The sequence below is a fragment of the Sarcophilus harrisii genome, chromosome 2 (assembly GCF_902635505.1).
Source record: "Sarcophilus harrisii chromosome 2, mSarHar1.11, whole genome shotgun sequence".
In the NCBI taxonomy this organism is placed as follows: Eukaryota; Metazoa; Chordata; class Mammalia; order Dasyuromorphia; family Dasyuridae; genus Sarcophilus; species Sarcophilus harrisii.
Genome location: NC_045427.1, coordinates 124,131,024 through 124,203,112, shown reverse-complemented (window position 1 = coordinate 124,203,112; position 72,089 = coordinate 124,131,024). Strand labels below are relative to the sequence as shown.

Below are 72,089 nucleotides of genomic sequence, written 5' to 3'. Positions count from 1 at the left end.
AGTGTCAAATGATTCAATACCAGAAACAGATATGATTTTGTTGGTGGAAGTGGCAATAAAGTTGAGATGTTGCCACCTGCTTTGCTATTGTATCCTAAGGACCTTTCCATTGAACTTCAGCTGATACCTCCCAGATGTATTGTCTCTCCATTAGAATATAAACTTTTTGTGAGCAGAGATTATTTTACTTTTTGATTTGTATGTACTTCATTTAGCATAGAGCTTTGTATAAAGTAAGAACATCATAAATTCATTCATTCATTTATTGTCATAAGACCCAAGTCCTTGGCTAGTTATTAATTAACTGTGATTTTGGGCAAATCATAGCCTTAAAATCTTTTATAGAATCATAGATCCAGAGCTGAAAATGATCTTAGAAGTCATTTAGTGGCAACAGTTAGGTGGTGCAATGGATAGAGCACAGATTCTGGAATTAGGAAGATCTAAATTCAAATCTGGTCTCACATATTTAGTAGCTATGTGACTGTGGGCAAGTCATTTAACCCTGATTGCTTCCTCCCAAAAGCCACTTAGTGAAACCTCTTGTTTCTTCAGATTTAAAATGAGAAGATTTAAGATATACCAAATCTTCTGAACTTAGAGAGTTAAATTCTTAAGTCTTCAACTGTCTTATTCTTCTCAGTTTTTTTTTTGCTAGCTTCCCTCTCCTAGCATTTGTGAGGGTGGGAAAATTTTTTAAATATTTAAAATCTAGGATTTGGAAGATGTGGAAGGTGTACAAGATTTGGAATTTGAATCTTGGCTTTGACCTTAATATCTGTGAGTATTTAGGATTCACTTATTCTCTTTGAGCCTCAATTTCTCATTTGTAAAACTGGGATAATAACATTTTGTTTACCCAGTTCACCCCCATAGTTCTTGGGAATATGCATTGGAAATCTTAAAATATTATATAAGCATAAGCTGCTAATAATTAAAAGTTCCTGGCTCTTTTCCCTCCAGTAGCTCATGGTATCAGTCTGACCACACCCTTGATACAAACAACCCTTCCTGTCCTTACCTTTTGAGAGATGTGTCCACATAGGTGAGGCACAATTGCTTATTTCTCCCAGCTTTGAAGGGAGCATAAATTCAGTTTTGCAATTACATGGTGCAAAATGTCATAAACACACATAACTCACTACTAGCTCTAGTTTATGAAAAATATGGAAGCACTGAGATTGAGAAGCTTTCTTCCCTGGAGTTCTGACTAAGCCTGAGGGTCAGGACACACTGGAAATGATAACAATAAAAAAGTACCTCTTGTTTAAATAGCAGCTGAGCACTTTCATATCTGTGTTCTCATTTTATCTAGTAATATACCTGTGAGAAAGTCAGGTGATAGGGAATGCTCTATGTGTTTTATAGATGGGGAAAATATAGGCTTTGGTTTGGAAGGATTAATGCCTTTTTGAAGGGAGTTCAGGCCTGGGTCAGGAATAGAATCCATATTTTGCATTTGAGGTCGGTCTTGAAGGAAAAAAGAGAAATATATAGAGCATCCTTAGCTTTCCAGAGAAGGCATTGGTTACTAGATCTATAGGGACCTCTCAGCAGTGGAGGGGGTCTCTATATGTGAGATTCTGTGGTATTCTGTGAAACAGAGAGATGACCATCACCACATATATTCTTTGGACTTTCTTAGCCCATAAAGAAGGTAGCCAGCTGCCAAATATCTAGGAAAAGTTAACCTGGATACAAGTTACAGGTTCTCAATAAATTGAGTCTATTATATTATAGACTCAATAGTCAGTTTGACCCCAATGAGGCAATTGTAGACCTAGGGATAAAGTGTATAAGGCCCTTTAAAACAAATGCACCTTTTGGAAAGTTATATGCAAAACTAATTACTTATCTCAGTACAGATGGATCTCTAGGGCTAAGTGAACACAGGTAGAAAAATCCAATTAACATTATTGCTTAAAAAACAGGAAACAAAAAGTCAAGATAAGTATCTAGAGTATCTAAGTCATCCCATATGAATAACTCCAAACAAAAAAAAAGTTTTTGTTTCCATCATTATTGTTATCTCTCTCTGGTTCTACATATTTTATGGATCAGAAATTTCCTTAAACTATAGCTCCACATGAGTCAATCATATGATATAGCAGCCTCCAAATTCAAGTACTCTTGGGTTTCATTGTATTAAGGTGGGATATCTAGTTTAGAGCTACTATAGCTTTTCATATTCAGTTCTGAGTGCCACCTTTTAGGAAGATTAGCAATACTTTGGAGATTGTGCAGAGGAAGGTGACTAGGACTATAAAGGGCCATGAGAGCAAACATATGAGGATGAATAGAAGGAACTGGGAATGTTTAACTAAGAAGATAAAAGACTTAAGGGGCACAGAAGGTCATTTTCAAGAATCTAAAGAGCCTCCAGGTGGGAGGAGGTCAAACTTGTTCTGCTTACCTCCAGAGTCCAGAGCTAGGTAGGAGTAGTGAAGGGATGACAGTTGCAGAGAGTTGATAAATAGGCTTGATGTGCATAAATCCATAAACGAAGTACTGTGGAATGTTCTGAGGAGCAGGAACTCTTTACTGATTTGCCAGTGGGATGTAAGGTGTTAGGGAATTCTTTCTGAATAAAGTAGCATTAGAATTAGGATATAAAGGATGTAAGTAGAGAGTTTACTGGTCTTCTTTGTACAGTTATCCCTTCCATATTGGAAGGGTTAGGGACCCAGCTTCCCCTGCAATCTAGAAAATTTGTGTAAAATTGTTTCTGCCCTCCCTTTACACCAGTGAAGAAGTCTGACTTTTTTTCTTTTTTTATATGAGGTATTCATAGTACTTAATTGTAAAATTCAGGTTGATATTATATGACACTCTATGTATATTTTGTGCATTTCTGAGTTTCTAAACTTTTCTGTATCATCTGATGGCCTTTCAGTGTTGTTTGAGCTTCAACAACACTTCCCCCAAATTCCTATTTAATTTTTTATGCTGACCTGTGATAGAGTAAAACTACAGTGGGGAAAGTTACAATGTGGAAGGAATAATTGTATGTTGAAATATTTGTGTGTAGGAATCCAGCCAATGTAGATGGGGGTGGGGGACCACATTCTGGTTTTAGAAAACAGCACAAGAAAAAAGCATAGTATGAAAAAGTGTAGTCTTTGTACCCTGAAGGAGGTACAGCAAACAGTCCTATTTGGTCAGTGTATAGAGGACGTGAGCATCACATCATGAAATAAAGCCAAAAAGCTAAGGGAGGGCCTTGAATGACAATCTCCAAAGTCTGAACTTTACTTGTTAAGCAATAGAAAATCCAGGGATTTTGTTGGTTTTCTTTTTTTTCACTAGGACAAATATCTCGAACATATTAGGCACCTAAAAATGTTGGTTTAAATGAATGAGTTTTGAACAAAAGAACCAGGTTTATACTCCAGGAAAATTTTGTCTGTCAGTGGGTGAAGGATGGATTGAAGGCAGAGGAGACACAATGAGGAAGCTCTGGCAATAGTCCAGGCAGGGTAGTAATGAGGACCTGCAGTAGGGTGGTGTCAAGAGGGAGATACTGTCACCCAGAGCTCCTTTTTGCTCATTACTCACTCACTCACTCACTCCCTAACCTACTCATAAGCCTGACACAGCACCTGAAACCTTTTGTACAAAGCAAAGTCTCTGGCTCTGGTTCATACACTGTTTTTTTTCCCCCACACACATGTGAAGACTTTTTAAGCTGGCCACTCTATTTTATAAGGTTGCTACTTCGTGCCCTTACTTTATTACATCTGCTCTTTGGGGCATGGTATTATAAATTGGGCATGTGATGATGTGTAATCACTAACTGAAAAGCCAATACTTTATTTATTTATTTATTTTTCTATACCAGCAGCAAAGCAAATAAAAGGCAAGAATGACAAGGCTTGAGCCATTTTTGACAGAGGGATTTATGGGCACATGTATATTTAAAATCTGATTTGAAACGGAAGAGGGAGAATGATATAGTGTAAAGAATGTTATATTGGAGTCAGAAGAATTGGGATGCTGGCTCTAGTAGACTTACCTGAAGTCAGGAAGGCCTGAATTTGGATTTTACCTCAACTATTTACTGGCTGTTTGACCCTTCATCTATGTCTGCCTCACTTTCCTCAAATATAAAATGAAGGTAATAATATCATTTACTTCCCAGGATTTTTGTAAGAGTTATATAAAATGAATTATAATTATTATCATTATTACTGTGAACATGGAAAATCATTTGACTTCTTTGGATCTCAACTTTCTCATCTATGAAAAATAAAACTGTTAAAGTAAGTTCTCTAAGTTGGACTAAATGTATCTCTGCCGCAATACAACGACGAGAGAGTTCTGGACCTTGATTCTGAAGACTTGAATTCAAATAAGACATTGAATATTTACTAGAAGTAAGAGAATAGGGAAGTCACAACTTTTGTCTGTCTCAGTTTCCTTAACTGTAAAATGAAGATAATAATAGCACCTGCCTCTCAGGATAGTATGAGGATTAACTTAGAAGATAAAAGACTTAAGGGGCACAGAAGGTCATTTTCAAGAATTTAAAGGGCCTCCAGGCGGGAGGGAATCAAACTTGTTCTGCTTACCTCCAGAGTCCAGAGCTAGGAGTAGTGAAAGGGGTGAGAGTTTCAGAGAGTTGATGAATAGGCTTGCTGTATATAAATCCATAAACAAAGGATTGTGGAATGTTCTGAGGAATAGGAACTCTTTACCAACTTTCCAATAGGATGGAAGGTGTAAGGATGTAAATCAGATAATATTTGTAAAGCATTTAGCCCAGTGCTTGCCACATAGTGGGTACTTAATGAATGCTTCTTTTTCTTTTCTTCCAAGTTTAAATGTAGGATCCTATGAAAATATTGCAATTCTAATGATATTGGCTCCCTTAGCAGTCCTTATTTCTGTTTACTTCTTGGGAGAGTTTTCCAAAAATCTGATAGCTTTGGACTGGGGGTAGGAAGAGGCTGGAGTGGAAGATAGTAAGATATTTGCCTATAGGCTCATTGCTTAATAAATATTTAACCAATGCCTCAGCCTCAGAGGTAGTGTTGTCGGCTGGAAAGAACACTTGATTTGGAGTCCTATATTTATCACTTATGAATCTTTGAGCAAGCGATTTGACCCTTATGTCAGTTTTCCACATCTATAAAATGGGAATAACATTTATTCCACTACTTCACAGAAATATTTTAAGTAAATCTTAACATTTTTTTTATTGAATTCACCTCTGGTACTTTATACGTATATATGTGTGTGTGTGTGTGTGTGTGTGTGTATATACACACACACACACACACACATATATATGTATATGTATACACACATATGTGTGTATAATCACAAGCATGTCATTTAATCTTCCTAGGTGTAAAGGATTGGTTTCCAATACTAATGAGGTCCTTTCTGGTTCTAACTCTGTAATCTTTTATGTGAATAGATATAGTACCATGCCAATGAATTAATCAGTTTTAATTAGGAGAGAGGTCTGTGGTGAATGGATTCTAGAATCTGTGCTGTTCAATTTTTTAAAACCAGGATGGTATGTTCATCACATTTCCAGATTTGATAATTCTTCTACAGGACAGTATTAAAATGCTCAAAAATAGCTCTCATGTCCCTCCTAAGATTTAAAGTATCCCAAATCATTCATCTGGTATTTATTTGATATGAACTTGAGGCTCATCACTATCCTATTTACTTTCTTCTGCATATTCTTTAGTTTATCGATCCTTCTTAATGCAGAGAGATCTGGGAAAAGGTCAAGCCAAGATGTATAGGAAAAATAGACTTTTCAGCCTTCTCTTCATAGCACAATGCTATTTGCATTGGAGAAGTAAAACAGAGAAAGCTAAAAGTAGTTTCCTCATCACGATATAACTCAGTTTCTCTCTGCTTTAGAAACTAGAGTCTTAGGGATATGTCTAGCTAATGGAATATATGACCTAAGAATTCAAATAGTTTTCTGATAATGTCAGTTGTCAGCAGAGCAGAGAGGAAGCAGATTAAAGTCAAACAAAATAGTTTAAAGAAGAATAAACAAAGGTATTCAGAGAAGTCTTTTGTAGAAGAGTTCTAATAAGAGTTCAGATAACAGATCTGATCTTAGCCTAGGCCTTCGATACCTTCTAATGGTATCTGGTTGAGGGGAAGAGCTTCTTATCCAGTGGATGAGGGGTCAAATGAGAATAAGAAATGGATAGTCATTGGCCAAGGAGAACCATAATACTTCTCTTTGGGGACTGAATTGTAGCATCTCCAGTAGATGATTGCTGTTTGTTCTTGTTCATTATTCATTCATGAAGAATTCCAAAGGATGATATCTTGACTTCAAGATAATTGGCGATGGTTCCCCATTTCTACCTTCTCTATAAGAAAATCCATGGCTGACAGATGTTAGGATCCCAAAGTACTGGTCCTACCATTGTTAGCAAAAACAGATTATGGGATTTTAAAAAGTAGTTTATAGCCCAGTTTTGTGTCACCTTTGGCGGCTAGGACTCTCCATTTGTCAAGAAGGATAGAGTTGCAAATGACTCTAGAGGTGTTATTTCAGCTGAGGATGATGACTGAAGTATAGCGGGAACCTGAAAGAGCTATAATTCCCGCTAAGGGGGATGGAGGGAAGACTTATTAACCAAAGTCCTACCTACTATAGAATGGTAGTACCTGAAAAATTGGTTAACTGTTCCTTAGCCCTCCCTTCAGGGGATAGGTACATGAATAACAATTTCTGTAGTGGCCCATGAAGATAATCAAATAGCCACTGAAGTAATGGACACAATGCCAACAAGTAAAGGTGAGGGTAGGGATTCGAAATACCTGAAAGGGATGACTTGAAATCAATATCTTGTTGGGAGCAGGTCCATAGAGAGAAACTCAATGATATCAATTAAAGACAATGGCATTTTTGTAATGTCAGAGGTATTGGTTATTCGTTTATTATTTATATTTTCAAATATTCAAAATTATTCATATTATTTATTCATAACGGGTGCCTTGGCCACAGGTATATCCATTTATATCTGTCCCACATGAGATTTCTATGCAGGACTACTCTTTTCTTTATGAGAATATGTGTATATGTGATGAAAGAGTAAGTTTAAAGTCTATGAAGGGAATGATCTATTATGACTTGCTATTTAATTAAAATATTTTGTTGTAAAGTGTGTCCTTTGATTGACTAGAAAAGCAAACCCGTCTATGAGTTCTTGGAGAATAGTTTGGAGAAATTTCTATAGTAGAATCTGGGTTGGAGAACTTGTTCTGATTGTTACTTCATGTCAGGGTTCATTGGAAAAAGATCTGCAGGGTCCATTGGAAAAAAAAAAATTGTTCATGTTGTAATTCTCTAGCCACAATCTGATGTACGTAAAATGAGATAACATCTGAAGTGCTTTGTAAACTTTGAATTGCTATATCAATAGTAGCTATTCTATGTAATAATTTCCATGTGCATACATATATACACACAGTGTCCCAAAAGTCATAGCAATATTTTAAGCTATTTACATGTACATTATATATTAGCTATTATCTATAATACATAGCTTTTATATACATACATATATATAAAGTAAGTTCTGCTATAATGTGACATATACATTTCTAAAAATTACTACTCTATGCAAAATCAGACAATAAAAATTATAAGGCTTATGGGGAAAACTGGTGTACAACACTCAAAAACATTGTCAGTAACACATAAAAAGATAGGGGCCTAATAAAAATGGTAGCACAGTCTTATACATGTTAAATGGTCAAGAAATACACAAATATTACAATAAATATTGGTAATGTTTAGTGCCTTAAGGCTGCTACTTGCTCTATACCCTCTGTACCCATGAGGCACAGGCAGACAAGATCTAGGGCTACTGGCAAGAGGGCAGCTTCAAGAGTACTTTGAGGAATGGGGATACCACTGAAAAAATGGGAATGATTGGGACTGGATGATGGAGCCCTCCTCTTCCCAGAGCTGCTATTCTAACATGCTAGAAATATAAAATAAAATAAAATATGCACTTTACCTTTAAAAAGATACATTTTGCTCATGGAAGTGGGCAAGAGAAGAGTTGCAGCTTATAAGTTATATTGAAGTAATGTGGCTTTTTGCATTCTTGTGAAAAAATTACACATAAGCAAACTCAAAATTCTAATTATGCTCAAAAAGGTTCCCTAATATCTGAATATCACTGGAGCATATTTGTGTCTTCAAAGCAAGCATTTTATTGGAACTGACTACATATGTATATGTGTATATACACAAACATATATGTATATATACATACATCACACTTACACAAGATTATCCCCAAAATCCTAATGCAATTTTAAATTATTAAAGTATATTGTAGGCCAGATCAGCTGCTTTATTTTTTGCATATTTATTACATTGTATATTATTATGGGTCAAAGTATATTACAGCTCTAGGGTATTAGTGTGTGGCAATGCAACCTAGGGCTACAGAAAGACTGCTAATTAAAGGAATGTCTCATGACCTGAGAAATAAGGACATTGAAAGTACCTTATATGCTCTAGATATCTGGGTGTTATATGTGAAATATTTAATTAATAACACAAGGAGGATTTAACTCCATTTTTCTGTAAATTATCTGAGAAATAGACTGTTACTGAGTAGGGGATTGATATGGTTAGATCTGTGCTTTAGAAATATCATTGCAATTGTGTAGACCCCAACTTCTTTTTTTTGTAAGTTTATTTATTTTTAGTACACATTGCTTTATGAATCATGTTGGGAGAGAAAAATCAGAGCAAAAGGGAAAAACTATGGCAGAGATTAAAAAACAGAAAAAAGAACTGAACATAGCATATTATATTGATAGACATTGAATCTCCATAGTTCTTTTTCTGGATTCAGATAGCATTTTCTGTCCAAAGTCTATTGGGATTGCTTTGGATCACTGAACCATTGAAAAGAACCAAGTCTTTCATAGTCAGTCATCATGCATTTTTGCTGTTATTGTGTACAATGATCTCCTGGTTCTGCTCTTTTCGCTCAGCGTCAGTTCATGTAAATCTTTCCAGGCCTCTCTGTAATCAACTTGTCATCATTTTTTATAGGACAATAATATTCCATTACCTTCATGTACAATAGCTTGTTTAACTGATGGGCATCCACTCATTTTTCAATTATTTATTACTACGAAAAGAGCTGCTACAAACATTTTTGCACATGTCCTGTAACTGAATTGCAGCTCATGAAATTATGATTTATTATCAGTAAATGTTTGATTTGTACATCTATTTTATATATTTATATATCTGGGGTAATGTAAAAATTTCTTAGGAAAAGGGGGCACAAGTAGAAAAAGTTTAAGAAGCCCTGGTATAAAGTATAGATTGAAGAGAGGGAGGAGGGACAATTTTGAGACTCTTCTAATAGTTCACTTTGGAGGAGGGGAGACCTTAACGAAGGTCATAACGGAGAAGGGAACAGATCTGAGAGATGCAGAAATAGAATTGACAAAATTTGGCAAGTCAAGGAATCAGCATTCAGTCTTGTATATAGTCTGGGTTCCAAAGTCAGAGTGTTGGAGTATTTGCAAAGGTTAGAGGAGCAATTTAACAAATCAAAAACTCCAGTGAGCCTATGCCCAGTTCCTTAATCTCTTTTAGCACAAGGGGAAGAAATCTTCCAAGTCATACTGTGGGTAGATAGAACTTAGTACTCCAAGGAGCAGTAAAACCAGAAGATGTAGGTGCTGTCATGCTGTCTCCAACAAGCTCGGGACTGTTAGATGATAGGCAGCTCTCAGTGGATTGACCTGAGATGTGAGAAACTGCGGATTATAAATGAGCAGCTGCTAGAGATAGTGGAATTACTTGAGGAAAGGCTTGATTTCTGGGAGAGAAAACTCAATGACATAGAAAAATGCTTTCCAAAACAATTTTTCAGTATGACTAAAGAAAGTATGAGGGAAGCTGTCTCTGGTCACTCAGATTCAAGAAGGAGGCTGGTGAGAAATGTAGAATTCCTCCCAGAAAAACCACAGATCATAGAACCAGAGATGAGAATAGCATGAAACACCATTAGCAGAGCATTGAGAAAGAGACAATCCTGTATTCTGTAATAATGATAGAATACATGGTTGTGTGTATATTGGACATAATTAAAAGGGGAATCCAAAATTGGTTAGAAAGAGCCAGGTGCCTATTGGACCAGTTTTATGAAAATGAGAACAAAATGAGGGACAGAGGTCAATCTAGACCCCAAAGAAGCTAAATCTTACTTTACGATCAACTGTGCCTTCTATCCTGGACTTACAGAACCTCATACACACAAAACTTTGAGATTTGAAAATAGATTTTGGTTATTTTATAAGAAATGTTTGAAAGAAGATATCTTCATATCTTAAACTGGAATTCATGGTTGAAAGATTTTAGAGGGTTCTAGGACTTGCTTTAAAATATATTTTGATAACTTTATTTCAAAATAATTGTTTTTCTTTGTAATCCCACGTATTTCATTTCATGTGTTTCTTTTGAGAAAAGTTTACTTTTTAGCACATTTCTAAAAGAATCTATTACACATACAAAAAGTTAAAAACTCCTTGACTAGATGGTCTTTTCAGTTATGAGATTCTGTGATTTTGCAAAAGTGGGAAACTCTCTATCCTCCATTCTTGTCTTTTCTTTTCCAGCTTCCATGATTTTGCCTTCACTCTTTCTTTCATGCTCCAGTGGGCTTCTGCCTTATCTCCATCTGGAGAAGTCCCTCCCTTCCTTTAAGGTATCACTTAAGGTGCCATTTTCATCATGAAGCTTTCTTTCTCTGACACTACCTTCTCCCCCATTGAAAGTGATCTCTCCCTCCTCAAATTTCTCTTAGCACTTTGCCTGGATTCCTCCCCTCTGCTTATTTTTCTCCTGTCATAGTTATTCCTCCCTCCCATTAAGTTTGTTACTTGAAAGCAGGATCTATGCCGCAGATATTTTTTGTTTGTTTGTAAATTTTGGTGTCTTCCTGCCAAGTTATCTTATTTTTATTTTGTATATATATATACACAAAAATATCTATAGCTAAATCTGTATCTATATCTGAATGCCTCTATTCATCTCTGTCTGTCTGTCTTGTCTCTCTCTGTCTCTGTCTGCCTGCTTGTCAGTCTCTGTCTGTCTCTGTCTCTCTGTCTGTCTCTCCCTCCCTCTCTCTTTCTCTCCCTCCACATGTGTGTTTAGCACAACACCTACAATGCAGGAGCTACTTTATTAAATGCTTATTGATGAATTAATGGATCTTACCATTTATAAACAGGGCCTTGGGTACAATAGGTATTTAATAAATGTTTGTTAAATCAAATTAAATTGTTCAGTCTTACTTTTCTTTAGCTCAGACAGACTTTGAAAGCAATGTTTCCAGATCATGATCAAAGTTTGGCATAGGATCATAGAATCATGAACTAGAAAGGAATCTAGAGATCAACTAATCTAACTTATTCTCTTATTTTATGGAAAAGGAAACTGAAGCTCATTACTTGCTTCCCCTTTTCTTGCACCATTACTCAGAACACTCTCCATATTTCTGTTTACTCTGTCCTATATATTTGGAATAATGGAAAAAGGTTTGGGGAAGAATTTCAGATTGGTTTTATACAGAATGCCACCAGAAAAGGTAAGATATTAATAGTAATGTCTATGTAACTGTTATCCAGGTTAAAAAAAAATGAGTGTTAACATTTTTAAAAATTTTAGTTTAAAAAGACAGAGTGTTGGAATATTATTATTATACTTAGAACACTACTCTGACTTTATTTTGTTTTGATTAAAATATTTCAGAGTTCCTTCTACTGATTTCCTATGTTACTATTGAAATGACCCTGGTTTTTTAGGCATTATTCCAGAAACTATCTGTTTTGAATGGGTTTATCAAGATGGAAAGGCCAGGTGAGTGGTTGTATATCTGCTATCCAATAACCAATCCAGTTAAATATTAGAGGTCCATTGTCTATTTTACATGGACCTCAGAAAGTTGTCCATAAGATGATGAATTATTTTCATAGCCACTCAAAAATACAATCTAATAAGGTGAAGGGAATTGAGAGCTGCATAGATAGAAGAAATACCCATATGGGTAAACATTCTATACTTTGTATAATTTTAAAAGTATATTTTTACTTATTTCATGAAATATTTCCCAAATATATATAAAACTTTTTAAACATTCATTTTAACATTCAATTCTTTCTTACTGTCAGTTCTCTTACACCCTTTGAGAGGGAAAGCAATATGATATCAATTGTACATTTAAAGTCATGCAAAACATATCTTATATTGGCCTTGTTGCAAAAGGAAACACAAGCAAAAAACTTCAAGAAAAATAAATAAAGTAAAAAAAGTATCTTTCTTCAATCTGTATTCAGATTCTTTCTCTGGAGGGGGAAAGCATTTTCCATCATAGGTGTTTTGGAATTGTCTTGGATCATTGTATTGATCAGAGTAGCTTAATCTTTTACAGTTGTTCATGGTTATAATATTGATATTACTGTGTGTAATGTTTTCCTGGCTCTGCTCACTTTACATTGAATCAATTCTTTTAAGTCTTCCCAAGTTTTTCTGAAACCATCCTGCTCATCATTTATTATAGCCTAATAATATTGCATCACAATCAAATACCATATATTCAGCCTAATATTATTACATCACAGTCAAATACTACAGCCCCAATTGATGGGGATTCTCTCAATTTCTATTTCTTTGCTGCTTCAAAAAGAACTTTTATAAATATTTTTGTACAAATAGGTCTTTTCCCCATTTTCTCTGATCTCTTTAGAATATAGACCCAGTAGTGCTATTTCTAGATCAAAGGATATGCACAGTTTTATAGTCTTTGGGAATAATTCCAAATTGTTCTTCAGGATGGTTGGAGCAATTTACAACACCAACAATGCATCAGTGTTTTAGTTTTTCCACACCCTATCCAGCTCCAAAATTTTGTCATTTTCCTTTTCTGTCATGTTAGTCAATCTGATAGGTCTCAGAGTTGTATTAATTTACATTTCTCTAATCAATGTTATTTGGAGCATTTTTAAATCTGACTTTTGATAGCTTTGATTTCTTCATTTGAAAACTGCCTATTCATGTCCAATTGAGGAATTGAGGAAATTGAGGAATTTATAAATTTGATACAGTTCCCTATATATTTGGAAAATGAGGCTTTTATCACAGAAACTTCCATATTTTTTTCCATTTTCGTGTTTTTCCTTCTAATTTTGGCTACATTAGTTTTATTTGTGCAAGAGCATTTAAATTTATCTATTCTGTTTCCTGTCATCTTTTCTGTCTCTTGTTTAGTCATGATATCTTTCCTTATCCATAGAACTAACAGGTACATTTTCCTATGCTCCTCTTATTTACTTATGATATTATCCTTTATATTGGAATCATTAATCCATTTTGACTTTACTGTGGTAAGCAGTGTGAAACTGATATACCTAGTTTCTTTCAAACTGCTTTCCATTTTTTTTCCAGCAATTTTTGTCAAATGATGAGTTCTTACCCCCTAAAGATTGGATCTTTGGGTTTGTCAAACACTAGATTACTGTGGGCATTTACTATTATGTATTGTATACTTAATCTATTCCACTGATCTATCACTTTATTTCTCAGCTTACCAGTTTGTTTTTCTATATTGTTTTTCATGATTATTACTTTGTAATAAAGTTTGTAATCTTGTACTACCTGGCCACATTCCTTCATATTTTTTAAAAATGATTTTCTTGATATTCTTGACCTTTTGTCAAGAATACTAAATGAATGTATTATTTTTTCTAGCTCTATAAAATAACTCTTTGGTAGTTTGATTGTTATGGCATTGAATCAACTTAGTTGATTCAACCAAGTAAATTAACTTGGTTAGAATTGCTATTTTTATTATCTTGGCTTGGCTTATCCACAAGAAATGAGTATTTCTCCAATTTTTTAATCTGTATTTATATGAAAAGTTTTCATATTAAAAATATTCTACCTGGGTTTGTCTTGGCGGGTAGGTTCTCAAGTATTTTATATTGTCAGCAGTTATTTTAATTGGAATTTCCTCTTTTTATATCTTCCTACTGGGTTTTATTGAGAATATGGTGATGATTTTTGTAGGTTCATTTTATATCATGAACTTTACTAAAGTTGTTGTTTCATCTAATTTTTAGTTGATATTCTCTAGTGAATTCTAAGTATTGCTACATATCTGTAAAGAATGATAATTTTGTTTCCTCATTGTCTATTCTAATTTGTTCCATTCTTTTTCTTCTCTTACTGCTATATCTAGAATTTCTAACAAGATTAAATAATAATGGTGATAATGGACATCCTTGCTTCACCCCTGATTTTATTGGCAAGGCTTCAAGTTTAATCCTGGTTGTAGATAATATTTGTTCTTCATTTTAGGTACTTTTTTTGTCATCTTAATTTATTTATTTCCATGCCTTTCTTTGCAGTATTTTATTTTATTTTATTTTTTAATAACTTTTTATTGACAGTGCAGTATTTTATTTTATTTTAATTTTTAAAGCTTTTTATTTTCAAAACATATGCACAAATACTTTTTCAACATTGATTCTTGAATAGCCTTATGTTTCAGATTTTCTCCTTCTTCTCCCTCCCTCTCCCCTAGATATCAAGTAATCCAATATATGTTATACATGTTAAAATATATGTTAAATCCAATATGCATAAACATATTTATTCAATTCTCTTGCTACACAAGAAAAATGAGATCAAAAAGGAAAGTAAATGAGTAAGAAAACAAAACCTTTGCAGCATTTTAAAGATAGGATGTCCCATTCTCCTTGCTTTTTATGGCTGGCAAAGATCTTTGTCCAAAGGCAATAAAATTGAGACCTGACCAGATCCACTAAAATTCAAATATTCTTGGGAGGTTGGAGTGAGGACAATACTTTATACCTTCTCAGTTAATATAAGCTGATAAAGAGCATAGTTCCCAGGAAAGGTATCAGGGAAAGGTTGACTGGCAGGTTGGTCAGCAGACCAGTTATGGTTGAGGAAGAGAGTGAAATTCTTACACCCTAAAAATAAACCCCTGGATCATCCTGAGAATAGGAAAAAAGATTTCTAGGATAAAATATAAGAAGAAGGATCACCTCATGTTGCAGTTAGGACACTGAGAAATGGAGTTTGGGTTAATGAAAGACAAAGAAATCCCTTTGCATTGTTTGTCTATAATTCAGCCCAGTGCTGAACTTAGCTAGCAGGTCTTACTTGGGGATGTTGGAACCTGCTGATGACCAATCCAGTTCAGGCTGACAGGGCTGGGTCACCAGAAACTGGACTTTGGTGGGGGGTAAATATCATTGCCCAAGTCATGGCCTGGAGATTCCAAGAATATCGTAGGATTTAGATCTGGAAGGACATAGTAGCTATGTCGAAAATATTCTGGTAAATGGTTAAAAACTGGCTCTCTTAGGGAAAAATTATATAGTAGATATTTTAAAGTTTATAATTAACATTCATGATTAACATTTTCTCTATTGCTTTCTTAAGTCTAGACAGCCAACAGAACAATAAATCAAGTCCTGATCTGTAGCATTTATTATTATAGATGTCACTCTGAACATTTACCAAAAACCCTTCTTTTCACAATCAAAAATCATTTTACAAATGAGGAAACTGAGGCTTGAAGAGGAAAAGTGACTTCTCACAGGTAATATGTGACATAGCTGGTATTTGAACTCAGGCCTTCTGATGCTGGATGAGAGTTATTTCTGCTGTATCACACAGGGATGAGTTTGCAGGCTGGGTGGGAATGGGTTAAGTAACAGCCACTTAAGATGTGCCTGTGTAGGGGTATACCCGTTCATCATGGTAAGTGTCATAGCAAAATCAATTCTCTGTGTACTTTGGGGAATTACAACTATCATTTTGGTGTGATTTATTTGGTGTATAACACGAACATGGCTATTTGTTTCATCATTCTGAAAGTTCATCTAAAATTGCTTTGAGTTTCTGGTTTTCGGGGGTGACATGTCCAATTGTTATCTTCTCTCCTATGAAATATGGACCGAGGGATACACTGCTGCTGGCCTTAAGAGTTTCCTTTGCGGTTACCTGTTTTGGGTTGCAAGGGGAGTTTTATTGCTTTCCCTTCTCCCAACCCAGGCTCTTTTTAGTAGGAGAACTCAGAGGAAAAACTAGTTTTAGCTTTCTGTTCTGATGCCTCCTGGGATAATAATAATGATGATAATAACAAATGGCTCACATTTCTATAGCGCTTTAAGCTTTACAGAACATTTTGAAAAGCACTGTACCATGCTGCCTCTCTCCTGATACACTTTAAAATAATAACTCACATTTCCAGAAAACTTTCAGGTTTATGAAATGCTTTTTTCACGGCCATCCTAAGAGGTTGAGTATTTTAAATGCTCCTAATGCCCATTTTGCAGATGAGGAAACTGAGACTGAGAGGTTTCCTTATTTTCTTTAAGTTCCAACTAAAATCCCACTTTCTCTAGGAAACCTCCAACCCCTCTTAATTCCAATGCCTTCCTTTTGTTAAATATTTGTTAATCATCCTCTATACAGCTTTTAAAATATATTATTTGCATATTGTCTCCCCAATTAGATTGTAAGCTCTGAGAGAGCAGGGACTGTCTTTTGCCTCTTTTTGTATCCCCAGCCCTTAGCACAGTGCCAGGCACATAGAAATACTTAATGGTTTATTAAGTGACTTTGTCCAAGGTCACACAACTAGTGGATGTCTTTGCATGGGACATGAACCTGAGGCTTTTGCCCCTTCATTCTGGTCTTCCCCTCCTTCCCATCCTCTAGAATAGGCTGTCTCTATTTCTTTCCTTGCAAAGTTGGGGAAATCAGCTCTCAAGATTTAAGACTCCCACCTGAAGCCTGGTTAGTCATTAATAGTCATGATGATGATGATGATTAATGATATTAGTTGAAATTTATTCAGCAATTTAAGTTGCTCAAAGTGCTTTCCATATGTCACCTCATTTGACTCTCACAACAATCCTGTGTGGTATGTACTAAAGGTCTAATTCCCTCTTTCCAGATGAGGAAACTAAAGCTTATAAGAGTGAAGAGATTTTTTTTCCTGCCAAAATGGGAGATCCACTCATAGGAGTATTAAGAAGCTCTTTTCTTCCATCTGCCCCTCTGGTTTAGTTGCTAACTGCTCATCTGGTACTCTGCTTCCAGTGAATCTGAATGTGTCTATCCCATCTGGAATGCTGAGGAAACCTGGTTTCTTTTCATAGCCTCCCCTCATCCCCCCCATCTACAGTCAATCATCCAGTCAGTCAACTAGCATTTAATAAGAGTATACTTTGTGTCAGGTACTGTGCTAAGTTTTGAAAAAACGGGAATTAGTCTTAGGTTCCTAATTTACCTTAATTTATCACAGATTTATATTTGGAAGGGAGCTTAGAGATCACCAAGTCTATTTTACAATGGAACTTGTACAATGGAACCTCAGAAAACTGAGGTCAAGGGAATTTAAGGGACTTGGTAATTGGCTTGGCTTAAGTCACTTAGATATTTAAGATATTAACAGATATTAAGCATCAGGGACAGCCTTTGAATTCAGGTCTTCTGATTTGTTAATGAAGATATAATTCCTACTTTCTAGATGAGGAAACTGAAGCTCATCAGAGTGAAGTGACATTTTTTGCCAAAATGGGAGATCCATTCAAAGGACTCTTAAGAAGTTCTTGTTTCCTATCTGCCTTTTGCCAAGTGGATAAAGCAGGTAGTGTACCAAGCCTGGAGTCAAGTAGTTGACTTCAAATGAAATAAAAAACCCTAAGCAAGTCATTTCACCCTATTTACCTCAACTGTAAAATAAGCTGGAGAAGAAAATGACAAAACACTATAGTACTTCTGCCAAAAAAAAAAACCCCAAATGTTGTAAACAAATGAAATAAACAACAACTACAATAGTAATCTTTCCATGTTGCTTGTGAGAGGATTTTCCCATAGGTAACTAGTAAATGGCAGAGTCAGGATTGGAAGCTAGATTCTCCAGCTACAACCTTCTTGCTCTTTTCACTTCGTCATCTGCCTCAGGAGATTGTGAGAATGGTACACGTGGCAGTTGTGTTCTGAGATTAGGTAGAAGTTTTGGGTGATGGTGCAAATTAAACTTGAGACGTCATTATTATTTCTTTTCATAGTCCCCTATAGTATCTCACTTCATTCTTAGTACTGAGTTATTTAGGGCAAGCTACTGGGGAATTTGTTATCCTGACATCCTGTGACAGAGAATACAAAGGAAGTCAAAGTTCTATGGAGTTCGATCCTCTCAGGACATTGGTACAGAGGAAAACTTTAGTGGGATCCTTCAGGGCTCTGTTGACATTATTATCAACATTTTAAAAAATGAATGACATTGAATAATTTGTGGTATAGGAATATTATGGCATATTATTGTTCGGTAAGAAACGACCAGCAGGATGATTTCAGAAAGGCCTGGAGAGACTTACACGAACTGATGCTGAGTGAAATGAGCAGGGCCAGGAGATCATTATATACTACAACAACAATACTATATGATGATCAATTCTGATGGACCTAGCCAACTTCAGCAATGAGATGAACCAAATCAGTTCCAATGGAGCAGTAATGAACTGAACCAGCTACACCCAGTGAAAGAACTCTGGGAGATGACTAAAAACCATTACATAGAATTCCCAATCCCTATATTTTTATCTGCCTGCATTTTTTATTTCCTTCACAGGCTACTTGTACACTATTTCAGAATCCGATTCTTTTTGTAAAGCAAAATAACTGTTTGGACATGTATACTTATTTTGTATTTAATTTATACTTTAACATATTTAAGATGTATTGGTCATCCTGCCGCCATCTAGGGGAGGGGGTGGGAGGAAGGAGGGGAAAAATTGGAACAAAAGGTTTGGCAATTGTCAATACTATAAAATTACCCATGCATATAACTTGTAAATAAAAAGCTATTAAAAAATAAAATAATAAATAAACAAATATACCATCATATCTTCTGCAAAAAAAAAAAAAAGAATGACATTAAATTTGTTGACAGTAGGGACAAGTAACATTGAAAATGGTGGGGTGCAAAATCCAAAATCAACATTTTAAAACAAATGAATGATTAGAATAAAGCATTAATGCCATCAAATTTACGGATGGTAGGGGCAACTAACATTGAAGATGGCATGGAAAACCCATGCTTCAGTGGACTTCTGACCATGGGTATAGGTATTTCCCTGTTAGTGCAGATAATATCTTCTTGTACTTCTAGACTGTGTTTGAGCAATACTTCCTAGAAAATATAATCAATATGCTAAAGGCTTTCTACTGGTTCTTTTAATGTTTCATGAATCTAATAAGATTAATTTTGTCTTGACCTAAAACTATAATTTCAGTTTTCTGTGCAACTTCCAGGTGGGGGAAATAAGCAAAAGTTCTGCAACTTATTGTCTTCAAGAGTTGCCTGGGGTGCTGAAGAGTTAAGCAATTTGTCAATAGTGCCACAGCCAATTAATATGGGTCAGGAATAGTTTTTCAATCTAGGTTGTCCTGAGTCCTAAGTACCTACCAGTGTTGCTGAACTCAAATGGAAACAGGGGCCACTCAACCATATGTAAGGATCTCTACAGGTCACATATTGAGTTAGAAAACCATTTAATAATAACATTATTACTAGACTATAGTCCTCTGAGTTAGATGGGTAGTACAAGTATTATTTTCATGAACATTTCTACTTTATATGAGAGGAAACTAAGCCAGGTGAGATTTTTTATTAATACATTCAACACATTAAAATTGGATAGGAACTACTTTTTGACCTGGTTCATGCTGTTCTAGGAAGTGTGGTGGGCTGTGTGTTTGAGACCTCTGTCCTACACACCATGTTGCCGCTATAAATTTTAATAGAGGTAAATGTGAAGTCCTATAGTTGGGCTCAAAAAATCAGCTTTGTACAAATATAAGATGGGAGAAATCCGGCAAGACAGCTATTTATGGGAAAAGATCTGATGGTTTTGCTGGACAGCAACCTCAGCATGGGTTAACAGGATAGATCTTGAGCCGCATTACTTATTGGGATGCTTATTTATTCTGTATATAGTTATATAGAGAGCTTAAATACATATTGTTTTGTTCGTTAGGATGTAAGCTTCTTGAGAGGAATCATCTGTCAAAAACAGATAAGTATGGGAACGTGTTATTTGTATGTAGACTACACACATGTGTATGTACACATACATGTATGCGTGTAGACACGCACACACAACATAATATGTACACGTGAGCATGTAGGCATATGCACGCATCCCTGTTAACATAAATATACATACATGTAGATTATACACATAAACATATACGTACGTGTACAGATACACATGGGTATGTATATGTGCCTGCAATATAATATATGCATCTCAAGTAACATAAATACACACACACTACTATATACACCGCATACATATGTATGCACAAACACATGTACATTCTATGTGCACATACAATATTACACACATACACAGTGGATTAGATGCTCTCTAAAACCCCCTCTGGAATCCCTGGCTCCGCCCTGACACGCTGCTGAGTTTTCCATCAGGCCATGGACTCCAGCTCTCCTTCAGGTTGCCATCTGTAAAATGGGGGAGCTGGGCGGGCCGGCTTTTAAGGATGCTTCTGGCCCCGGAGCTAGCCCTCCAGACCCGGACCCGCGAGGCCAGGAGCTGACCGAGGCTTGCGCGGCTTCTTGCCCGAGAAGACGCGGACTTCACGGGAGGAAGGACGCGTCGGTGACGAGAGGGAGCGCGGCCGGTGCTGATAAGAGACCCAGCCCCGAGCAACACCCTCCCGCGGCACACACTCCGGGCAGTCCCTCAGTGCTCCTTCCCCGGGGCAGGGGAGGAAATCCCCGGAGCTATTTCAATTACATGGATGACTGGGGAGCGCTTCGGTGTAAGTAATAGAGCCAGCTCCGGATTGACAGGTGGGGCTCCCCCCTCCCCGGGACTATTTAAATAGGCACATTGACCTTCGCAGGGTGAGACACTAATGCAGGTGTTAACCCTAGTGCCGCTCACTCAGGCCTGTCATTAGCACTTACGCCCTTGACAGGTGTTTTCTGTTGCTCCGGGAGGAAGGTCAGGACCTCCGAGCTGCTGAGTTCCCCTCCCCGAAGGCAGCACTTCAGGGCTGGCACCCGGCCAGGCTGCGATCGGCCTGGTTTGGCCTCGGTGCAGGGCTGGGGGTGGGGAGGGGAAAGCCTGGCGCGAGCTTCCCACAGCTAAGCAAAAACACTTAGGTCCATTGTTCTCCCACCAGAGAAAAAGGGTCCTTTTCTTCTTTACCTCCTGGGGTCTTTTCAAAAGGCTGCGGACAGGGACCGGGGCCTCTCGGGGTGTGGGAGCCGAGGAAGCAGGAGGGGCGGACCACAGGTTGTGCGACCCCCACTCTGAGCCCCCCCAGTCCGGAGACTGGCGTCCCAGAACCTCACTGGCTGGAGATGCTATAAAACCTCGGGAACTATCCTGAAGCCCCGGGCCTCGGGCGGAAGAGGAGGCCCCGAGGGATCCGGGGGACTGGGTGATCGGTGCCAGATTACTCAAAAGCACGAGGCAAGAGACCCCCAGGACGGTGGAGGTGCAAGGAACCTTAGCACCTAGCCTGGCGCAGAGAGCGGGGCTTTTGGAACAGGGACTCAAGCCCCAGGCCTGCTGCGAGATCTTGGGATCTCATTTAACTTTTTTTGGAAATGCTAAATTTCAGCTAGAGGGTAGTAAAAATAAAGGTATAATTATTTTCTAAACCAAGTTCGAAGATTCTCTGAAATCTCTCTATGGTCCATGGACTCCAGGTTAAGAATCCTCCCTCTGAGTTCTTTTAGCTCAAAATCTGTGATTTTATAGAAGATGGGAACCTGGAATGATAGAAGGGTCATGAAATCGTTGGAAGGTACTTCATGCCACCTAATCCTATATCCTCATTTTACAGATGAGATGCTGAGGATCGTTGGGGAAGAAGTGACTTGATATGAGAGGACCTAGAATTGGAAAAGACCTTCTGGAGATCATCTAGTGATGGGATCAAGAATTGGAAAGGGTCTTAAATATCTACGCCAACTCCCTCAATTTATCAAGGAAGAACTAGATTTAAAACTCTGTTTGACTTTATTGGGAATGTCTTCAAGCACAGCTGTGCCTACTGACTGATAGCTCTCTGCTTCTCACCAGGTAAAAGAAGGAATTCTCAAGGTTTAAGGTTACATATATTCTAGCCGGCTCGTGGTTCATGCTGGAGGAGGGATGCTGAATCCTAGACTCCCAAGTTATTCACTAAGCATTCACATGTATACAGTCCTAATTGCTGATCAGAGAATCTCTTGTTTAGCTCTTATGGCAAAGGGGGGGACCCACCCAAGCTGAGTTGTTGAGACCTCCTGTAGAAGTAGTGCAATGAGTTCTTTGGTTCCATATACTCCTGGAAGACCCAAAGGAAAGACAAATTCTTTAGGTAATATGGAGAGATCATGATGAGGTGAACGGGACTCAAACTCTAATTTGGACACTTATTTTGTTGTATAATCCTTAGAAAGTTATGGAACTTCTCTAATCAGGTTTCTTCCTCTACACAATACCCCAGTAGAATATAAGCTCTTTGAAGATAGGATTTGTTTCTTGCATTTCTTTGTTTTTTTATTCCCAGAGCTTGGCATGAAATAGGCAATGAGTAACTGCTGAATGGAACTTAATAGAATTAAAATGGAGATGCAGTATCTGCCTTACAGGGTATTTGCTGTAGTGAAAATATTTTGCTAACCTTAAAGTGCTATAAAAACATGAGTAATGTTAAAGCCATAGCTTTGCTACCAACCAACTATTTGACCCTGATCAAGTCATATTGTCTCTGAGGCCTAGTTCCCTCTTCTAAAATATGGATAATATTTGAAATACTTACCTCAAGGGTGTTGTGAGAATCAAATGAGATAATGTTTGCAAGTACTTTAAAAGTGCATATATAAAATGGAATTATTGTTATTTCAAAGAAGATAGAAGAAAAAGACAATACTAAATCCAAAGGAATAAATCCCTAATGGTAGAATTTGAAGTTATCAGCAAAGGAGATTCAGGTTTTGAGGAAGGCCCTGGAAAAGATTCCTTCTTTCTCCCACCCTCCAACTCCTTCCCTCTACCTTTCCTTCTTTCTTTCCCTTCTTACTTTCTTCTCTCCCTGCTCCTTCAGAGCATTGTACTACAATACTGAAAGTGGTACAAAGTATAGAGAAGACATTATCTCTGGTCTTATGAACATTTATTCCAATACAGATGGCTTAAATAAAAATAAGTTCAATGGTGAGGTCCAAATGACCCTTTGGCTCTGAGATTCTACGATTTATGGGATAATTTTAGTCAAAAGACTTCCTAGTTCTTCTAAAACCATCCATGTAACAGTCTACTAAGCTATGGATAAAATATGGCCTGGTAATGGTCTTTGTCACTTTACAAACATAAAATTCAATAGAATGTAAGCTTCTTAAGGGGAAAGGACTATTTAGTATTTATCTTTGTGTCCACAGAAACTAGTGCTGCATCTTTTACCTAATAGTCACTTAATGAATGTTTGTTTAATCGAAGTGAATTGAATGTTGTTTTTCATGTCCTGAAGGCCATTTCTGAGAAGTTCCTTCTCTACTTAATTTCCTAGAATTATGCCTTATGATTTGCATACTCACCCTAGGGTTGCCTAGCCAGGATAGTGCATTCTCATACAGAGCCTAGAAGAACAAGAAGGGAGAAATGAGCCAAGTTTCACATTAGTCATAGGAGCATAATAAACCCATCAATCACACCTGTTCAACTAAGGCTGTCCAGAAAATAGGATCATGTGTTGGGGCTATGGCATGGAAGGATGAGTAAATGTGCTACCCAAGAATCATATGGCCTTTCCTCTCCATTCCCGATTATGTTTCTCCTGGTATGGGTCCCAAAGGAGAAAGCAGCATAATCCTTGGCCCCACTCAGACCCTCACCTTGACAACATCACCCAGAAACCTGCTCTCCCTTTTGAGGTTGACATTATCCAGATATGGCTCCCGATCCTGGTAATAGTGGTAGTTAACTACTGGATCCCAGGTCATTCTTTTTTTAACTTGAAGGATTCAATACCTACTTCAGTTTTCCTCCCTGACCTAATCCCTGACTTCTTATACTAGGAGATTTCAATGTTAATATAATAATATATAATATATAGAATTATATAAATATATAATATACAATTATATATAATAAATAATATAATAATGCTAAATAAACCTATTATTTGTACTCATCATTGCCTCCAGTCTCCCCACCTTGTGCTTGCTCTGGCTTCATTTTCTTTATCCTTTTCCAGTGTTGATCCTACTGTTAACAAAGTCAATGTCATGCTGTTCTCTAATGTTAAATCCCTTGACCCCACCTTCCCCTTGTGCTATAGCCATACATGAAAGCCCACCCCTGGATGACAGCCTCTTGTCCTATATACAGATTGCTTAACAGAGCTGGAAAAAGTCAATAGAATGCAACTGACTGGGTCTACTATAAATTTTTATTTTCTGATCTCAATAGGGATCTCACAGTAACAAAGTAATTCTTTCACTACTTCTTAATTGATTCTGTATTGAACTCTCCATAGCTGTTCCAAACCTACTCATCTCTCCTAAAACTTCTTCCCCCCACTGCTTTTCAGCAGATCTTGTTTTATAATTTTCTGAGAATATAGAGACAATTAATCATGAATTCTCTTCTCCCACCAACTCCTTTTGATAGCATTATCCAATCTCCTATCCATCACTTCAGTCTCTAATGAAAAGGCTCTTCTCTCAAATCTTCAATTAATATTTTATATTCAATCTGCCCCCATTTCTCTGAAAGATTGCCTCCACACTCATTCCTCCCCTCCCCAATTGTATGTTCATTCTTTGTTAGCTAGCTATAAGAATGCAAGAATCTTCTCTATTTTTGGAAAAAAAAAAAAAAAAAAAAAACCAATCCTCACAACCCTCTCTCAAACTGCAATCCTTTATGTTGTCTCCTTTTCACTGTCAAACATCTAGAAAAAGATGTCTATCCTAGTAGCCTTTACTTCCTTTCTTCAATCATTTTTCAACTTCTTGGAAACCTAGTTAGAACCGTACATAGTTATCCCCACATTGTGACTTTCCCCATCGAGGTGTTGATATATCATGGGCCAGCTTAAAAATTAGATAGGATTTTTTTTTTTTTTTTTGCAGGTTTTGTAGAAATCACAAATGTCACTGAAAAGTTTACAAACTCAGAAAAAAACTTAAAATAAATGTATATATTGTAAAATCTCAACATTTTATCTTTTGATTTTCTAATAATTCAGACTTCTTCTTTGGTATGAAGGAAGCACCAAAACATTTTACACAGATTTTCTAGATCACAGGGACACCATGCTCTTACATCCCTTGAAGTGGAAGGAATTAGTATAAATTCAACTGAAACTTCTTTCTCCAAAGTTACCCTTTAATTGATCAATCTGATTCCCCTCCTCAGTCCTTAACCTTCCTTGACTTCTCTGTAACATTTGGCACTACTAATCATCCTCTCTTCCTGGATAATTTCTTTAGTTTTTTTTTTTTTTTTTCTCACATTTTTCCTTTTCTTTTACCTTTCTGATTGCTCTTTCTCAGGCTTCTTTGCTAGGTCACTATACATATTCTGCTCTATGGCTATGTCTGAAAGCTCTCACCTTATCCCCTTTCCCCTCCCCTTCCCTTCCTTCCCCTTCCCTTCCTTCCCCTCTCCTCTCCTCTACCTCTCCTCTCTTCTACCTCTCCTCTCCTCTCCTTCCCTCCCTTCCCTTCCCTTCCTTCCCTTCCCTTCCCTTCCTTCCCTTCCCTTCCCTTCCCTTCCCTTCCCTTCCCTTCCTTCCCTTCCTTCCCTTCCTTCCCTTCCCCTTCCCTTCCCTTCCCTTCCCTTCCCTTCCCTTCCTTCCCTTCCCTTCCCTTCCCTTCCCTTCCCTTCCCTTCTCTTCTCTTCTCTTCTCTTCTCTTCTCTTCTCTTCTCTTCTCTTCTCCTCTCTTCCCTTTTCTCTTCTTTTCTCATCTCTCTCTCTCTCTCATATCTCTGTCTTTGTCTCCTTCTCACTCTGTCTTTCTCTTTGTCTCTGTTTCTGTCTCTCTTATTTTCTCTCTCCCTCATTAGCTCCCTGGGTTCGGTTCCCTCTATATAAATGACTTTCAAATCTATATATCCAGCCCTCATGTGTATCCTGAGCTTTAGTCCCAAATCACCAATTTTCTATTTAATATTATCTCAAACCAAAAATATTGAAAAACTGGGAGCTGGCTTCAACTTCTTAGTCCCTCTGACCCCACAAATCCAACCAGTTACCAAATGCTATTGATTCTACTGCCAGGACATTTTTTTTTTTTTTTTTTAACATATGTATCTTTCTATCCTCTCAAATGGACATCACCTAAGTTCAAACCCTCATCATTTCTGACCTGGATTACAGCAAAAATGGTGTCCCTGGTTTAAGATTTTTCCTTCTCCAAACATTCTCCATATAGTTGCCTAAATGATTTCTTAAGCACATTTTGCTATAGTGGTTAACCTTTACATCTAAGATTAAATCCAAATACTTGTATTTGGCATTTTAATCCTGCATAAAACGTATTTCTGACCTACCTTTCAGCTATTATACATTAACCCCCTTAATGTACTTTTAATCCAACCACATTGGCCTTACTTTTCCTCACCTACAACATTCCACTTCCCATTTCCCTGCCTTTCTACCGGTTATCTCTATGCCTGGGATTCATTTCTTTCCTACTTTCATTGCCTAGAACTCTAGTTTCATCCAGTGATCAGATCAAATGCTACATTTGACACTTTCCCTACATGAAACTTTTCCTGATTTCCAGGTCCTAGTGCCTGTTTTCCCAAAATATCTATTTTCTCCCTCATAGAATGCAAACTTTAAGAAGTTTCTTCCCTTCCTCCTCTCCTTTCCTTTTCTCTTCCCCTTTCCTCTTCCTTTCTCCCCTCTCTTTCTCCCAACCTTTTTTTTTTTTTCCCTTTTCCCCTTTTGCCTCCTTTTCTTTTTCCCCTCCTTTTCCTTTCCATTCTCTATTAGAATTCTTGATTTCCTTTAAAGCTCAACACAAACTCTATTCCTTTCATGAGACCTTTCCTCATTCTCCAAACTTCTAGTTCTTCATTCTCAAAATTATCTTATGTTAATTATTATATGTATTTGTTAATGTACGTGTTGGTTTCCTAAATACAATATAAGCTCCTGGAGGGCAGGAACTAGTTAATTTTTGTCTTTGTATTCCCAGCAGCTAATATAGTGCTGTGTTCCTAATAAATGTTTATTGATTGTTTAATTTCCTAGAGTATTATGTTTAAATCAGCTATTATGCTTGGAAATTCTAGAGTCCAGTAGAGTGGTAGGCTTATCACTCCTTAATAGATGTTTCATGACAGACTACATTCTTGAAATTATGCCTTATTTATTTGCTTCTTGATTATATGCTATGTAAACTCTGAGTACAATATCCAAGCATACTTTTCTGCTTCTGTTGAGAATCAACTCCATTATGCCAAGGTTATCTGACAAGGACTCGCTGAAATATAGCAAGCTTAAAAAAGAAGAAGGGCTTGTCACTGTTTGGTGCTTGAGAGCTGGATTTTGATTGAATATTTAAAAATAAAGCATTTATTAAGCACTTACTGTATGCTAGGTACTAGGCTAAGTTCTGAAAATACAATTTCAATCAAAAGGAAATATGATCATTTCCCTCAAGGAGTTTTTGTTCTGATGGGAAAGAAACTCATGGGGGAAAGGGAAGAAAGAAAATAGAAATGTAGTCAAGAGAGATTGGAGCTGAATTGTTTGAGATGTGAGCATAGTTGGTATGAACACTTCCCTAAATGGAGATTCTGATGAGGAATTTACCGATTAGAGGAAGAAGCTCTAGAAGTTAGAGGTATCATCAGTACCAGAAAACAGCTGGGTCAGAGATGGGACATTTAATACAGAGATTCAGGGCCTGAATGAGGTCAGGAAGTAAATTTGCAAATTCCTTGGCAATAAATTGGTGCTTGTCCTCTTGGTATTTCATGCCTAGTACAAAGGATTACCCAGATCTTGAGGGGTCAAATAAATGATTTCCTTTAAAAGAATAATCTAAGGATTATTTATGTTAAGGAGATATAAGCAGTCATCAAAGAAGTTCCCTCAGATTTCAAAAACTCACAAGTCCTAAAATTGTCTCTATATATTCCTTGTCCAGGGACTCATGGCTGGGTCCAAGGTCATTTTGTTTGGAGACAAAGCTAATTTAAGCTGCTGCATTCTTTGCCATAAAGTTTTGGCTCAAAACAATATTGGGTCAAGTTATGAAAATATAGTGTTTAACTCAAGCTACTCTAAATCCACTACTGTCCTGGTCCGCAAAACTGCTGTCCCATAGAGAGAACCAGAGCTGAGAAATACAGGAAATAGAATTTAACTAACACTTCAGCTTTAATGCATATGTGCAAATTACCAAGATGAAGGTGGGACTCCTCAGATCCAAAGTTGTTTCTGAACAGGATTAGGTGAATGGCTATCAATGCCAACAAGTGGTCAAATTTAGAAAACGTTTACATGAATTATGTTGTGGGGCAATTACTTTACAAACCTTAAAATTTAAGACAGGAATTACTATTATTGAGATAGCTAGGTGGTGAAAAAGAACACTGGGCCTGGAATCAGAAAGACCTGAGTCTCAATCTCAGACCCTTACTAGCTATGTGACCCTGAGCAAGTCATTTAACCTGTTTGCCTCATTTTCCTCAATTGTAAAGGGGGGATAGGAATAGCATCTATCTCACAGGATTATTTTGAGGTCTAGTGTCTTATTTCTTTCCCTTTCCTTTCTTGAACTGCTACTATGGAATCATAGGTGGTCAATATACTCCAAAATGTGGTAGTTCATTTGCAGGATCATATATTATAAGAAACCTTTAGAAATTATCTAGTCCATCATTCTTAAACTTTTTGATCTTGGGTTCCCTATATATTCTTAAAACTAATTGCAGATCTTCCAAGGAACTTTAATTTGTGAGAGTTATAACTATTGATATTAGCATGTTAAAAATTAAAAGATCTACATTATTATCAAAAGTGTTTTGACATGGCAGATACCTTGAAAAGAGTTTGGTGATTCTCAGGAATCTCCAGACCAGACTTTGAGAACTACCAATATTACCCCATCTAGCCTTATCATTTAATAGGTGACAAAATTGATCCAGAGACGTTTGCCCAAGATCATAGGAATAGTAAGTAGAAAGAATAACCAGGAGCAGTTAATATAATAAATAATACAATTATAATGTGTATACTTATTAAAATCATCTCTATATATGTATATAACTGAACTCATTAGTAGATTATTAGAGAAATTCTTTGCAAATGTTAGATAATTTGACTTATTCTCTGGAGAGAGTATGAAGGAAGTGGCCATCCTTTCTTAACCTCACTTACTAAAGATCATATCTAGGCTCATTGAGTTAATCTCTGGGCAGCTGTAAATTTCTGCCAATCATTAAGAAATCACATTATTATAAGTTGTATATATGGCTAAGTACAGATTTGCCTTTATGAAAGTTGTGGTAGAATTGTGGTTTGTAAATGTGAATCAAGTGGGGAGCAAAATACCTGGGCTGTGCTCCCTTGTGTAAACTAAGGAAACATAATTAACTCCCATAATGATGAACACTTACTCTCTGATGGTTATAAGTATAGAATTGCCCATGAGATCCTTTGATAAAGTGCTAGATAGTGTTTGCCTCTTCCTTTAATTCCAGCATGCTCTCTGTTCCCTGTTCCTCTACAGTATCTTAGATGGAATGTTATGTATCACCTGACTGAGTGGCCATTGGTTAAAGTTCATAGGATTTAAAGCTAGAAGAAATCTTAAATTGTATCTAATTCCTTCATTTTACAGATAAAGGAACTGGGGTTATTTGTTCAAGATCACATAGAGAGTAAGTTAAAGAGAAGGGTTTGAATTCTGGTCATAGAATTATAGTGTAACATATGCTATAGATTTAATCTCCCTTCCTACTTGGAGTAGCAGTATGAATTCCAGAGGGCAGAAACTACATCTCCCCTCAAAGTTCTAGGGGTAGCACAGGTGAGTCAGAGGGTAGGTGAGTATCTTTCTGGTATTATAACTAATGTGTGTCCCCATTGATTATCAGTTGATAGCAATTAGTCAGCCAGACTTAATTATTTTTTCAAAAGGGCAATTATTAAGGTTCTATAATAAGAACAATTGATACAAAAATATCCCCCCATCTCCAAAGTACACAAGGACATACAGAGTTGAGGGGAAAGTGGGCTCAAGATTATATGTGGCAGAGGGGGTAAATCACAAAGGGATGTCCTTTTGATGCAGACCTCAAGACATTCTCATTAGTTAGGAAGGAGCTTTTCTGCTGAGATCTTGTAGAGTCTCTTAGTTGCCTTTCTTTAGTATGGAAAAGTTCTTATATAATAAGAGTGGGGGAAAGAGGATATTTATTCTTCAGCTGCTGTCTCCCTACTGTCTCTTCAAGAAATCATGGAAAACATTCACCATCAGTAGAAAGAAAGATGATTTCCAAACCTTCTAGCTTCACTAGGACATTTTAGGATTTGACAGAAACTGTCTCTGGCTACAATCAAGAAAGCACCCATCCACACCAGGGCCCCATTGTCAGGGTTAGGCTTAAGAGGATAATCTGGAAGGAAAAAAAATAATAAACATGTCTTGGAACACTCAGTTTATACTCAGGTCCCAAGGTAGGCACTGTCCCCATTTACTTCAGACCTGGGGACATGGCTAGGATGTTGATAAAAAAGTTCAAATCCTTTGGCACAGGGTCCTCCTCTGTAAAGATATCGGTTTCTCTCCTTCTCTTAAGTAATTCCTCCTAGGTAGAGGGGTTGGATGACCCCATCTCAGCTATTGAACTATAAGATGTTCATATCCCCAATTTCAAACTAACTTGCTAGTTTTATATGAGTTTCAAAGGACATGACCAAGTCTTTTCAACCAACCAAAATAAACTAGCTATATAGCATTACCTCATTTCATCCAATGGCTTTCCAGGTCTTTAAAATGATCCAAGATTTTTTTAAACCTTATAGAAAATCTTTGATTGATTCAGTAAAGATATCAAGGCTTTGTTTACGGATCGATTGACTTCATGTAAATGTTCTCATCTGAAAAAGGTATCAGAGCTAAATGGGTGATGGATTGATTTCATTTTCCCCCACCCCCTTTTATTATAACTTATAGATCCAGAGTTGGAAGAGATCTTAGGGATCATATAGTTCAACCCCCTGAACTTATGAACGGGGTAGTTGGATGATTTTCCCATGGTTATGTAGTAAGTCGCTGCTCCAGTATTCTAACCCATATTCTTTGATTACAAATTTAGTACATTTTCCACTGTAGCTCATCAGAATTCTGATTTAAAATGTAGGACTTTTTCCACTTACATCATAATGCTTCTTAAAATACCTTCTTCTTCTTCCTCAAGGTATTGAGTGGCAATGTGGTAATGTGGGTAGAGCACTAGATCTGGAGTCAGGAAGATCCGAGTTCAAATATGACTCCAGATGCTTACACTAGCTATGTGACTGGAAAAATTTCAGTGCATTAAACTGCCCTAGAAAGCAATCAGGCAACCTTTTAAACTTTTCTAGTGTTGAGAGGAAAAGAGGGAGGAGCAAGGAGTTATAGTAACCTTTCTACTCTTCCCCAATCTCTCTCCCTTCCTTCATTCTCAGTGGTGGGTTTGGTCTTCTTGGCTAAGTGGAGATTATAGAATCACAAAATCTTAGAGTTGGGAAGGACCTTAAAAATCATGTATTCTAACTTCTTTATTTTATAGAAGAAAAGACTAAGGTCTCAAGGCGTATGGCACATGCTTAAGACGCACCAGTTAGTAAGATGAAGAGCCATATAATTGTTGAATTCAGTTCTTCTAATTCTAACACACAATTATTAATTTTTTTTCCCTCCCAGATTATCCTCTTATGTTTAACCCTGACAATGGGGCCCTGGTGTGGAGGGGTGCTTTCTTGATTGTAATCAGACACAGTTTCTGTCAAATCCTAAAATGTCCTAGTGAAGCTAGAAGGTTTGGAAATCATCTTTCTTTCTTCTGGTGGTGAATGTTTTCCGTGACTTCTTGAAGAGACAGCAGCTGAACAATAAATATCCCCTTTCCCCTACATTCTTATTATATAAGAACTTTTTCAGAATCATGGACTTTTTGTGCTGGGAGGGATCTTAGAGGTCACTGAGACAATGGACTAGAAAATTTTTTTATAAGTAATGATTATGATAGTAAGAATAAATCATATTTGTATAATGCATTAAGATTTACAAAGCACTTTCCTTACAACAATCTTATGAGGTAGCTGGTACAAATATTATTATTGTTCCCATATTGTTCAGAAAAGTGAGGCTCAGAGAGACTAAGTAATCTGTTCATGGTCACAGTTGTAAGATTTGAATATAGGTTGCATTTCCAAATCTCCCAGAAATTAAATACACACATATATATGTATATGTATACAAGTATATTTCTGTACCCCCACAATTCAATGACATAAGGCACTCCTGGTGAGGAACTTCCTTTGCCAATTTATATGAACTCATCCTCTGTAGCTTATAATCATAAAAAGTTTTCTGTCAGTACTGAGAGAATAAGTGACTTACCCAGGGTCACACAGAACTTGTGTCCTTCCTGATCTTGACTAAGCACAATTTCCATTAAGCCAAATATGTGTAAGTACATAAAAACACACAAATCATATATGTCTGTACACATATGAACATATACAAATGTATGTATCCACTGGAAACCCCCCACTAATTAATCAGATTTTATATTTGGGTAAATGTCAGGTTGATTTCCATAATATGGTACTTGCACTGATGCTTGTATTTCAGACCCAGAAGAGAAAAGGATGAACTAGATGAATTAATGAAACACCTTCCTTGAAGCATCCTAGGCAGATAAACAGCCACTTTTATTTTGTAAAATCTGTAGGAAAAAAAAAATAGGAATGTCTTCAACAGCCCCTTGGGGAACCCATTACAGTGTTTCACAACCCTCTAGCTAAGAAGCTGTTGTTAATGTTTAACCTTAATCCCTCCTGCTGTAATTTAAGGCTCTTTCCTCTTGCTGAGTTCTCAGTGCAAATGGAGAGCAGCTGTTCACCCTCATCATCTGACATCAGCTATTTCTCAAGATGACCCCTATGAGCCAGGCCAGGGTTATTATCCCCACTTTGGTGCATGCAGTAAATATGTATTTATTGGAGAACGCTAAGGCCATAGCCTTGTTTGCTGTTTTCTGTTGAGCAGCTTTGACAATAGCAGGAGGCTTCTTTGCATGTGTGTTTTTGGTTTCAAATTTAAGCTGTCCCCAACATTAGGCCTGCATCCCACAAAAGAGGTTTCTTTGTGCTGATAAGGTATGCACTGATAAATAACACTGACCTTGAGAAAAGAAGGCTTGGGTGGAGGTAGGAGATATATTACAGGTGTCCTCAAGTATTTGAAGGTCTGGCTCCTGAAAAGAGAGATTAGATTTGTTTTGCTCTGCCCCAGAGGGCAGAAGAATGGGTGGAAGTTTCAGAGACAAATCTAGGTTTGATATTGGGAAAAACAGCTTACCAATTAGGGCTATTCCAAAGGAAAATAGGATGTTTTGGGAGATAGTGAATAATTTCCTTTTCCTTGGAGGTATTCAAGCGGAGTCTGGATCTATCTATCTATCTATCTATACATACACATCCTTTTCAATTCATATTTAATAGAATATATTTCAGACATGAATTGAACAGGATAGACACTAAAGGATTCGGTGGCTTTATATTCATAGGCTATTATAAAAAAACAGATTTTTTTTTTGGGGGGGAGGGAATTGGGACTTGATTTTGACTCAGTATGGTTTATTGTTGACTTTTTAAAAAAATTCCCTCTAGTCTCCTAGAGGGCAGGGACTCTATTCTTTAACTTTGTAATGTACCTTCCCTAAACCCCAACAAAGAGAGAGATGAATAAAGATTCATTTCTGTAATGTTTTAAAGTTTGTAAAGTAAACCTTCCCTCATAACATCTTTGAGAGGTAAATTGTCTAAGTATTATTAGTCTCATTTTATGACCAAAAAATAGAGGAGAGGGGAGTTGCTTGAGATTACAAAGCTAGAGACAAAGTAGGATTTGAATTTATTTCTCTCCTAAATCCAAGTCACTAAATCTTAGTGGGTCTTGTTTGTCTTTATTTGGCCTTAGTAGGTCTATTTGTGGAGAGGAGAGTGATTTTATGGATGAGGTTCAGGAAGGTTGAGAAGTTAAACTTTTAGACAACTAGTGAATGGGAAGACTACAGTTAGGATGGTGGAAGAATATTAGAGTAATTGCTGTAGGGTCAGTTAATTCCACTCACTCACTTTACAGAAGACCAAGACCAAGAAGGGTGGAACATCTTATCCCAATGTGCCATCACACAGAAAGCAGGTAGTAGAAGTAAAACTTGAGTGCTAGGTCTCAGACTTTAAATACAGTGTTCTCCTTGACCATAGCCTCCAGTCAAGTTTAGAAAGTCGGACAGCCAAGTTTAGAACTCTTTTCTCCTCTTGGGTTTAGTTTCTGGGAATTTTTCCCAGCCAGGCAAACTGATGACTCTCTAGGAGGAAAACTTAGATTCCCTGTGGCCTTGAGCTTCAGAAGTGGGTGCAGGCAGGAAATCACAAAGCTGCTTTTTACAGGCCTGTTTTAGGGGCCCTGATCTCAGTCCAGTTTGACCCTGGACCCAGATTCCTTAGGTGGGAGGGAGGAGGTAACTCAAGGCAGATGCTGGTATTAGAAACACTGAAAGTTAAAGAATCATCATTTTAAGGCTGGGAGAGAGGCACTCACCACCCCTATAAAATCTGTTGCCAACCTGTCTCGATTCTCCCTGCACAACATTTTTCGAATCCATTCCTCTTTTCTCTATTTACATCACCACCACTCTTGTCCAGGCTCTCATCACCTGTCACCTGGCATATTTCAGTAATCTCCTAATTGGTCTTCCTGCCCTCAATCTCTCTCCTCCCCAGCACATCCTCTACACAACTGCCAGAATGAAATTTGTTGAAAGTCCAGCTCTGACCATGACATGGCTAAAAGGACTCAAGAAATTCCAGTGGCTCCCTAACTCATCTGAGGTAGAGGAAAAATAAGGAAAAACCCTTCTATTTGATCTTTACAAGTTCTTCACAATCTAGCTTTAATCTACCTTTCCAAACTCAGTACACACTACTGCCATGTTGTACTTTATAATCCATCCAACTGGTCTACCTGCTATCCCTCTCTCACAGTCCATTTTCTAGCTCTGTATTTTTGCATAGGTTTTTTCTCCCACCTGTAATAAAAGACTTCTCAGGTCCACTTTTTAGAATCTCTAGTCTCCTTCAAAGCCTAGCCCAGGACCACTTCCCATAGGAAGCTTTTTCTGATACCAGCAGTTATTATTTTTGTTGTTGTTGTTGTTGTTTTTCAGTTATATTTGACTCTTTGTGATCCCAGTCAGCATTTTTTTGGCAAAGATATTGGAATGGTCCTTTTCTAGCTCATTTTATAGATAAGAAAACTGAGGCAAATAGGATGATAACCCCAATATAGCTATTTGAGGCACCAAATAGCCCCAGTTACTACTTCATTTCTTCCCAAATAAACTCAAATTTACTTTGTATGTTTGCATCTTTTTATGTATATGATGTTACTCAGATTGAATGTAAACTCCTTGAAATAGGAGATTTTAATTTTTTCCTCAGATTAGCAATTTGTTAATTAATCCCAAAGCATTTTATTAAGCCATATTCTATGCCAGACATTGTGCTTCGTACTAGAGAGATAAATATGAAACTACTTCTGCCCTTAAGAAGCTTACATTCTCTGTGTGCATAGTATCTATCATGCAGAGGGTGCTTAATGAATTAAGTTGATTTTATTATGAACTTAATTAAGTTGATTAATTGATTTAATTCATTCATTTTTGCAGATGAGGAAGTGGGAATCCAGAATTTTAGTAAGTAGCAAAGCTGAAATATTGAAAACTCTGTTCCCTTCTCTTCCTACTGCTGACACACACATAAACCAGGAATTACTTTCTCCTCCAGAACAAGTGCTTTCTGGTTGATTTTAGTCCTGATTTTGATTTTATTTATTAGACAAAATTGGAAGAACAGAGAAGTGAGCATGATGAGAGCTCCGACAAATTCTCTTCTTTCTTTCCATCATTGTTCCTGGGTTTAAGGGTGGGGTAGGGATAGGGATGGGGGTGGCCCACTGCCTTGCCCTTCTCCCTTACTCTTCCCAAAGGGCAAGGGTAGCTCAGAGAAGTTCCTTTTGATGAAAGGGTTTTAATGGCTCAGCAGGTCCCAGTGAACCTGAGACCTCCTCCACCCCTTTCCTGCAAGAGACAGCATTCCTGCCCATAAACCCTTCCCTTTCAAGGCTTATGGGTTGAGCTGTTCTTGATGCTTATCAAGAGCAGCGATCAAAGCTTCCCGCCGTAGTAAATCTCTTTCACTGCCTGTCAGGCTAGAGTACAGCCAAAGAAGAAGGCTGCAGGCCCCTGGGGACCTTAAGGGGGGAGGAGGGAATCAGCCTCCTCCACTCACCCCAGCCCTGCCAATAAGCTGTCCGGCCACTACAAGCCTGCTGCTAGGCTTCCGGTAGTGGCTGCTCCTCAGGCCTGGGCATTTGCAGAAGAGAGGGAGGGCTAAGAGCTGGACAGGACTGGGGAAGAAGGAAATTTTCTCTTGAGTTGGGACCCTTTGTAAGGGCCGCTCCCTCTGCCCTAGCCAATCCCTGTGGTTGTCCCAGTTTCCACATTTGGGTAACTACATGTACTGGGTTAGATTGGGGGTGCTAAAATATCAGAGCTGCAGGGGACTTTTGTGTGATCCAAAGGAATCCTGGCTCTGCTTTATTTATTGGCAGTGGGACACGTCACTTCCTTGGATTCCAGTTTTTGTCGTCTTTAAAATGGGGACAGAAGCAACAACAGAACCATGTGCTCATGACTTCCTGTGGAGCTAGGTCTATTGGATAGTGGAGAGGCACATGGTGGGTGTCAGTATGACTTAACTTGCTCATATAAAGATTGATAAAGTTGAGTAATGGATATTATACAAGAATCAAAGAGCAAAAGAGATGGGGTGTTTGTTATTCATCAAAAGTGAGGGAATGACCGATTGACAAATGCTCTGCTCCACTGGTATCCTCTTTATGTCAAGAGAAAATGAAGGAGCTCCCTAACATATGGGATGGATTTCCTGCGTCACACTTAAAGGAGAGTTATACAATCTAGACTTCGTGGTTGGCTTTAATTCATGGGAAGGAATAACCTCATTGATAAATTCAAAACCCCAATGGAAGTGTTGGAGTACAATTTCATTGAATTTAAAATTACTGTGTGGGTAATTTTTTTTTTCTTTTGCATTTTCTAAATCCTGATTTTCTTTTATGATTTTACAAGTCCTTCTGAAGCACTAAAAATAAAAATAGTCACATTAATGGCTTGTTTTTATATTTCAACTTTCAAATAGAAATTAAAATGTTAAAAACAACTTGTAAATAAAAGAAGAGGATGAATATGTTTTCTCTTTAAGAAGTCTAAACAATCAAAATAACAACATTTTCCCCCAGTAGAATACCATATATTGTTGTTTGTTTTTAAATTACAAACTATGTGTAAAGGCACCCAGAGCTTCATTGCCTACGGATCCAAAAAAGTCTTATTCTTCTAGTGAATGAAGTATCTCCTCTCCTCCTGTCACATCAAAATAAAGAGCTTGGCGGAGAAGAGGTTTATTCAGACCATTGCTCTTTCAGATGAATCAGGTACTTAGCTCAATGACCTTTGGACATCAGTAGCATAGGTGTCATTATCCCATTTTCCAGGTGAGGAAACTGAAGCTAGTGGAGATTAAGGAATTTGCCTGTGGCCCACTGATTCCCTATCCTGGCACTCTTTCCTCTGAGCACTGCCTTGAAATCCAAGCAACACCCATCTGTAAGGCAAGGATGCACTCAAAATCTCAGGGAAGAGGAGTGTATGAATGTGTTTGGTGGGTCCCCTGTTACGATGGGTGTGGAGAAGTAATGAACTCCCCCGTGTCTTGGTCTTGTCAGAGCTGAGCATGACATATGCACAAAAGGTACCTTTTATAGGTGGGAAATTATAGGTGCTGTTACTTCAAAGCCTTTGCCAAGTAGGGTTACTCCTTTGATAAATGACAGTATTATTAATGGTGATTTATTGCTGGGGCCAATTTGACAACAGAAAGAACCAGTTTCCCCACTCCCCCTGGCCTCCACCTTGATGTACTTTTTTTCTTGGCTTTGGAATCACCTCCCTGCCTAAGGAGGCTGGGGCATCTGTTTAACTCACACAGTGAGATACCTGGCTTATTAACCTGTCATCATGTGTCATAAAGTTTAGTGAAATGCTGGCAGATTGTAATCCTAAACAGGGCAATTACCCTATTATTAAAATGGCTCTTTCTTTCTTTCTTTCTTTTTTTTTTTTTTTTTTCTGTGAACTCCCCTCCTACTCTTACCCCTTTCTCTGGTTGGCCTGGCTCTTACCTCTGTTTTACCTGCTTGATGAGTCACTGGAGCTGAGTTTTAAGTCCTTACTGTGCAGTATAAATGTGGCTTCTTTCATGCTGCAGCTTTGAGGGAGAAAGTAGCATGGGAAAGCTAAGTACCTCACAGCTATTGGTGTCAGGGCCATCTAAAGTGGTATTGGAAAGGGGATTTTTTTTCTAGTGGTTGTTAGACTAAACCAATGATTTCCCCCCTATTTTGGGTCTCAGGACCCCTTTATACTTAAAAAAAAATTTTGAGGACCTTCCAAAGAGCTTTTGGTTAGGTATGTTATATCTATGGATATTTACTATACTAGAAATTAAAACATTTATATTATTATGAAGATCATTTTGACCTCCTGAGTCCCCAGTGGTTTTTGGACTACACTTTGAGAACTAATGGATCAGATTTCCTCTGAGGTCCCTCCCTTCCTGAGTTTGAGAATCTGTGATTCTGGATTGAATCAAAGGCTATGGTGGAGAGAAGAGGTTGTGCTATCCAGTGATTCAGGCTTGTGAATAAGTAATATCCTTTTCTAGAGAGTGAATTCCATTCCCTGTCACATTTTATGTTCTCCAGAACTAAGCACAGTGCTCTTTGTGCAGTATATACTTAATAAATTAGCTAAATATGAACTTATTATAGGTTGATAAAATGCTTTCTTCCAAATAGTCTTGTGAGTATGATGGTGTATGTATATACATATATATATATATTTATGTTATATCAATATCTCTATATTCTATAATATGATTATGTACATATGTGTATGTATGTGTTTGCACATGCATCCATACGCACATAAAACATAGCTCTATTTTTATCTACATCCCCATCTTTCTCTCTCTTTTATTTATATTTTAGTTAAGATCTGTGATTTCTGTAAGGTCTTCCCAGTGTGGAAACTCCTCAGACAGATGTAAATTGGTAACTTCTTTGAAATTTATGTCTTAGAAAATTTCCTAGGGGCACTGAGACGTTAAATGACTTTCCTATAGTCACAAACTACTATAGTCTTCTTAAGTTTTTATTGTTTTTCAGTAGTTTTCAGTTCTGTCTGACTCTTAGTGACTTCATTTGTTTTTTTTTTTTTTTTTTTTTTTTGGCAAAGTTTGGAGTAGTTTGCCATTTCCTCCATTCATTTTACAGATGAGGGTTAAGTGACTTGCCCAGAGTCACACAGATAGTATTTGAATCTAAATTGAACTCTGGAAGATGAGTCTTCTAGCCCACTGGCCAGTTATTCTATCCAGTGTGCTACCTAGGTACCCCATTCTTAGGTTAGTCAGTACTAATTTTAGGTTTTTCTAACTCCAAGGCTGGCTGCCTTGTACCATGCTGCCTCCCTGATAAAACTTGTCTTTTCAACTGAAATAGAGAATTGGAGAAGAAAATAATAAAATGACCAGATTTCAGATACCAAAGCAGGACTTGTTTCATGTGTATTCATTTTGTTGTTTTCAAAATATTGTAAAATATTTGAGGGAAGTTATTGTATACTCAAGCAAGAGACTTTGGACTAAGGCTCAAAATAGATTTTCAACCTGTTTGTGGTTCTACTGATCCAAAAAATCTTTGAGTTGGGGCTAGAGTGACCACTAGTACAGCCATACCTGAAAAACAATTTGGTCTACAATCTACCAGACATGGGATCATGTTTTTTGTTTGAAGACTCCCTATGAAGGGGCACTCTTGGATAGTTCTAATTATTAAGAAGTTTTCTCTTAAATAAAGCCCAAGTTCATTTTCTTGGGTAAGGTACTACCTCTTTCTTTTGTGGATATTTTATTTACTAGAAGGGGAAAAAGGAACAACAAAAAGTTAAACAGCATGTGACATTTCTGAGGACCTGAAAGGATGTAAGATAAATATACTAAAAGGAATCATTTGAAGGGAGCTCATAGGCCAGAGCACTGACAGATTGTAACAATAACTGCAATACATTGTTTCCCAGTAACTAATTTGAATGTAATTGTTTTTAGGACTTTGGAAATTATTGCTGAGAAACTCTGCATCAAAATTCGATTTGGGGATTATGGGAATATTATATCATAACTATTTGTGTTATACTGGATAGAGATGTAGAATTTTGCTTTTTCATCATCAGTTGGAGGTAAATCAATTTTCATTTGGAGGCAGCTCTTAAAGTAGAAGACTGAGAAGAAACTAATTGGGAAGAGAAGACAGCTTCATATTACAGGAAAATGGAGGAGCTTAGAAGAGAAGGGTATCCCCTAAGAAATGATTTGTGGTATAGACCATACTATAAAGGGACCACGAAATCAAACCCTGAAGATCAGAACAGTGATTTTATCAAAGCACTCTTGTGCTTTATTTTTAAGTTACTGTAAGTACCCATCTTCCCTTCTTCTTGCCTATGGACACTAGTGGATTTCAGTGGGAGAATATGGCCCAGGCTTATAGATGGATGGTTATGTTTTTTGATTATTCCCGCTTTTTCCTTCTATTAAATCAATGTTATGTTATTGTTATTTTTGCTTTTATTATCTTTTATATTAGAAAATATTATTTCATAACTAAGAACTAATGCTACCCTTGTTTCTGATTTACAGTATTTAAATGGGAAGAACACTAGTGGGGGCTTAGGAACTACAGTTATGAGTGTATGTGTGTAATTTTCCCACACCAGTGTTACTCCTAGTACTCTGAGAAAGAGCTATAATAGTTTGGATGACCCTATGCCCCCACCTGACCTGAAAGAAAGAAAATTCCAAATGCATTTGTGTGACTGTAAATAGGTGAGTAAACTAGGTCATGGGAGATGAGGGGCGTAAGTGTTCTATCTACTGGCCCTGTCTGTATATCCCCCCAATCTATACTTATATCTTCTGTCCATTTTTTCTAGTTCTGCTCCATGGGACCAAGCACTGTATTATTGAGTCAAGTATTTCTTAAACAACTGCTAATGTCAGGCACTTTGATAAGCTTTGGAGATACAAAGACAAAAGGATGATACTCCCTATTCTCAAGGAGTTTATATTCTATTGCTGGGATACATCTAGCAAATAAATAATTACAAGATATAAACAAAATAGGCTCAGCCTATGACACAGTATCCCTTCCCCTCCAGTCTTGGGATTGGGGTGTATATGTGTATGTGTATACCTGATCTCAAAAAATGATTTTTTTCCCTCTTTGACTCATTGCTTCCATCTAGAACTCCAGGAAAATCTCTAAATGTACTTGTGTATTTAGGCTCACATTTAGGTTTCACCAAATGTGTATAACAGAGTTACCAACTCCTTCCTCTAGAATGCATAATAGGAATGGTATAGTCCTCTCTCTCCCCTTCCCATCACCACTGAAAATATATAAGTTGCAAAGAATTTGCAAGAGCCTATTAACAAATACATAAAAAACTCCCACTCAAACTCCCCTCAGGACAATAGTCTAACATTCAGATGAAATCCTTCTCTCCCATGGGATCATACACAGTCCTTCCAAGTCTTTAGTACTCCTTTCTGCTTTAAACACCTGCTAGAAGATAAAAACATAGTTTGAGAGCCATTGAACAAGCAATTCTCTTCTGCTTAACTTGGCTATCTCTAAGTAGTTCCTTGGCTTTGCTTCCAAGAAGGACACTGTGCAGAACTATGTAGATGATCCTCTCCTTTCTCAAGGGAACATTGTATATCAGGGAATTCCCTTCTCTCTTTAGAACAACTGATCCTGGAACTCTTGAACTTGTGAACTATTGAATTTGTTTTACCCATGAGACTCATGTTTTACCCAAAGCTGATGCTGCTTAAGAAATTTCCCATGCAGGACAAATCTGATCTCTCTCCAGATGAAAGCCTTTCAAGTGCTTGCAAACTTCTATCATTCCTTCCTTAAGTCTCTCTGCTCCAGGCTAAGCATTCCAAGCCCTTTCAAGTAATCTTCATATGACATTATCTTGAGCCCATTCACCACATTGGATGCTTTCGTCTGAACAAGCTGTATTCTTCCTAAAATGTGATACCTAGAAAAAGATATAACCCTCTAGAAGTGATCTGATACAGGCAGAATACAGTGAGAAGTATAGTCTTCCTCTGGAACATCAGGTTTCATTCAGTGCAGTCCAAGATTATATTAGTCTTTTTTTTTTGGAGGTTGCCATATTATACTATTGACTCATTTGTGCTTGCAGTCTCCTAAAATCTCTAGAATCAAAGGATTCTTTTGCTGACTTAAGGCAAATCTTTTTCAGACACACTGTTATCTAGCATTTGTCTTCTCTGTCTTGTTGTGAGAATGAGCTGAGATTCAAGAGGAAAACTAAGGATAACAAAAACTTTTTTTTTTTTTTTTTACTATGTTGGGGAAAATAGGAGGATAACAGAAAGGATAGGACTGTTGCCTAAGCTTAGCAGGCTAATGATAATGGACAAAAGAGAGAAAGTGGAGTTACTCAACTTGTATTTTGCTTCCATTTTTCTTTACCAAGGTAAATAATATTTGGTTCATAAAGGAAAGAATAAAAATAGCTAACAGGAAACTGATACACAAGATGGTGAGAGAAAGAAAGGGACAATAAAAGACCATCTAACTGCCCTAAAATCAATCAAATGACCTGGCACAGTTAGAGATAAACTCTTATCTCAGAGTTAGAGCACTGGGATGGTTGGTTGATGTAATTGTAGAGCCATCCACTGTCAAAGATGTCTAACAAGACTATGGATAATGGGCGTCTTAGACTAGCCTCAGTCTTAGACAAAGGCACATTTTTTCCCCTCATTTAACAGTGTTTTATTTTTTCCAATTAGATGTAAAGATAATTTTCAACATTCATTTTTGTAAGATTTTGAATTCCAAATTTTTCTCCCTCCAATGTTGCCTTTTTTCCTTCCTCTTTCTCCAAGATAGCAAGCAATCTAATATGCATTATACCTGTGCAATCATGTTAAATCTATTGACTACAGACTAAATATTAGTTACATAACACAGAAAAATTTCCAACCAGGGAAAAAATGAAATCTGCAAGCCCTAGATCAGCAATTTCAGAAATTCAAGAAATTTAAGAGTTTAAAATCTTAGAGTAGAGCAGGTCCACATTGTGGTTGTTCAGTGAAGTAGCTAAAATGAAGAGGTAATAATATTCCTACAGCTATGGCGTCCAAGGAATTAGGAAGCCAGAGTATTAAAAGGGTCATCACCATGGATGTTAAAGCCACTAAAGGTCACTTAATTTCCTTGAAAAATTTGAGAACTATTAAAAGGATTATAAGAAATCAGTATGAATTCATCAAGAATAGGTCATGTCAGAATGACCTTATTTTGCTTTTTGGCAGACTTAGTTAAGTAGCATAACAAATAACTATTCATAGTTTGCCTAGATTTTAGCAAATTATTTGAAAAGCCTCAAAGTATTCTTGTAGAATGCCTGGAATATAGCAATTGCTTAATAAATTCCCTGTCTACATACCTATCTGTCTATGACAGAGATATAAACCAAATCAATAGTATTCAAACATTTTTGATAACGTCCATTTCATTAAACATTTTGTAGCATGTACCCAACATATGCATATTTACTTATTTTAAATTCTATATATCTAATACTATATTAATATATACTTATAAAACTGACACAAAAATAGAAATTCAAAAAATGAAGTGAAGAGGAAATATTTTGTTAATTATACAAAACTCTTTTTGCTCTCACTAAAATATTATTAATAATGGTATTTCTATGGAGAACATTGTAATTAAAGATGCTTCATATCAGTGACTTGACATGTTAATCACATTTTCAGATGAAAAAGATCTGGGAGGAATAGTAAAATTCTAGATGACAGTCAAGATCCAAAAAGTTCTTGACAGAGTAGAATGTAGAGTTGAATGTGGAAAGATGAATTTTCATAGGGATAAATATAAAAACTCACACTTCAAAAAGACCAACTTGACAAGTACAAGATGGGGGAGGTGTGGCTAAATAGTTTTTCTGAAAAAGATCTGTTTAGAATAGCCAATGACCCTGGGTTGGTCACACAAAGATGTAAGAAGAAATGGCTTTCCTCAATCACACAGGCAATGTTGTATGAGTTCTGCTGCCCTCTTGGATAATTGGAAATCCAGGTTCAATATAAGTAACCTCAAATAACTTGAGTTCAATGGATACACAAAGCTGATAACCAGCAATGGGTAGGACCTTTCTGCCATTTCATGTAAACTCAGGCTTGAGAAGAATGAGGAGTCATTATTTCTTTTGACTCTGCTGTTGAGTATCCTCATCTATTATTACTGATCAACCCAACCCTATGGGTAAAGTTCTGCTGAATCACATGACCATGTTATACTGCTGACTACCTAATAGTCTCCAACATTTTTTTTTTTTTAAATCCTTACAATGCCTCCTTCAGTACTGGGCACGTAGTAGATCATTTCCTGACAATATCATTTCCTTTAAAATTCACTCCAATGGAAATCTTTCCTTCGGCTTCATTCTGCTAGTCATAGTATGACAGAGGGATTGGTATGCTCTTTCCCATCATCGCTTAACAGTGATCCTCAGTGGCTTTAATATTAATATTGATGACCCTTCTCTGGCTTTCTGATTCCTTGAACTCCTTAGCTCTAGGAATGTTCTTACCTCTTCATTTCAGCTACTCCTCTGAACAACTAAAATATGGACCTGCTCTACTCTAAGATTTTTAAACTCTGAAATGTCTTTTTTCTGTTTCCATCTTCCTAGCTTCCCATTTTCCCTGCTCTTTCATACCTACTAAACTTGCCTTTCTGCTTAGTCAGAATCTCTATTCCCTCCAAATTCTCTGTTAATCATGGGACGACAGTTTGTGTGAATGCCCGTAGGAGGGAGATGGAATACTAAGTTTGGGGAAGACCTATCTAGTTTTGCTGGAGTACATTTGGGGATAACATAATTCTTTATCCTTTCCTTCTTCCCACATGCCTCAGAAGAAGTCAGCTGAGAAGTTCCCACATCTCACCATGAAACATCCTTCTACCCTTACAGTCCCCTTGTATTGTGAATTCCTTGGTTTGTCGCTTGTCACTATGAACTTCCCCACAGGTACCTTTCCCCTCTCAGTCAGGACCTTCCCCTTCCCCTTTAAACTCCCTTTTACGTGTTATCTTCCCTCATTAAAAACAAGCTCCTAAGGAGGAAATCTTTTTCTTTTTGTCTTTAGTGGCTGGCACAAAATAAGTACTTAATGCTTGTTGCATTAATTAATCAACAAAAGCTTATTGACTTGACTTGGCTTGAAAAAAGTATCACTTCTTTCCAAGGTTAAATACTTACTTTAGTCCTCAAGGAGGTTTCCTGATGTTGTGGAAAGCATAGCACCAGCTCTGGAATCTGAGGACTTGACTTCATATGCAACCTTTGCCATTTACTTATCTTTAGCAAATTAAATGACCTTAGGCAAATCATTAAAATTTCCTGAGCCCCACTTTGCTCACCAGAAAAAAAGAGAGTTAGGCTAGATAACCTCTGGAGTCCCTTTTAATCTATGATCACCCTTAATCTCATCTTCTCTTAAATCTTCTCTAATTGACTTCATTCTTGAAGTCCAAATTTGTATTTCCATCAGGATACCCAGACACTTTCACTTGGGTGTCTTGTTGCCACCACTAATTCAATAAGCTCCAAATTTAACACATCTTCCTCTATTCTTTATTTTGGTTAGTAACACTACTAAATTCCCAGTCCACTGAAATGGGAACCTAAACACATTTCAATCCTTCCCTCTGTCTCATCTCCCCGTTCCAATCATTTGCTAAATCCTGGTTAGCCTCAATATTGATAATAGCTGACATTTTTATCAGCTTTTACGTTATTGTCTCATTTCATCATCATGACAACTCTATGAAGTTGGAACTATAGACATTATTCTCTCCATTTTACAGATGAGGAAGGTGAGATACAAAGATGTTAACTGACTTGCTCAAAGAAATACCATAAGCCTTAAAGGTTGGAGTTGAAGCCAAGTCTTCCTAATTCCCAACCAGCCCTCTTTCCATTATTTTACAAGCCTGAAATATTTTTTTTTTTATATCTCTGCTCCTCTTCATTTCCATTGCCACCAGCTTAATTTAGACTCTCATTAAATCTTGCCTGGACTCATAGGCTTTTAAACAGCGTGTATGCCCAGGCGTGCCATAATGTCTCCCTCCCAAAATTAGTATTTTGCATATTATTTTTAAATTTTGTATTTCTAAGTTTAGTTAATTAAAAAAAAAAACAAGTTTAGTTAAGCTCGAGTTTCATTCTTTGATGAGTAAAAATAATATCCCTCACAATCAAGTACTCAATAAATGCTCACCTTAAAAAAAAATTCCTGGATTTCTTGGAACCCATGATACATATTTGACGGGATGCGCCTGTTCTTGCTGATGGTTGATTGATTGTAAGGGAAGTTATTCAACACAGCGATCTTTAAAAAGTTTGCACTGGCCAAGCTCCTACTTAAGAAACCCTTCAGCCTATCATAGCAACGGGATTTTTGGCACCTTGGGTAGACTGAGGTTCTATGGTGTCAGAAGAAATTTGGAAAATTTCAGGGGCCTGGCAGCCCCTGAAATACCACTAAATTCTGGCTCCTTTCAGATCAATTTCTACAGCCCATCTGTTGTTCTATGTGATGAAAATATTTTCTAACTGCCAATGTTGTCAGTAATGAGCCAATAATGCCTGTATACTTCGCTCTCCGCCTCTCCTTTTCTCTTGTCCTGGGGATTGAATGTCCTGTCATTGTAAACACATCAGGAAATCGATGATGACATAAAACTTATGTCTCCGGCCCTTTTAAGGCTAGCCCTCAACTCCAAGTTATGGACAAGCTCTCAGCCCTCATTTGGAGGAAGCTTTGCTGTTAGGTGTCTGACCTAGCCAGGGGACTGCCTTATGAACAAGCTTCCCTTATAAAGGGAGGATAATTGTTCCTGCCCTGCCTACCTTAGCGGCTGCTGGTGAGGATCAAATGAGATAATGGCCTGAAAGCTCTATACAAATGTCAGGGATTAAAGGGCCAGATTGCCTTCTATTGAATTCCAATCTATAGCCTGGTGTTTGGAGCTGGCTAGTTTTTAGAGTTTATTTTACTTCTAAGCCAAGTGAGGAAGCTTCAGCTCCTTTGTGAATAGAGAGAGAGAAGGCCGGGGTTGGGAGGCTGATCAAAAAGGGCACCCCTGGGCTTTTGGTTCAGCCCAGTATGATCCACAGGGAAGTGATTCTCTGATGGTTCTGAAAGGAGCCAGAGCAAAAAGTAGGTCAGCATCACCCCGAAACTTACAGGGGGGCTGATAACTGTTATTCTTGAGCAGTGTAGAAATAACTGAGTCTAGGATAATAGCTAGTTTTTTTTTTTTTTTAAAGGTTTTAAGGTTTGCAAAGTACTTAAAAATATTATCCTATAGAAGTAATGATAGAATTCAGGTCTTTCTGACTATACTTTATCACTGGATCACTCAGCTGTCTCAAGTTTAACATCTAGTTATTAGGAATAGTTACAGAAGGTAGATAGAAATGTCTTTTTTGTGGGGAGGGAGGAGAAAGGCCTTGCTCTAGGGGAGATTGTCTAGGCTGTAGCTTTACCATGTCTCTTGCCACAGGTGTCAGAATTGCCAGTTATGACTCAGAGTTCTGGTTCTATCCCTTGAACAAAGAATTTAAATCTGGAAGGGAGATTAGGCATTATATTGTCCACTTAGTCTGAGTTGACAAGAATAGTGTCCACTTGACTTCAGGGACCAGGGTTAGATACTTAATGGCTGCTTAATGGAGCAAGTGGCTCCATTCAGAATTTACTCTGGAACCCTCAGAAGAGAGCTCTCATCTAGATCTTCACAGAGAGTAAAAAAAAAAAGGTCTCCCTTTCCTAGACAAGTACTCAAGGTAATAATATCAGATTTAGGGCGATCTTAAAGAAAATACAAAACCAGACAAAGAACTCACAGTAATCAACAAATAGATGATGCAATTCTCTTTTTCCCCCAATGGATCTCAGGTTTATCCTAGGGACCTATATAGATCTTCCAACTTGGAGTAGGCTAAAAGATCTGAATTCCTCCCAGAAGAAAAATATAATAAGAGTTACTAGAGAGAAAATCCCTATACATTCTAATGAGTTTCACTTTCATACCGGGGTCTTCAGTTTTATATTAACCAAAAGCTGAGACTCGCCCTCAATAAGGTGTAAATGGATTGGTAAGTATCCTAGGTCAGCCCTCTCAAGGAGATGGTAATAGGGCATGGCCTCACTGAGGATTTTTGTTGTTGTTCAATTATTTTCAGTCCTGTCCAACTCTTTTTGACCCCATTTGAGGTTTTCTTGACAAAGATACTTCAGCATTTTGCCATTTTTTTCAGTATATATTTCACTTTTTTTCTTTGTTTCTTTGTTTTCCTTCCTTCCTCCCTTCCTTCCTTCCTTCCTTCCTTCCTTCCTTCCTTCCTTCCTTCCTTCCTTCCTTCCTTCCTTCCTTCCTTCCTGGTTTCCTTCATAGTCAGAAGGGAGAATATAATAATAATGCCATTTGTATGTACCTACAGAGCTTTGCAATTTATAAAATTTTCTTCACAACAGCCTTGTGAAATGAACAATGCAAATAGTATCCTTCTCACTTTACAGATGACTAAACTGAAGTCCCAAGCCACATAGCTAGTATAAGAAGAAGGAATTTGAATCCAGGTTTCTTGATTTCAAATCTAATTTTCAGGCTCTCTTTCTAACATAAACCTTCTAGCTCCACAAAAATGTTCAAAATACCTAATAGTAAGCCAGCGAAAGAAAAATTTCCTTTTACTGCAGGAGTCATAGGACTCATCCATTCTAGACTCAGGTAGATGAGAGGCAAGGTAGGATAATGGAAAAGTACAGGAATTGAGTGAGAGTCCTAGCTCTTCTAGTATCTGTGTAATGTTGGGGGGGGGGGGGGAATCACTTAACTATAACTTTTTTTTTTCATCTCCAAAATAAGAACTTGATCTTGAAGGTCCTTTTTCAAATATAATTCTACTTTGTTGTTGTTCACTGTTTTTAGTCACATCTGACTCTTTGCAACCCCCATTTTGGGCTTTCTTGGCCATTTGGCTTGCCATTTTCTTCTCCAGCTCATTTTACAGGTGAAGAAACTGAGACAAACATGCTTAAGTGACTTGCTCAGAGTCACACAGCTAGTAAGTGACTGAGGTCAGGTTTGAACTCAGGTGTTCCTTACTCCAGGTGTGGTGCTCTATCCACTGTGCCATTTAGCTGCCCTATTTAGGAACACAGATTTAGAACTGGGGCAGGGGGAACACAAGAGGCCATTTAGTCCAATCTCATCATTTTATACATGAGAAAACTGGAGCCCAGGGAGTCTTGGGTCTTGTCCAAAGGTCAGACAAGTATTAAGTGACATAGACAGGATTTGAGCTCAGGTCTCCTGATGCCTTTCCACTGTACTCTTTTTACTGTATCACATCATCTTGTTTTCTTTGGTCATTCCTTCCACAAACACATTATTTTGTTTGTTAGTCCATGACAGTGGGTATAGCAGTAATAATAATAATATTATAATAGCCCCATTATCTCATTTGAGCCTCATAACACTATCTTAAATTTATATAGCACTTACTATGTACCAGACACTGCGCTAAGTGCTTTATGAATATATTATATCCTTTGATCTTTATAACAACCTTGGGAGGTAAGTGTTATTATTATATCCATTTTATAGTTGAAAAAACTGAGACAAATGGGTTAAATGGCTTACACAGTTAAGAAAGTGTCTGAGACTACATTAGAACTCGAGTTTCCCTGATTCGAGATCCATCACTCTATCTATTGCTCAGCCTTAGAGAGAGCATTGAACTTGAGTTGGAAGATCTGAATTCAAATTTGCCCCCAGATTTTTTTTCAGGCACTGTGAGCTTGAGTAGGTGGTTCACATTTCTCAGCCTTCATTTCCTCCTTTGTAGAACCAAGATAATAATAGCAGTAACCTACCAGAGTTGTTGTGGAGATAAAATGAACAATGTAGGAGAGTGTTACAGGAGGATGGAGGTTTGGAGGGCGGCTGGGTGGCTTTTGCCATAATCTAGACATCAGATGATTCATTAGGGTGGAGTCAGTGTGAATGGAAAGGCACCGACAGATGGGAGGTGTTATGAAAGAATCAATAAGACTGGATGACTGATTGGCTCTTGGAGGTGATAGAAAAATGAGTCAGAGGGTTGGTGCCTGAGACAGGGTGGAACCCCTGAAGAAATAGGGAAGCCAAGAGGATTTACTTGGTTGGAGAGGGAGGAGGATGAGTCTGGTCCTGGACACGTTGGGCTGAAGATTTTGCTGGGATAGCTGCATAAAAACTTCCAGGTAGATAAATGAGATTAGAACTTGGTCAGGAGGTAAGAAACAGAATTGGGAGCCATCAGCATGGAATTCCTAAAGAATGTTATAAATGTCTCTAAGCTACATACTCTTACAACCTTGCAAATACCCCAAGGAGGTCAGAGACAGAGACAAAGGTCTTATATACATACAAATATTTATTGCATCATTTGGTTGATAACAAAAACTAGAAACAAAATTAGGAGGGAATTAGCTGAACAAACTGTGTTATATGAACCCAATGGAAAATCGTTTAATATCATTAAACAGCAAATCTGAAAAATTCTAAGAAATCTGAGAAGACATAGTAATTAATGGAGACAGAAGTGAACAGGACCAGGAAAACAATGACCACATATACTAAAATAACATCAAAGAAAACAGTAACCAAAGCTATGAGGACTCTGACCAATGCATGGCCAAAGTAGACTTCAGAGTATTGATGGTGAAACAGTGCTGTCCACTTGGAAGAAAGGTGAAGAGTGATGTCTGCCATTCTTGGATATATGGCCAATGTGTTCACTTGTTTTGGTTAAATATGCTTTGTTATTTATTGTAAGTAGATAGGAGTATAGGGGGGAAGCATTGAGAAACATCAGCCATGTAAAAGAAACAAAAAGTAATATAGTTAATAAATACTTACTAATCACTTATCATGTGCCAGGCAAACTGCTAAACTGGAATTCAAAGAAAGGCAAAAGTCAGTTCTTGCCCTCAAGGAGCTCATGATCTTGAAAAATAAACAAAAAATGACATATTTAAATTTTTTTATTTAATTTAAAAAAAAATAAAGTATTCAGTATAGTATATTCAGAAAAGTCCTAGATTTTGAGTGAAAAGACCCAGGTTCAACTAGATCCACTACTCTTGTGATTTTGGACAAGTCATCTAGCTTCTCTGGGTATCAATTTCCTCTTATAAATAAAGGTTTTAGACTAGATTTTTCTTTAAGGCCTCTCTTGACTCTAAATTCTATCTATGACTCTATGATCCAAATCCTGAGAATGGATGAATATTCAGAGAACATCCCACATATTGGACCATCCAGTCTAGTAGCACAAGGCTAAGAAAGGAATCATAGAGTGTCACAGATAGAAGGGACTCAAGAGTTATTTTTCTTTAAACTCTTCATTTTGTAGATGGGGACTTTTAAGACTCAGAGGGAGGAGAAGGGAGAACCACTTGTCCAAGTAGTTTAGTAGTTTAGTTTCTCTCTCTCTCTCTCTCTCTCTCTCTCTCTCTCTCTCTCTCTCTCTCTCTGTTTTTTCCTTTCATTGTTGCTCCAGCATTAGTATAGCGCCTGGTCCCTATTAAACACTTACTTAAATGTTTGTTGATGACTGATTGGAAAAGCTGGGCTTAGAGTCTAGGTTTGTTGGGAGAAGCTAAGCCGCTGGAAAATGCAGTTTATATGGTTTAGAGCTGGAAGAGACCTTGGAGATCATCTATTAACAGTTAGCACTTCAAGGTTTGCAAAGCACTTTACATATATTATCTCATTTTAGGCTCATAATAGCCCCATTATCTCATTTGAGCCTCATAACAAGCTCTTGAAATAGGTATGTCAGCAGGGGTGTGCTGGAGCCAGCTCCAACAGTTTTCACTGTGAACATTTACACCATGGAAATTGGCAAATGCTACAAATCAGAACTTGATTTGTTGTTTTGTTGATTGTCTAGACTTAAGAAAGTGATAGAAAAAAAGTTTGCAATGCAGATTAAATTTAAAAGTGTGTTTTGCATACATTTTCTCTCCCTTTTCCCTAAGCTGGTTGTTAAACCTCTATCTGGAGAAATGAGACTGAGGACTTCAGCCCAGCTCTTCCAATTCCTAAGCAAATCAAGGTGATGTCTTTGCTCCTCTGAAAACCAAGGATGAAGAACAATCAGCATACTCCTATGTGACAGATGCTGTTATCCCCATTTTCCAGAGGAGGAAATAGTAAATGCTACAGTTATTAAAGCTTAGAGGAAGGATCAAAATCCAGGATCCTCTGACCCTAAATTTGCCATACAACCTCTCAATCTAGTCTAGCTTCTGTGTTTTGCTGATCAAGAAACTGAAGCCCTACGAGGAACTGACAGCCTCAATAGTAGTAAGTAGAAGGCTCTGGATTTAAACCCTGGTCCTTTCAGAAGGTCCCTGAATATCCACACTAGCACAAAGTCAAGTAAATTGGTAGAGAGATAAAACTTGAATGAAAGACTTATTAGGAAAGGTAGCATGGGGTATTTGAAAGAACACTGGAATTAGTATTGGAAATGTGGGTTGGAATCTTCAGCCATTTGTTAGTTATATCATCTGGGTCAAGCTGTTGTCTGTCCTTGGGCCTCAGGCCCATCATTTATAAAATAAAGGAGTTTGATGAGATTTTTAAGCCTTATCCTGGTAATATTTCCACAGGAAACAAAAGATAAAGAAGATACATGTAAGTAAGTTCCTTTCCTTCTTGACAGAGTTTATTAAGAACGAAATAAACTTTGTTCTGCCTGTGATATGTTTATGACTGAAATGTCTTATCTGGAGGCAGAGTATTACTTGTGAGAGTGGATGGGAAAGAGATGAATTTGAGGTGGGGGTAGAAGAAATATTTTTAGAGCACTACAATAGATTTACATTTATTTCCTCCTCTTTTTCTAAGTGTTATTTAGGCCTCCTGGAATTTGGATTCAGAAAATTTAGATTTTGATTCTGAGTCTGCTATTCTGTGAGACTTTGGTTATATAATTTGATCTCCCTCAGCCTCTATTCCTTCATCTATAAAATGGAAAAATAATACTTTTCAGTTTGCCTTCTGTCTTGGTTGGGTAGTTTGTGAGAAAAGTACCTTAAAAGATTTATAGAAATGTGAGTCGTGATTATGCTTCTGTGTATGTATTGTCACACAGAGGCAGTGTGGTATAGTGGATAGAACATATGTACTAGCTCTGTAATCAGAGGAAGGTCACTTGGACTGCCAGTGTCCAAAGGCAACTCTTTGAGACTATAAATTACAGACAAGTAGGGAATCTGCATGAGTGGAGGAAATTTATACCATAAGCGTTCTTTTCTGGTCTCTAAAACAAAACAAAACAAAAAAGTTTTCCCAAATGCCTAGGACAAGTGCCTTGCCCATAATAACCACTTAATAAATATTTGCATATGTGCAATTTAGAAAGGATGATCACAAGGGGCTCTGAGAAGGGATTTTTTTTCTTTTATCTCTATTCATTCAATTCAAAATAGTTACTGAATAGCAACCTGTATTTTCAGAGCACTTTAGGGTTTGTAATAAGCACTTAATAAATGTTTATTAATTGAATCATACTTATTTCTTACTCTAGCTATATAGCAGATTCTTTGAGGTACCTCCTGTACCATCATCACCACCACCACCATCAGCTTCTTCTTCTTCAGCATCATCATCAACTATTAAATAGGAAACTGAGGCTGAGAACCTTCCCCAGGGTCACATAGTTAGTGTCTGAAACAATATTCAAACTCCTCTTCCTATTTCTAGGTCCAGCATACTATTTTTTACTATCTCCACATTGTCCCTCCGTTTAGATGGTAGATTCCCTTCCTGCTGTCTAAAATTTCAAGTTGGTGAGACAGAACAAGTAAATACATATAAATTAGTTAAATGTGATTGCAAACTGGTCTACACTAAGAGCTAAGTACCAAGTAAAGCCTAAATACTAAGTAAAAATAAGCAACAGAAATGTCTTAGGAAATCAAAGAAAGGAAAGACCAATATAGGTAGGAGTCATAATGATAAAAATGATTCACTTATATAATACTGTAAGTTTTATAATGTCATAACAACCCTAAGGGGTAGGTGGTATAAATACATCTATATCCCCATTTTACGGATGAGGAAGCTAAGGCTCAGGGAAGTTTTGGAGAATTATAAGCTTAACATCTGTCAACAGTGTAACATTGCAGCTAGAAATGCTAGTGCAATCTTAGTTTACATTGACAGAGACAAAACATAGGAAATGATCATATATATATCCTAGTCAGACCCCATCAGTTTAGGGTGCTGTATTTTATGAAAGATACTAGTAAGCTAGATATTGTCCAGAGAGGGCAACCAGGACAGAGAAGGGCCTCAAGAGCATATTATATGAAAACCAATTGAAGGAATTTGGGATAGATACCCTAAAAAAGGAGTTATAGGGGTCAGGATTTCTGTTTTCAAATATTTCCAGGGACGTCCCTTGGAAGGATTAGATTTGCTCTGCTTGGCTCCAGAAAGCAAAAATAGGAACAATGGGTGGAAATACAAAATGCAAATTTTTGCCTTGATTTAATGAAATATTTCCCTAAGGGCTAATGTTGTCTTGGGATGTAGTATATTCATCCTTATTGGAAGTTTTCTTGCAGAGGGAAGATGACCACTTGTGGAGGGTCTGTGGAAGGGATTTATCATCCTGTATGAATTGGACCCAGATGGACTTTGAGGTCTCTTTCAGCTCTGAAATTGTGTGTCTGTGAGCTCAATCTTGAAGGAAAAATAAGGTCTCATAGAGGCAGAGGTCAGGAGAGAGTGCATTTCAGGCGTGAGGATCAGCTTTAGGAAATGCAGGGAGGTGGGAGATGGGATATTGAGTTCAAGAAAGAGCTAAAATTTATGCACAACTCAAGTAATGCAGGGAGATTAAAGATTCTGTCTTACTTTCCCCATACATTAGGTATTAAGATCTTTATAATCTCGTAAGGTTTCTCCTTGGTTTGTTATTTTAACTTTGTGTATGTTTCCCTGTAGAGATTAGCATAGTAAAACCCTTTAAACAAACAAATACTTAGAAGAAGTCTTGTGTGTTTTTCCCAGGAGCTGGGCAGACAAGAAGGGAAAACGCTCGGGAATTTCCTGGATGTTCAAGAACCCCAGGAAAGGTGGGGAACCTGGGACTGGTATGTAACTTTTGGTGATATTCATTATGGCCTTAGTATCTATTCACCGGATGGCAAGCTGATAAGTGAGTTTGATAACATACAATGCTGTAGTGACTGATCTTATTGGTATGATCCTTCATTAGTATACATTCCAGTCCCATTCTCACTTCCCATTCTATGCCATTCTTGTTTGTCTTTTTCTAAATCACTGAATCAAGAATGGGAAATGAACTCAGCATTTAGTTTAACAACCTCATTTTGCTGATAAGGCGAAGTGAGATTGACCCCACATCCTCCACTTAGTGACACCTTTCATCTAACAAAGAAAATAAAAGCAACCAATATGATGAATATGTTTAATACCATATACAGCAGTCCATATTCACAATTCCCTTGCCAAGAAAAAAAGGAAGGTGTATTTCCCCTCTCTTTTCTGGGACCAAGATATTCTATACCATTATAATTTATTTTAATGTCTTTTTTGTTTAGGTTTTTTGTTTTTTGTGGTCATCAAATATATTGTTTTCCTAATTCTGTTGACTTCACTTTGTATCAATTTATACAAGTCTTCACAAGTTTTTCTGAATTCTTTATATTCATTATTTTTATATTGAAAAAATATTGTATCATATATATACACCATGATTTGTTCAGCTATTCCCCAACTGATATGTATTTATTTTGTTCCTAGGTTTTTGCTATCAGAAAAAGTGCTCCTACACTTCTGTATATTGTTGTTCAGTTGTTTTTCAGCTGTGTCTAACTCTTTGTGACCCCATTTGGGTTTTCTTGGCAAAAATACCGGAGGGGTATTTCCTTCTCCAATATTTTTGTATATATGGTACCTTTCTGTCTTTGACCACCTTGGTATATATGTCCAGCCAATATATCTCCCTATCCAAGGGCATGAAGGGCTCACGTTTCTATAGTTTTAAGGTTCACAGAATGTTGTTCTTGAAACAATTCTGGCAGGTATCAGTGTGAACATTAATATCTCCATTTTATACATGAAATAGCTGAAACATCAAGTAAGTTATTTGAACAATGCACTTCAATCAGGGAGACAGAGCAGTTGAGGTGTGGGACCAAGACATTACCTGCTGTTATGGTCCTAATGAGGACTTCAGACTTTTTCCCTTCCTGAGACTACCAGTAGGCAATAGCCCAATTCCTCTAGGCTACTATTCTTAAACTGACCCTATATTATGACCACAGAGCTGGATGTGTTTATGGGAGGGAAAGCAAGAAGATCAGGTGGGATCCCTTCTTGTCAAATAATTCAGTGCTAAAGAGAATGGTTACCTGGTTGGATTTCCCTATGTATTTGCACTTGTATCCTCTGATATTGTGTATTCTGGGAAAGTCTTATGCACTGGTCTATGTTGAAAACTACTACAGTGGTTCTCAAAGTCTGGTCTAGAGCATCCTGGGAATCTCTGAAATCCTTTCAGAGAGTCTACAAATTCATAATTAGTTTTTATTTTTAAAGTGATCAATTCTGTAACTATAAACCACATAAACCAAAACTCTTTGGACAGATCCTCAATCATTTTTAATAGGATAAAGATATTGAAAACAAAAGTTTGAGGACCACTGCTTTAGAGCTTAGACATAAAGAGCCACAAAGGGATGGGTAATCATGATTGTGCTACAACATCAATTGTTCTAGTTTTGTCTTTGTTATTCCCAGCTCCTGTTATAATGCCTGGCATCCAGTAGGCACATAATAAATGCTTGTTGAATGAAAGAATAAGTTTTAGATGCATTGTTGAATACATCTTAGCTTTTCCCCATTGTCCCTGGGTATGCTTGTGACATTGATCAGAATTCCAGCAGTCAGAAGTCATAGATCCTGATGCTCAAGATCACTCAACTGGTAAATGACAGAATTTGGATGTCTCAATCCCAGTCCAGTACTCTTCCCACTATACAGTATTGTCTCAATTCAACAAACATTCTTTAATCTCTTCTATTTTGCAACTAAGGGCTAAGGATACAAAAATACACACACACACACACACACACACACACACACACACACACAGATACACACATACCCTCCCTGCCCTCAAGAGCTTACATTTCACTTTTTCACAGTTAACTATAAAACTAGGAAATAAAGACTTACTCTTGACCAATAAAGTAAACCTATTTTTATTTTTCTAGAATTTTATGTAAGAGCTATTATCATTACATAGCCTTTGAGTTTTTGTAGTGTTTATTTTTCTTTGACCACCACAAAACAGTTTGTAATGGAGCAAATCATCCTATTGTTTGAAGTAGATCTCTGGTTATAAAGTAAATATGTAAACATGGATATTTCCCCCCAAATAATAGGAGTGAAAAAGGATCTTGTGATGACAGATGATACCTGGAAGACTAGCTAAAGGTGAAGACAGCAGAGCCAGAGCCAAACATCAGTTCTACTAAGTAGGTGAGCAGAAAGTCAATAAATCATGTTTATGAATTGTTACATTTCAGCATTTTTTGATCACTGTGAAGGAGGTCTGTACATAGCTAAAATGAGGAATAAGAGACAATTTGGATGCTGTACTTGTTCCTATAAATATGAAAAGAACAAGACAGAGACTTTCTTTTCTTTGATGAATTAATGGGGAGAAAAAACTAGGGAGAATGGCAAGGATGAAGGTGTTAGATGAAGTCTTGGATGGATTGCAACCTGTACCTGTGGAGGATATAGTTATTGATGAAATCACAGAGCCATCAAAATATTGAGCCAAAAGAATGAACCTTTTATACTGATTCCTTTCAGCCTATCTGCGTAATTGAAAAAATAATAGTCTCTTAATTTTCATTGTCTATGATGGTATAAGGCCTGATTAGGACTATTTTGGAGTAGCTTTTGGTTTACAAATGGTTTGCCATCTAAGACCTTGGCCAAGAGGAAATATAATGGTAGCAAAAAGCGAAAGGTGGGGTGAGTGAATTGTAGTTTAAAAAAAAGAGCAAAGCAAAATGGGATCATAGAGTGAAGTTATATAAAGCAACATAGTACAGTGGATGTGATATTGAACATAGTGTCAAGAGAACTTGGGTTCAAATCTTGCTTTAGACACTTCCTAGTTGAGGTCCTTGAGGTGAGTTATTTAATCTTTCTGTGTTTGTGTTTCCTCATTTGCAAAATGGGGGAATTGAATTCAATAATTTCCAAAATCCATTTAAGCTCTGATCCTATGATCTCAACTCTCAAGAGAGGGCAGTCTGATGTAGTGGAGAGGTCACAGGACTTAGAATGAAGAAGATCTAGATTCAAATTTTACCTTAGATATTTATTAGATATGTAGTTCTAATTATCTCATTCCTCAGGTTCCATATTGTCAACCCACTCATCTGCTAAATAAATTCTTCTTGCTTTGTACTAGTTTTTAGGTCTGTTCTAGATAAGGCTCTATGCAGAACTTGCTAATCTTAGCCCCTCTGAGTTATAAATAAGTTTTGTCTGGACCTGGAGAGGTATAAAATGATTTATTGCATTTTAATTGTGTGTGGGGGAAACAATGGAATAATATTGATGCAATATTACTGGAGACAATGACAGTAATAGCTTAAATTTCTATGATGCTTTAATGTTTATAAGTCATTTCCTTCAGAACAAATCTGTGGTAAATAAAAATGAAATTTATTTATTTATAAATAAACCAAGGCTCAGGGAGATGGAATGATTTTCCTGGATCCACTTAACTATTGAGCATTACAGGTGGGATGGGAATCTAGATATCAGCACATGTCCCATTATACTAGGCTTCTCCTACTATATACGATGTACTATACTATATATACTATATACTAGGCTACTCCCATCAGAAACTCAAAATATTGGTAATTTTAAGCTAGGAAGACAGTTTGGGCAGCACTATGGAAGACCAGCGGAGGAGATATTTTTGAATACTGGAGGCCTGATACATCCTTCATATTATCCTCCTAATTTTGTCTATGTTTGGGAGTGGTCTTGAGTCCTGGCCATATATGTCTTCATTCTGAAAAGTCATGAAAACGGGAAAAGAACCACAAGATTAGAGAAGGTCAAATAAATGGTGAGAATGGAACTGGCAATATGTAGGGCAGCCAGTTTGATTTTAATTCTGAGAAGATTCTAGATTGGATCATTAAAGAGATGGTTGACAAACTTTTAGAAGGGAAAGCGACAACTACAGAAAGCCAGCACAGTTTCATCAATAATAGGCCATGCCAAACAAAACTAATTTTCATTTTTTGACAGGGTCAAAACCTGTGCCTTCACACAGTTTCCCTTGGGAATTTGCCTCATGTCTTAGTCTCCACAAGAAAATTAAAAATCCTTAGCTCCTGTACAAGCATTCAGGGAAGCAATACAGTGAGTAAAGGACAGATTTTATCTAACTTGACAAAAAAATGCGAAGATTTGCCCCTGACCCCATTAACAGTTAAGACAACCCTCCTTTCCTCTCTACTGAGCACCATCTACTTAGTTGCCCTGACTTATAATTCTGCTTTGGGATTCAAAGCCTCTCTTCTCCTAAAATGGGAGAAATACTTGGCACTTTTATGTAGTAGAAAGATTAGTCAGAGGGCTTCATTCTAAAACCTACCTTTGTCATTTGCTACCTCTAGGACTTTAGACAACACATTTAATTTCCCTAAGTCTCCATATCCCTCACATAGATGGCATCCAGTTCGACATCTATGAACCCCTTTCCCACAACCCTAGAAAGTGCACATAGAGTTGTCATCTTGCTTCCGGACTAGACTCTGGAAGAGAAAGGGAAGCTGACAACTTTATACAACTCTACTTCACTTAAATACAATTCATGCAAGTCAGGACATCACCTTGTGAGGTCATTTGTCCTTTTAGAAAAAAAAGACCATCAGCAACAACAATTCACTGTGTCAGTGAAGGGCGACATCTGGCTTTGCTCCTTCATATCATGACAGTATTCTTTCTGTTCAGATTCAGAAACAAACTTTTTCATGAACTATTCTACTGGGTCTTTAGAAAATAGGTCCATGATCCAACCAATAGAGCAATATGGATCTATGCTCACAGGCTATCAAACTGTGCAAATCCTTTGACCCAGCAGTGTTTCTACTGGGCTTGAATCCCTAAAATATCTTAAAGGAGGGAAAGGGACCCACATGTGCCAAAATATTTATGGCAGCCCTTTTTGTAATGACAAGAAACTGGAAACTGAGTGGATGCCCCTCACTTAGAGAAAGGCTGAATAAATTATGGTATATGAATGTTATGGAATATTATTGTCCTGTAAGAAACAATCAGCAGGATGATTCCAGAGCAAAGTTATGACAGTGAGAACGCAGGACAAAGCTTGAGCCCAATCATCATATTTACTTTCATGAGTCAACGCCTTTCCTCCCTCCCCCTAGGTTCCCTTATCATCTTGGACATCCTACCTGTCCTTTAAAGCCCAAAATCAAAGGGCTACCTCCTCCACGAAGACCTTCTGAATCTCCACTATAGAGCATCACGTGTTCCCTCCCACATAGAGCATGTGCTACTGTGACTTTCCTAAAGCTGTAGATTTTGTCATTCTGCTATGTAACAAACTCCAGTGGTTTTCTAGTGCTTCTTAGATAAAAGGCAAAATCTTCTGAATGACATTTAGTGCCATCTACAACCTGGCCACAACTGACCTTTCTAGCCTTGTCATGCATTTTCCCTTCCACACTGCTACCCCACCCCTACCTTTATGACTTTGCAGTGTCTCCCATTCCCAGAATTTACTTTCTTCTCCTACCTTCTTAGAATGGTTTTCTTGGCTTGGCTCAATTGCCATTTTCTAAGTGAATCCTTTCTTGATCTTTCCAGCTTCTAGGGCCTTTCCTTCTCAATTTATCTTGAATTCATTGTGTGTACATGTGGTGTGTGTGTGTGTGTGTGTGTGTGTGTGTGTAAACATATCCATATATCTCTCTATATGGATATTATCTATATTCATACACATATATACAGTTTTCACAATAAAATGTAAACTTTTGGGGGACAAAAAACTGTTTCAGTTTTCCCCTTGCATCCTTTGTACCTGGCACTGGACACATAGTAGGTGCTTAATACAGGGAAACACCCATAAATGTTTGTAGATTAATTGATAGCCCATGTATTTGTCCCACCCACCTGTACTTTTTGTGGTAAAACAACAACAAAAATGAGAAACAAAATGAGTGTCTATGAATTAAAAAATGGTAAAAAAAAAATTGGTGATATATATATATATATATATATATATATATAAATATAAATACACACACACACACAAGGAAATATTATCTCACAGCAAAAAACACTGGATATGAACTGATAAAAGTACAGTTAGCAGAATTAGGATAACAATATATACAATGACCATAATAAATCTAAAGAAAAAGAACACTAAAATAAATCCACAGAGTATATAATGATAATTGCCAGTGATGGTCCCAGAGAAAAGTGGAGAAAATATCTTTCTATTTTTTTTATTAGTGAGGTGTGGATTTTGGCATGCACTATCAAATTGTCATTCTTATTACTTTTATTCAATTCTTTTTGTTTTAAGAGAAGCTCATTAAAAGGGGATGGCTGAGGCAGCCTCAGTTATAGTCATCTGTAAAATGAGTATGCTGGATTAGATGCTCTTAAAACAATGATTTTCGAAAGGATGACACAGAATAGCACAAAATGGGAAGCAGGAATAGGTAAGTTCCACAAGGTAACTGCCTGGGGCATCTAGGTAATGCAGTGGTTACAGCTCCAGATTTGGAGTCAGACTTCTCTTCCTGAGTTCAAATATAGCCTCAGATACTAGCTGTGTGACCCGGAGCAAGTTACTTAATCCTGATTGCCTCAGTTTCCTCATCTATAAAATGTGCTGGAAAAGGCAATGGTAAACCACTCCAAGATCTTTGCCAAGAAAACCCAAAATAAGGTTGGAAAAAGTTGGACACGACTGAAATGATTGAACGACATCATAGGTCTTTTCAAAAAGGAGCCAGTAATACTGTTCAGACTGACGGGAGAGTGTGTGCTGTTGTTTTGATGACCTTCTATAAGAGAAGAGGAGAAATATAGTCCTGTGGTTATAGTTTCCAGCCCAAGAGGGCAGGAAGCCAGCAGTTTAACAGCTGTTGCTCTGTCGCAAGCTTAAAAACTATCCAGTCTCCTTGCCTGGATTTGTATGAAGTGTAGAGAGAATTCTACCATTTCAGTTGGGCTCAAATTGGGGACCAACGCATGGGTCTTATCACCTTAGTAGATTGTAAACTGCATGATGGAAAGGACTTGGTCTTATCTAAACTTTATATCTCATAGTATCAAGGTCAGCATTCTACACAAACTGGCCATTAGGGGTATGTTTGTTGAATTGAGGTGCACTCATTTTAAATTGTTTTGAAAATATTTTTGATTGCCAACTCTTATTACTTATTCTCTCTCTCTCTCTCTCTCTCTCTCTCTCTCTCTCTTTTCCACCTGACATTCCTGAAATGGTATCTCATGAAGAGTATTGAAGTTGTGAGATTGGCCAGCAGGACAGAGTTGTGAGAGGGTAGAATCACTAGGAGGACTGGGTATACCCAGTTACTTACTCAGTTATCCAGCATTTATTAAATGCCTGCTGATGTACCAGGCACAGTGCTAAGCCTTGGGGATACAAAAAGAGGTTAAAATAACTCAAGTAAAAAACAACCCTTACTTTTGAGAAGCTCATAGTCTAATGAGACAAACAACATGAAAACAATCATGTAGAAACAAGATGTATGAACAAGGTTAAATTGGGGCTAGTCTTGGAGGGAAGGCACTAAAATTAAAGACTGGGAAAGGCTTCCTGTGGAAGACAGAAGGAAAGCATTGGAGAAATTGGTTCATTGTGAAGGCAGGAAGGAGCAAGATTAGGGAAAGTTGGTTTTTTTCCTACAGTCACTCTCATGAGATCATTAGTAGCAGTACCACAATCATGTATGGCACAGGAACCGCACCAGCTTCTGAAGTAACCAAGACAGCCATCGGGCAAGCTGAGCCCTGGTTTGGCAGGAGTCTTACCACGTGCTCTTACTGCAAAATTTAAAGCTCTAAGCTCCTGTCCACCTCTCCCTTCTTGGCTCTCATTACTTGTCTCTTTCCCTCTCCAGGCTGGTAGTCCATAGGACAACTGGGTCCTAGACGGCTGGGCTCCCAGCAAAGGAAATGTATGGCTGGAAGAAGAGTCCCTGGGGTAGAAGACCAGTACAAAAGTTTCTTAAAAAGATAGTGGAGGGCTGAGCTTTTCTTTCCCTTCCTCCCTTCTTCCCTCCCTCCCTCTCTTCTTCCCTTCCTCCCTTCCTCCTCCCTCGCTCCATCCTTCTTCCTTCCTTCCTTCCTTCCTTCCTTCCTTCCTTTTTAAAGAAAGAAAAAAATAAGAAAACCCTTGCTATTCAGGCTGGAGAAGGAGCTACAATTAGTAACAGAAGACTCAACTAGTCAGAGACAAAACAGACCCCTTTGGGACAAGGGTATGGACAGGCCTGGGATGTGTGGGAGGAGGTTAACTTCCCATCAGCTCAGCCAAGCAGGGTCACACGTACTTAGGCAAATGAGTTACAGGGATTGAAGAAAGGAAGTTGTGCTGATGCTGGGGAGGAGGAGGGAGGGGCATCAGGAGGGGAATTTGTGTGACTCAACATGTGATGTTCATCTACTGAGTCTGGGGGCTCCAGGGTGTTAGAGGAGTGTATCCTGAGCTGGGTTGCGACAAACCCTTGGGAATTATTAGCACGGGGACTATGAGTGGTGTGCGTGCAGGTGTGTTGTATGTGTGTTGTGTGTGCATTGTATGCATATTGTGTGTTGTGTGTGCATGCATGTGTGTTGGGTGTATATCGTGTGCATTGCATGTGCATTGTGTTATATGTGTTGTGCATCACACGTGTATTGTGTGTCATGTGCATGTTTTACATATGTTGTGCTGCAGGTGTATCATGTGTTGTATGTCATCGTGTGTGTGTTGTATGTGTGTTGTATGTTTGTTGTGTGTGTTGTGTGTATGTGTGTTGGGTGGGGCAGGGGGAGGAGAAGGCAGGAGGAAGGTGGGAGATGTTACCAGTTAGAGGCAAGATAAGCTATGAACGTGGACAGGACTGATGGGGATGGAGGGCTACAGGGGATGTTCCTGGAGAAAATAAGCTCCAGCAGAAGCTCCCTTTGGGAAAAGAGGATTGTGTCAGCAAAAAACCTGCAGCTGAATGTAAAATGAACATGTTTGTTGGGACCATATGGGAAGCAGGGAGAAAAAAGGACTGAGGTAGATAGAAGGAGGTTTGAAAACATCAGTGAGAAAGGAGCTGCTTCATAATATAACACTTCAAAATGTACTTTCTTTATAACAGCTTTGTGAAGTAGGTTATTATGAAAGCATTATTATCCCCATTTTACAGATGAGGAAACTGAGTTTCAATAAGGGTAAAAGAGTTATTTAAGGTTTCAAAACTAGCTAGTTAAGTAGCAGATCAGGGTTACATGTTTTCTCTTTTGATATACAGTACCCTGTTTCATTCTGGGGACCTTCACAGTTACTAATGGAAAATTCACTAAATCAGTTTAGGTTGAGCACACTTCTGTCTCTACATCCCCAAGTCCTTCCACCCTGAGCAATATATACCAAAACAAAGTCCGGTATCAGTGGGAAGTCCAGTGAGTGATATTCAAAGTCTTCCACATTCTGCACCTCACCTTATTCCTCAAACTTGCGACTCTAACCAGATCAGTCCATTCTTGTTTCCTAAAAAGTAGGAAGTGTTTCATTTTGCATTTGTATTTCAGAGCCTACTATAGAGCCTAGCACACAGTAGGCCCTTAATAAGTGTGCATCGGTTGCCTGTCTGATGTTCATTCTGCTGATACTCCACACCACTTACTCAAGTCATTTTGTGTGCCTAAAATGCCATTTTCTTTCTTCTTCACTTATCCAAAGCCTTGCCAGCCTTCAAAACTCAGCTCAAGTTCCATATGTTCCATGTTGTCCTTTTTGACTATTCTACCCCACAACCACTTTTTCCAGAGTTCTGAATCAGGTATCTTGGTGCTTGGAACAAGGGAAGGTTAAGACACCAGAGATAGCCTTGGAAAGGGAGCAAAATGGACCCAAATGGGCCTGGGTATGTTATCTGTAAGCCAGGCTTGTTTTCCCTTTCATTAAATAGCAGGTGACTTTCCCCTGATTCACACTTCATGGGGCACAGTCTCCTGGGTACAAGAGTAGCCTCTTCTCCAGTGAGTCCAACCTGTGCCCCTTGCATTGTAGCTAATAACTGCCAAGGGCCCACAGCCTCCTTCCCTGAAAGGAGATGAAAGGCAGGGAGAAGATTTTTTAACTGTCTTCATGAACCTTGGAGCTGGGTGAGGGAATGAAAAGCAGACCCCAGGCTCTGGGAAAGGTGATAGCCAGGTCTAGTGAAGGTAGGGACTGGTGGTGTGGGAGTCACAGAGAGGCGACAGCAGTTGGGAGAAGGGCTCTCTAAGTCTGTGCCTTCAGTCTTCAGCCCCTGGTTAGCTTCCTCTTCTGAGAGCCAGCCTCCTCTGACCTCCTCTGGGTTGTTATGATAATTCCTGTCTTATTCGCATGTCTTAGGCAGAACATTTATATTCAAGCTTTTGAAGCAATTTTGGAAATTATTCTCTTCTTTTGCCTTGGATGTTGGGACTTGGGTGCCTGCAAGGGATGGTTTTTGCAGTAGGAGCCAGTGCCTCGCCTGGGGCTTGCTGGCAGCCAAGGCAAAGAATGCTTTATATAATGATGTTTTTCATACCTTAGATGGCTTCTTTCCAGTTCACTTGCAAAAGCCTAACTGACAAGATGAATGAGGCTGGAAACTAAGTTCTTTGAGAGCAGGGACTGTTTCATTTTTGTCTGTTTTCCCAGTCTCTAGCAATAATAATAATAATAATAATATTGATGATGATAGCTAATATTTACATATAGGCTAGGCCCTGTGCTAAGTATTTTACAATTATTATCTCATTTGATTCTCTCAACAATACGGGGAGGTAGGTGCTATTATTATCCCCATTCTTACGGAATAAGAAACTGAGGTAATTAGAGGCTAAGGGACTTACTCCAGTTTATACAGCTAGTAAATATTTGAACTCAGTATACCTGACTCCAGGCCTATCCACTGTGACACCTGGGATACAATTGATGCTTAATAAAAGCTCTGATTGCTCCTTCTCAGTCTCCTTTGCCTGCTAATTGTGAGTGCCCCAAGGGCTCTGTCCCGGCTCTCTCCTTGTCTGCCGCACCTTTACTGTTTCATTTGGTGATCTCAAAAGCTCCTGTGGATTCAATGATCCTCTCTGTGCTGATGATGCTCAAATCTCCTTCTAAATCTTCACTTTTTACTGATGTAATCTCACATTCCCATTTTCCCACTGGACATCTCAAAATGGATGTTCTGTTGATAGTTTAAACTCAACATGTCCACCATTGAACTTGTGATCTTCCCCACAAACCTTCCCTTCTTTGTAGCTTCCTTGTTATTGTAGGGGATGCTGCTATGCTCCTACTCACCCATGCTGGAAACTTAGATGTCATCCTCTAAGCCTGAGCATCTCTCATACAGGTTCCCTTCTCCCTCTGGTGCAGGCCTTCAGCATCCCACACCCCAACTCTGGCAATTGCTTCTTGCTGGGTCTCCCCTCCTCACCGACTCTCCCCATCCCTCCATCTGCTTCTAAAGGGCAGACCCGGTAACGTCCCCCTCTTCCCCACAAACCTCCTATTCAAAAAGTTCCAGTGGCTTCCTATCATCTTCAAGATCAAATATAAAACCCTCTGTTTACTGTTCAAAGTGCTTCATCTGCCCCACCCTTGACCTGTATAATCTTTTTATACCATTTCCTTCTCCTCTTCCCCCTGACCTGCATGCTCTTCCTTGGATAAAACACTTCAGACACTTTCATTGTTTGTCTCCTATTCATGGACTCTCTCCCTCCTTGTATCTACTTCCTGGCTTCCCTTAAGTCCCAGGTAAAACCCTACTTTCTGCAGGAAGCCTTTTCCTCATCCCCCTTAATTCTGGTGTCTTTCTTCTGTTGATTATTTTCAATTTATCCTGTGTAATGGGCTGAGGTTTGAGTTGATGCACTGAGGTCCCAAGTACGAGAGACTAAATAGTAATTGGGCTATACTCTATTAATATACATGATTGGATAAAGAATGGTCCCTGCCCACTCTCCGTGCAAGTCCTGATGTGCTGTATAGGAAATGACGATTTGGGTGGGTGGAGGCAGAGAGAGACAGGAAGGGAAGGTGGGAGAGATTGTGCCTGGGTTCCATACTCCTAGCTGCTGGTCATGTGGCTGCTGGTCTAGCTAGCTTCTTGACTCAGCTGCACACATTGCTATTGCCCATTCTCTTCCACCTCCGGTCCTTCTTCACTGAGAATAAAGACTGACGATTTTCCCCTAACCTGAATTCCTGACTCCTGCTGATTTAAAAATACGCAATCTTCACGTGATCTTCACAATCTTGTATATATATTAGGTGGTCTGGTGGTCCATTAGGTGGACCTGAGCCTGGAGTCAGAAAGAGGAGCGTTCACATGTGACCTCAGACTCTTGTTAGCTATGTGATCCTGGGCAAGTCACTTAACCCCTGTTTGTATAAAACTGGAGAAGGAAATGGCAAGCCACGCCAGTGTCTTTGCTAGGAAAACCTCATGTACAATTAGTCCACAGTGTCAAGAAGAGTAAGTTACAGCTGAACAGCAAAAAATAGATTGTTTGTACCTAATTACTTGCATATTGTTTGCCCTATCTTTTGCATTTATATCCTTATTCCTTAGCACAGAGCATATAGTAAACAATGAATGCTTAGTAACTAACTGCCAATTGATTAGTTGTATTAGAATGTTTAAGGGGAGTTACTAGCAACATGGAGGTGAATTGTTATTATGTTTGCTGAGATTTTCTTTCCAGAAAGGTTTGTTGTGAGTATTTTTTTTAATATACAAGCATAAATAGGAATTTTTTTTGACATACACTATTAGAATTAGAGGAATAAAGAAAATAGTTTAAGGGAGTTTTCAGAGCAGAAGAATTTAGGGCTAAGAAGGAAGAAGGCCTCCTATTTTAGACAAATAGTTTGGAAAACAAGAATAATCCCTTTGGTGATCTGGCTGTTTATATATCTATTCCAGTAGTTAAATTATCTATGTCTACTATCAGAAGGAAGAAGGGATGCCTTTCTAAATTTTAGAACCAAGGACAAAGTCCTATTTGCCTTGTCCTTGTGCCAGCTCTGGTCTTTTTCTCTTATGAGTCCCTTGTACATACTGCGTATATGATCCATCTGCATGTAAAGACGCTTTTTTATTGTTTTGTCATATTCCTTTCTTTGTCTTATTCTGCTATGTAACTCATGGCTCACTTTTCATATGTGCCTGTCTTGTTTCCCCAATTAGATTATGGTTAGTTCATCGTCACTGGAGTGTTATTCAAGTAAAAGCTGGATGCTCATCTTGCCTTGAATGGATTCTTACATCTAATAGCAAGTTGAAGCTCTTACAAATCTTAGCTGTGATAATAAATTATTGGAAAACAGATCTAGTGCTACATTTCTTTGTCTTCCCCAGTGCTATATTCCCCAGAATATAGGAGGTATTCAATAAATGTTTGATATATAGCAGAATTGGATTTTTGAATATTGGCTTTGCTTTTTGAAGCACAGTGAATCTCTGTGAAGTAGAGTAAGTCACTTCACCTTTTTTGTCCTCAATTTCTTTATAAAATGTGTGGGTTTTAACCAGATATCTTCTAAGACATCTTCATTTTTTTCCTTCCTTCCTTCCTTCCTTCCTTCCTTCCTTCCTTCCTTCCTTCCTTCCTTCCTTCCTTCCTATCTATCTATTCATTCATTTATTTATTAAAGCTTTTTATTTTCAAAACATATGGACAGATAATTTTTCAACACTTACCCTTGCATAGCCTTGTGTTCCAAATTTTCTTCTCTTTCCCCCTCCCCCTCCCCTAGATGGCAAGCAATCCAATATATGTTATACATGTTAAAATATATGTTAAATACAATATATATAAACATATTTATACAATTATCTTGCCGAATAGGAAAAAATCAGATCAAAAAGGAAAGAAAATGAGTAAGAAAACAAAATTCAAGCGAACAACAACAAAAAGATTAAGAATATTATGTTGTGATCCACCTCTCTCTCTGGGTGTAGATCATCATAAGATCATTGGAACTGGCCTGAATCATCTCATTGTTGAAAAGAGTCACGTCCATCAGAATTCATTGTCGTATAATATTGTTGTTGCCAGGTCCCTTCTTCATAAAGTCTAGAATTGATAATTGGATGAATGAAAATTCTCAGATACTCTCTGTGTCCCTTTCCCATCCCAACTTTTCAACTTCCCAATACCCCTATTTTCAATCTCACTGGGAAATTAGGAAGAAAAGAACCCCTTCCCTTGAATAAACATTTATTAAGTATCTACTGTGTGCACATTAATTACACTTTTAGTAAAGGGGAGCACCATGACAATTAAATTAAAAAAGCATTTATTAAATGACCACTATTTGTAAAACACAGCCCCTCCTTCCCTTACTGAGGAAACTCTCCCCTCCTTTCTTATTTTTTAAGATTTGCATAATCAGTGACTTCATGCTCTCCTGGGGGAGTATGTGTGTATGTGTATGCAGGGTACTAGCAAGAAGAGTGTGGGCAATGGGGTAAGCCCAGTTTGGGGGTCCCTCAGGCTCTCTGAAGGATTACTTTGGGCTTAGCCTCCCTCCTCCCCTCCCTCTCTTTGCTGGATGGGAGCTGGTCCGGCCAAGCCCAGCTCCCCCAGGTGGTTCATTGGTGACTCCCTCCGAGACTGACTGCAGGATGTTTATAAAACTCTGAATCAATTTGAGGAACAGAGATTTTCAATCAGGGAAGCAGATTGCGCTGATAGGGTCAAAAGGCCCGTCGCCAATGCGGATCACAGCATATGACATATTAATTTGAGCTGTCAGAACCAATATGTGTAAGGAGGTGGGAGGCACAAGCCTTATTGAAGAAAAGGGAAGGGGGGGGGCCACAAAAAATATTACAAAGTCTAACATTTCCCAGATTCTCCGCAGCAGCAGCAATCCTACCAGCACATGACTAGTTTGTACCCTTCGAAGGGTGGGAGTAGGGGGGCGTGAATAGCAGAGGGGGGTGATTGTGGTTACATTAATGTGATGAATGGGTCTGTAACCATATATATAAACTCAAGAAAACTTTACACCACTTTGCAAAAACACACAGATTCCTTCTCCCTCCCTCCTCCCTGAGAGTTCCAAAGCTCCCTTGCTGGCAAAAGAGCCAGATCTGAGGATTGGCAGGAAGTACATTTGTTATTGGGGACCCTTTGATATTTAGCATGTGAAATGTCTGCGAGCTGGAGAAGTTCAGGCATCTGGCAGGAAATTACCATGAATCCTGTTTCTCTTAACAGTCACACACATATGCCTTCACTCTACTCACCCCCTCACCTCTTTCTCCCACCTCGCTCCCTTCCTCCCTACCTTTTCTCTTTTTAATTTCTGTTTTCCTTACATTCTGCCCACTTCCCCTCCCCCTTACCCCAACCATTCCCCTCCCCCTTACCCCAACCATTTCCCTCCCCTCCACCCCACATTTCTCTAAGACAGTCTTGTCTTCCCTTTAAGGGATGGCCCGATGGAGATCATACACCTACCCCTGTTCTGTGCCCACAGCAGGGAGACAGGCTGAATGGAGGCTTGAATCTCATTCTGTCAAGAGCTACCTGTTTGACCTTGGACAAATAATCTCTTTAGGAAATCAGTTTTCTTCTCTGTAAAAGGAGAGAGCTGGATTAATCTTGTGGCATCAGGTCCAAATCTGCCCTTCCCTCACCTACTGCTGAAAATACCTAATGTATTTTCCATTAAAGAGTTTCTTTGCACCCCATTATGGAATGATCATCACCTATAACAATCTCAGAGTTGTAAGAGATGACAAATGGTTCAGTGGAAAGTTAATTAGGAGGAGTCAGAAGAGAAAGGTTAGAATCTTGTACCAATTTCTTGTGTGACTTTGGATGAGTCATGGAGTCTTGGACTATCTCAAAAGGCAATGTTGTATGCATTCTAAGAAAGACCTCTTGAAAATTGCAATTCAAATCCAGTCTCAGACATTTATTAACTATTTGATTCTTCATTTCTGCCTGCCTCAGTTTCCTCATCTGTAA

General features: G+C 37.9%; 1 long non-coding RNA gene across 1 annotated transcript; it reads left to right on the top strand.

Moving 5' to 3' along the window:
* Positions 1 to 20,543: 20,543 nt before the first annotated feature.
* Positions 20,544 to 58,306, top strand: LOC116421404. The gene is made up of 4 exons (XR_004231753.1): positions 20,544 to 20,911; positions 21,947 to 22,185; positions 55,809 to 55,891; positions 58,211 to 58,306. It is a non-coding gene; the product is annotated as an uncharacterized LOC116421404 (long non-coding RNA).
* The last annotated feature ends 13,783 nt before the right edge of the window (positions 58,307 to 72,089 follow it).